The following is a 72,089-nucleotide window of genomic DNA, read 5'->3' on the forward strand; positions in this document are numbered from 1 at the left end:
CACGTGCGTGAGTCGTACACCTGCAGGCATGTGCGTGAGCTGTACACCTGTGAGCACATGCGTGAGTCGTACACCTGCAGGCATGTGCGTGAGCTGTACACCTGTGAGCATGTGCATGAATCATACACCTGTGAGCACATGCGTGAGTCGTACACCTGCGGGCACGTGTGTGAGTCGTACACCTGCGGGCACGTGTGTGAGTCGTACTCCTGTGAGCACGTGTGTGAATCATATACCTGCGAGCACGTGCGTGAGCTGTACACCTGCAAGCACCTGCGTGAGTCGTACACCTGCAAGCATGTGCGTGAGTCATACACCTGTGGGCACATGCGTGAGCTGTACACCTGTGGGCACGTGCGTGAATCGTACACCTGCGGGCACATGCGTGAGCCGTACACCTGAGGGCACGTGCGTGAGCTGTACACCTGTGGGCACGTGTGTGAATCATACACCTGTGGGCACGTGCGTGAGTCGTACACCTGTGGGCACGTGCATGAGCTGTAAACCTGTGGGCACGTGTGTGACTCATACACCTGCGAGCACGTGCGTGAGTCGTACACCTGTGGGCACATGTGTGAATCGTACACCTGTGAGCACGTGCGTGAATCGTACACCTGTGGGCACGTGCGTGAATCGTACACCTGTGGGCACGTGCGTGAGCCGTACACCTGCGAGCACGTGCGTGAGTCGTACACCTGCGAGCACCTGCATGAGTCGTACACCTGCGGGCACGTGCGTGAGCTGTACACCTGCGGGCACGTGCCTGAGTCGTACACCTGTGGGCATGTGCGTGAATCGTACACCTGCGAGCACGTGCGTGAGTCGTACACCTGTGGGCACGTGCGTGAGCTGTACACCTGCGGGCACGTGCGTGAATCATACACCTGCGAGCACGTGCGTGAGTCGTACACCTGTGAGCACGTGTGTGAGCTGTACACCTGTGGGCACGTGCGTGAATCGTACACCTGCGAGCACGTGCGTGAGTCGTACACCTGAGGGCACGTGCATGAATCATACACCTGCGAGCAGATGCGTGAGTCGTACACCTGCGAGCACGTGCGTGAGTTGTACACCTGTGGGCACGTGCATGAGCCATACACCTGCGAGCACGTGTGTGAGTCATACACCTGGTGGATACACCTGTGAGTCGACTGTGCAGGAGGTGCGCTCACACGGTTCCCTCTCAGCTGAGTTTCCAAAGCTTTCAGTGCTCTGCTCTGTGTCTCCAGGAGGTCAAGGCTGGACAGGCATTCCTCCAGGCAAGGAACAAAGCAGAAGCTTGTTCAGTTACTTTGCCAGATACCGAAGCTACAGTAATTAAGACAAGGTTGCGTGGGCAGAAGGATGGACATAGACACATGTTACAGACTTGAGTCTAACAGTAAGGATTTGCATTGTAAACTTGATTTACAATGAAATTGTATTACAGTGTTGGCGCTCACTCCAAAGTGAGGCAGGGACAGTCTTAGAACTTGGCTGTTATGCCATATGGGGAAAAATTAAAACACAGGATAAAGTGGCTGATAAACATATAAACTTGCTCAACTTCATTAGAAATCAGGAAAATACAAATTAAAGCTACAATGGGATATCAATACCCAATGGCTAAAACTTCAAAGATGGAACATACGTGGCACTGGAAAGGGTATAAAACAATAGGAACTCTAACATGTGCTTGGATATGAATATAAATTGGAACCACACTCTGGAAAGCTGTTTAGCAAACCTAAACCTACGTGATCTGAACACAAACACCTTCCCAGACCCAGCAGTCCCATGCCTAGGTATACATCCAGTGACAATTTATGTACACATCCACGTGAAATTATATTTAAGAATGTCCCACATCTTATCACTTGCAATAGCTAAAAATTGAAAACAACTCAAATGTAGAATTGATAAGTAAATTAAGGAAACATATCTATACACATCTATATTTATGAATCTCATGAATATAATATTGTGTAACAGAAAGGAAACACGAGGATTATGTAGAAGATGGCCACATTTATAAAGTAAAAAATAAACACAAAATTATACTGTTTAACCATAAGTGCCTAAACAGTGTTTTTTTTTTTGAATTTTTTGGCCAGGGCCGGGTTTGAACTGGTCACCTCCCATATATGGGGCCGATGCCTTACTCTTTGAGCCACAGGCACCACCCTAAACAGTGTTAATATCAAAAAAATCAAGGAAGTGATGACCATAAAAATGAAAACTGAGATTATCATAAAGAGGAAGTGGGAGGAATCGTGACAGAGAATGGGCACTTAGTGAGTTTGGGAGGTGCCGACAATGTTCTATGACATGACTTATTGCTTGTATATTGTTAGATGTATAATAATTATTAAATTGACAATGATTATTTCTGTACATTTAAGTAAATTTTTTGAAACAAAAATCATAATAGTATAATTTGAAGCCAAGTAATATGATTCCTCTAGCTTTTTTTATTTTTTCTCTATGTTACTTTGGCTGTTCTGGGTCTTTGGTGATTCCACATACACTTTAGAGTTATTTTTTCTATTTCTATGAAGAATGACATTGACATTTTGGTAGGGATTGATTTAATCTGTAGATTGCTTTGAGTAGGGAGGCCATCTTAACAATATGACTTCTAATCCATGATCATGGGCTGTCTTTCCCTCCTAACAATATGATTTCCAATCCACGAACATGGGCTATCTTTAACTTCCAACAATGTGACCTCCAATCCATGAATATGGCATATCTTTCCCTCCTAACAATATGACTTCTAGTCCATGAACATGGGCTGCCTTTCCCTCCTAACAATATGACTTCTAGTCCATGAACATGGGCTATCTTTAACTTCCAACAATGTGACCTCCAATCCACGAACATGGGCTGTCTTTCCCTCCTAACAATGTGACTTCCAGTCCATAAACATGGGCCGTCTTTCCCTCCTAACAATATGACTTCTATTCCATGAACATGGGCTGTCTTTCCCTCCTAACAATGTGACTTCCAGTCCATGAACATGGGATGTCTTTCCCTTCTTTGGTGTTCTCTTCAGTTTGTTTCATAGTTTTCATTGCAGAGATCTTTTGCTTATTTGGTTAAGTTTATTCTTTGGGATTTTATTTTATTTATATCTCTTACAAATCATATTGTTTGGTTTCTTTACCAGACTTTTGGCATATAGAAGTGCAATGTATTTTCTTTTTTTTCTCTCTTTTATTGTTTTATTTTTTGGAGTGCAATGTATTTTCATATGTTAATTTGGGGCACTGCAACTTTAACGAATTGTCCATCAATGGATGAATGGACAAAAAATGTGGTACTCGTACATAATTGGATGTTATTCAACCATAAAAAGAATGAAGTCCTGTCATTTGCAACAATGCGGATGGAACTGTAGGACACTGTGTTGAGTAAAATAAACCAGGCACAGAAAGACACAGATTGCATGTTTTCACTTCTACATGGGGCCTATAAAATGTCAAACACATGGAGATGGAGAGTAGAATGATGGTTACCCGATGCTGGGAAGGACAGTGGGGAGGGGTGGACAAAGAGGGGATGGTTATTGGGGACAAATACAGTTAGATGAAAGGAATTAGGTCCAGTGTTCAGCAGAGCAATAGGGCCATGTAGCCAACAATAATTTACTATATATTTCAAAATAACTAAGAAAGTAGATGTTAAATGTTCCTAACATAAAGAAATAATAAAGACTCAAGGTGATGGGTACCCCAGTTACTCTGATTTGATTATTACATACTGGAGGCTGATATCTAAATATCACATGCATTCCATAAATATATGCTACTAATTCATGTCTTCATAACAACTAAACATAAATGTTTTTAAAAGGCCAGGTAAAATTAAAAAAAAAAATGAAATGATTAAAATATGACATAAACAAGTGAATGGCCAAGCAGATAATTTCACAAGGAATTCCTGCAGAAATTTTCCATTCAGGACCCCACAAAGTTACTAAGAGGAGGTTGGGGGCCACCTAGATTGGGACAAATCAGAATCACTCTCTTGGAAACTGTGAAACTCTGAATATGAGAAGGAAGTCTGGTGATAGACCCTTCTAAGTTCATGGGTGCTGGTCACATGGTGTTAAATTTAAGTCCTAATTTGAAAACGACCCAAGCAACTCAACTTACAGTTTTTGAAAGATGACTCAGACTCAGAGCTATAGTATTGGAAATTCCACAAACTTTTCTCAACCCTCATTTCTTTCTGACAATATTTGCCCCTCTGTCTCCCTCTCCTATTGCTTTGGTTGTTTGTAGAAAGGGGTAAAAAATAGTCTAGGTACAAAGTTGTTTTTTAAGAAATGAATCAGGCTAAAAAACACAACCAGCAGACAACCAGTGTTGGGGTATGACTGGTGAAACGTGAATCTCTTAGATGTAGAATTCTCTATTGAGGTCCAGTGCATTTTCCCAGAGAAGGGTTACCTCCTTGGACAGACTCTTTAGAGAATGTTGGAGGAGCATGTTACCATTCCTAGAACAAGTGCAATTTTCCTGGGTAATTTTATTTCAAAGAGGAAACATTTTGTAGTACAGAACTGAATGCAGAGAGCTGTAGTATGCTGGGTCTAATGGCGAGAATGTGAATAAAATGTATAAATGTTTAATTTTGGCTCAAATAACCCAGATGCAAATTTCCTGTTTCCTTAGGCAGTGCAAATACTGATCACTTATATGATTACTTTGAGTAAGGGTCAACTTTTGGTTTAAGAAAACATGACTAAAATATTAAATATTTATGGAGCAGAGTTATTGCAGCAGGAAGCTGAGAGCTACACAGAGTTTGCTGCTGAACCACAGCCTTGATTCCCCTTCTGCCAACTGCCTCTTCAATATTTCTCTTCTGGTTACCAGAGGGGTTGAGGGCAGGACAAGTTCATTTATTATCTAGGGAAAAATAATGCCAAATGCGGATTTTCCCTGAATCAATTGAGGCTGAAACAGAGGGATTTAAAAAGCCACGCATTTGAGCAGTAGCGCAAATCGCTTCAATTGGTCTGTTTGCATGCACTTGTGCCATGGCCCACCCTTCCTTTGGCTATGTAGGGTGAGGATAATGACATTCTCCGCTGCTGGTTTGCTCATTAAAACACCATAAATCTGGCAGAGAAAAAAAAGCTGTCAACTCTCACTTTAAGATTACCAGCTAGAAGGCCCCTCTCTAATTTCCTTTTTCTGGACTGGGAATCTGAAGTCTGGAAATTGTGCTGGGTTGGCAAAGAGCTTTTGTCCTTGTCTCATGATGAATTTGGGAAGAAGAGCCATTGACATTAATTTACAATGTGCATAAGAGGGTCAGAGTCTAGATCTGCCTGTGTTAATAGGTAGAGGGCACACACATGAACACACCCATACACTTCATGCATATTGATATGTTCATATACAATTGATGTGTGTAGAAGCCACACATATAAATCTACCGTGTATATTTATAGGTGCAGATGCAGGTATGCATGTGTGTGCACACACACCAGCACACCTGTGCACATCTCTGATTTGGAACAATGTGGACATGTGGAGGGGTAACTCCAGACAGTGATGTGGTAGGTTTGCTTTGGAGTGTCCTGATTTTCAGGAGACACATGGGACCCAGCCCTGTGTGGCCTTGCTCAGAGAGTGCGGGCCGTGGTGTCTCTCAAGTCTGCTGGGAGAGTCCAGCGTCCCCAACGCCTTAGCCGTCACTGATTGGCTTGCAGAGGCAGCAGCTTCAGTCGAGATTTGGGAGAGGTGTCCAGGAGGATTCCTGTTTCTAAATTGAAACTATGTTCTTGATGCTAGCCCTGGCAAAGTCCCAAATGTGGGGACGTGTTGGCTAAAGTCAAGCCATCAGAGTCCACAGTGTTGCAGGAGCAATGTTACATGTTGGCACACCCAGGAAGGTTCTAAACTGCAGCCCCTACACTGGCCTCCCCCAGAAGGGTCTAGTAACTGCTGGGCTGATTGGTATCCCCACAGCATAGCTCGGCAAGGCCTAGTGCTCTGTGTCCCTGGATGTCACCTTCGAGCTTTTCTGCCCCTTTGTCTCCAGGCAGAGCTCAGAGCCAAGCTGACCCAGGGTTCTGGTATCATCACAGCATGATCCTATCAGTTCTTGGAAGTCTCTGGAGTGCTCAAAGCAGCCCCAGCCTGCTCTTAGGAAGCCCAGTAGCCTCTTTAACTTCACATCGGCTTCCAGTTTCTCAGAAATACCCCAGGGACAGAGACATACACTGACTAAGCTTCCAGAAGCACACGTATCCCCATGAGGCAGCTCAAAAAGCTCAATCACTCAACTAATTTTAAATGCGGTTGGCCTGAATTCTGCAGGATGGTAATTTGGGGGACTTAAGACTTTCCTGGGGCTCTGTTGTGGGACTATGGCTTCTGGCCTCTCCACCAGATCAGCTCCTGCTTCCCCGCAGTCCTGGTCTTGTGTGGGCCACTCACTGTGCTCCTCCTGTTCTCCTCCCACCTCTGTCTTCCCCTGCACGGCCCAGAAGCCCAGTCCTTCCTGCTGCAGAGCACGTGTCCTGCCTCCAAAGCGCCATCACCACTTTGTCCTCAGAGCTCATGGGTCTGTGTCCTAGACTTGGTTTTAAAGCCTGGGCCAAGAATGGGCTTTATGTCATGTAGAAGGACCATGTCCCCAAACCTCCCTGATAGCCCATCTATATTCCAAGTTCAGGGACAGTCTGGACAACTGTGAAAATCTGTCCAAAATTCCCGAGTACAATGCTAATCTCAGCATCCTTAAGAAATAAGAAATCTCCACCCCTCCTCCCAATAGGCAACAACAAGAGACTAACTGAAGCAGCCCCAGAATGACCATGGGCACGACTAGCGTCTGTGCTAGATGCTGGGTTGATGTTGTCACTATGATTCCACAATTGCTCCTCCGCGATGATTCTCGGCTGGGGCAGGAGCTCTTCCCAGGGGTGTGAGGACCCAGCGGGGTGGTTTTAGTTGTGTAATTGGTCATGTTGCCGTCACTGGGGGACCAGAGGCTGGGGATTTTCTTTAACATATAGTGCGACAGGTCACAGAAGGTGGGACAGCCGGTCCTGAAGTGTCACTGCCATCCCTGTGCGATTTCTCCAGGCTAATTCCAGCTTGACTGCGTCCATGGTGAAGCCTGGGGCTGAGCATCCACCAGGCGTCAGCACAACTAGACTCCATTTGGTCCTGCTCTCCTCTCATCTCAGTCCCTGGACTTTCTGGAGGGATTAGGTTTCTCCAATTGGCTATGTGCAAGACTGTCTCTCCAAGTCAGGCTGGCATTTCCACAGCTGCCGAGCTTCCCGATGCTGCAGCCTTCTCCTCTGCCTGAAAGCCAGGCCTGTTGTATTTTCCAGGACACAGGTGGATGGTACCCAAAATGCTCTGCTCTCTACTTGCAAGTGTGAACATTTGAATGCCGACTTGCCCGATTCTTTACAAGTGAAACGCTCTCTGGGTTTTCACAGAGGACCCATAATCAAAGCAGACACCATCACGTCTGTGCACTGCGGTGTCCCTCACATGCGCTAACTGGGAGAAATAACAGACTAGACTTTGGAAATACCAGAAGGCTGTATTTACGCATCCTTTGGAAGTTAATAATCTACTGTTTAAATAAGATTCGGAATGAGGGAAAGTGCAATAGAAGTGGTGTGAATTATACATAGATTTGTTTATAAAAACCCCATAAATGCTCTCAAAGCCTATGAAAAGAAGATAGATTTTCAAGAAGCAAAACTAGAAACTCAACAGTAAGATGCACTTCTAAATAATTAATCATGACATTTAAAATGTTTAAAAATTAATTTGTCATAGAAATATACTCTATGTGCTATCATAATATATTTGGAAATCATGGTGAATTTCTAAGTGTGTCTCAATTTTACATGATTTGCACATTTTAGTTCTGCACAGGTGATGCTTGTTATGTGAACTCCTCCTCTCATCCCTCTCTGGAGAGTTCAAATCACGCAAGCCCAAACCCCTGTAAACATCAGCACCATGAGAATTAGGCCCTGGTCCTTCATGGAGAACATGGCAACAGGATGTTTTGTGGTGAGTGGAAGCTACATAAACTTTACACCCAGCAGCAACACCATAGGATAGTGCCTTGCAATTAAGAGAGCGACCTTTTCCCTTTAGTAATTTAGTCACTACGAGTTCATTTTAATGATCTAAATGTTTTTTTAACATTTTTAAAATTAAAAAAAAAAATTGCAAGGATAGCACAAAAACTCTGACGTTAAAAATTAGTATATTACATTACACACAAAAATATTAGTGAGCTTGAAGATACAACAACAAAAACAAAACAAAACGAAGCATAGAGAAAAAAAGATGATGAGAGCGAACAGAGCATCAGGACTGGGGAGAGGATACTACGTCGTCTAAAATGAGTATAGTCACCTTGCTCACAGAGAGGGAGAATGAGGTACAGAAAAACCCATGGAAGAAATAACAGTTGAACAATTTTGAAATTTGATAAAAACTATGCTGACAGGTTCAAGGAGATCAATAAATTTCCAGCAGAAGAAACATAAAGAAAACCACACCGGGACACACACTGATCAACTTGCTGCTGAGAAGAAATCCTAAAAGCAGTTTCCACAGGAGGAGCACAGAGCTCGTAATTACATAAAGATCACAAAGGTAAGAATGACCGCGCACTCGGCATCAGAAAAGATGCACGCCAGGGTAAATGGAGTGGTATCTTGAAAGCGCTGAAAGGACTCTCCTATGAGAATTTTATACCCAATGGAATATCTTCCAGAAATGAACGTGGGCTACTGCTTCCGAATGTGAGGGACTAGGAGCCTAGCAGTAGCACCTGTTTGGGAAAGACTACGGATTCAGGACGTGATACAGAGAAAAAGTCGTACTCTGTGCTGCTGGAAAGGGACAGAAGCAGACAGGCTCTAGAGAACACCCTTACTTGTGGAGTAGGGAAGCGGACTGTGAATCCCCAGGGCAGTCAGCACAGTCTGGACGGTGGCAGCACAGCCTTATGTGGAAAAATCTAGACTCCCTGGCCCAGCGAACCAGAAACATCAGCCCAGACAGTGGAAACTGTGCAGAGGAGATTGTTGGAGGGGCAGAGAGGGGATCCCCACCTCCCTCTCCCATCCTGAAACCCACATGTGCTGAGAGTACTCTTGGGGCTGAGCCAAGACAAAACACAGCCCAAATTATAGGACATATGAAAAGCCAGGAATGTGGAATGCACTCTTAAAGGGCAAGAAAAGAGACATAATTTAACCTGAACCCAGCATGAACAAAACATTAAACTGTACTTTAAAGAGATTATTGTAAGTATCCTAAATAAAATAAAACAAAGTGTATTTTAATTTTGTCTTCCTTTATTCCTTCTCTGAGCTTTGCCTTTCCTTATGTAGAGCTGAGTTTCTGGCCTATGTTATTTTCCTCCTCTCTGAAGAATTTCTTTTGCTACTTACACAAAGGCGATAAATTTCCCTCGATTTTTGTTTACCTGAGAAAGCTTTACTATTTTCTCCAATTTTGAGATGTAATTTCACTGGATACAGAACTCTGTGCTGGTGGTTTTGTTCTTCCAACACTTTAAATATTTAATTCTACACTCCGCTTGCTTGTGTGTGTTCTGAAGAGAAGTCTGATGTAATTTGTAGTCTTGTTTCTCATAAGTAAAGAGTATTTTTAGCCCTCACAGACTTCTTTCAAGGTTTTCTAAAGTTTGAATATGATGCACCAAGGTGTATTTTTTTTTTTTTTTGTATTTATCATGGTTGGTGTTTCTGAGCTTCCTGGATCTGTGGATTGCAATATGTTTTTAATTTTGGAGAGTTATCAGTCATAATCAATTAAAATATCACGTTGTGTTCTCTTCTTTCTGGTATTTTCCTTGTGTATGTAAATGTTATGTATTTTGTAATTATCCCACAGTTCTTGGACGTTCTGTTACGTCTTTTGCATTCCTTTTTTCTCTTTGCATTTCAGTTTTGAAAGTCTCTTGGTGTATCTTCAAACTCCGTGACTCTTTTCCCTGGCCATTGTCTGGTGCACCGCTAAGTACATCAAAGGCATTCCTCATTTCTGTTATGGTGTTTTCTACTTCCAGCATTTCCTTTTGATTCCTTCTGAGGGTTTCTATCTCTCTGATTTCATTACTTATCTGATTTTTCATGTGGTCTACTTTTTCTTTTTTTTTTTTTTTTTTTTTTTATTGTTGGGGATTCATTGAGGGTACAATAAGCCAGGTTACACTGATTGCAATTGTTAGGTAAAGTCCCTCTTGCAATCATGTCTTGCCCCCATAAAGTGTGACACACACCAAGGCCCCACCCACCTCCCTCCTTCCCTCTTTCTGTTTCCCCCCCCATAACCATAATTGTCATTAATTGTCCTCATATCAAAATTGAGTACATAGGATTCATGCTTCTCCATTCTTGTGATGCTTTACTAAGAATAATATCTTCCACGTCCATCCAGGTTAATACGAAGGATGTAAAGTCTCCATTTTTTTTAATGGCTGAATAGTATTCCATGGTATACATATACCACAGCTTGTTAATCCATTCCTGGGTTGGTGGGCATTTAGGCTGTTTCCACATTTTGGCGACTGTAAATTGAGCTGCAATAAACAGTCTAGTACAAGTGTCCTTATGATAAAAGGATTTCTTTCCTTCTGGGTAGATGCCCAGTAATGGGATTGCAGGATCAAATGGGAGGTCTAGCTTGAGTGCTTTGAGGATTCTCCATACTTCCTTCCAGAAAGGTTGTACTAGTTTGCAGTCCCACCAGCAGTGTAAAAGTGTTCCCTTCTCTCCACGTGGTCTACTTTTTCTAACAGAGCCCTTGGCATGGTAATCTCAGATTTTTAAAAATTTACAATTCTGAAATTCTGAAATTTCCTCTATATTCAAGTCTGGTTGTGAATTTCTAATAATTCTGAAATGTCCTCTATATTCACATCTATGTTTTTTGTCCTGCCATTTTTTGTTGGAGTTCAGGAATGGTGCAGTGGGTAGAGGGAGCTGAGGTGGGCTGGCCATCAGGGTGAGGTTTTCTGTTGGTCTGATGAGGAGTCAAGCTGTGTTTAGTCTTTGCAGTAGTGGTGGGTGTCACGGCTGAAACTTCCCCTGGTGTTCTTGGTCTTATTTCCATGTGATCTTCAGGTTCCCTTCCAGTCCCTGAGTAGAGTCTGGGTCTTGCAGCCCTTTCAGCTGTAACCCTGCTACTACATGGCAGCCCTGTGGGGTGTGGGAGGTGGGGACAGGGTCACGCTGAAGTCCCATGATCAGGTCCCAGTCCTGTAGTGAGCCAAGGAACATCTCTGCTCCCCAGTCAGGTAGAATCAGATTCTGGTAAAAGCTCATTCAGGTAGTGGTGAGAAGGTTTCCTCGTGGATGGCCTCCTAAGGAGAACGGGTACTCTGAGCCTACTTCATGGGCCTCCCTGCCCCTGCGGAAGCAGGGGGGCTTGCTGTCACCTTCACACAGAAGTGGGGAGGGGTCCTTGAGGCAAAACACAAAGGTACAACCCCTCCAAAATGCCCCCAGCCCCCATGAGATTTTAATTCTAAATTAGTCATGCTTTAATTGGGGAAAATGTCTACAGAGAACTAGAAAGTGTCAGTGGAGTAATAGAAACAATAAAAATGGAAATTCTAGCATTAAAAATTAAACTTTTTGAGAGAAAATATGCACGAGATGGATGTTGTAGCCAAATGAGAATGAAGGAGGACAGAGAAAGCAGAGGAAACAGGTGCGTGTGGTGTGTGTGTGTTCTTTTTAAAAGATGAGATCTGAATGGTTTTTTACGTTATATTAAAATGTCTCTAGAGATGTAATTCAATTGATTGCCAGAGGGAAAGAAAAAAGAAATGCTTGAAAATATAATGTCCAAAAAATTCTATTTCTGATATAAAACAGAAAGGTGCTAAAGGAATGCCAGGGAGAAAAAACATGAATAATCCACATGGAAGCTCATCATTATTGAATTGTTAAAAACCAAATATGATCTGGGTGGCGCCTGTGGCTCAAGGAGTAGGGCCCCAGCCCCATATACTGGGGGTGGTGGGTTCAAGGCCGGCTCCGGCCAAAAAAACCCTGCAAAACACCCCACAACCCCCCCCCACAAAAAAACCCCACAAATATGACCAGCAAATCTTGAAAGCAACAAGAGAAAGATGACGTTTTACTTACAAGGCAACCATGGAGCCATTCATGGCTGGTTTCTCACCAGAAATCACTGCAGGAACAGAGGATATTGCCACGTTTCTCCAGTGCTGAAAGCCAAACAAACAAACAAACTATTCTGTATTCTGGGTATAAACTATACTCTGAATTTTTGTTTTTTATTTTGCAGGGTTTTTTTGTTTGTTTGTTTTTTGGCCGGGGCTGGGTTTGAACCCACCACCTCCGGTATATGGGGCCGCTGCCCTACTCCATTGAGCCACTGTGCTGCCTTACTCTGAATTCTTTATTTAGTGAAAACATTCTTCAAGAATTGATGAAATACAATCATTTTTGATAAAAGAAACTTAAAAGCATTTACTACCAGGAGAGCTTTGCTGTAGGAAATGCTGATGTAAGTTATTCCGTGTGAAGGGGACTATCTCCAGAAAGGAAATTGAATATTTTGAACAGAATGAAGAGCATAAAGAATGTAGATACCCGATGTGCATTTCAAAACCCACAGCCTGTGCGTCACACATAGCGAACTTTACTTAGCAAAAATGTAGAAAAATTAGCTTGTGTATGTAGCAGTGGGCCCCCCTTCTTGGCACCAGGGATGAGTTTCACAGTCTTGCCAGGGACCAGGATCAGCAGGATATGGTTTAGGGATGATTTGAGTGCAGTACATTCATTGTGCAATCTATTTGTATTATTATTACATTGTAACATATAATAAAACGATGACACATCTCACTGTAATGCAGATGTAGCTTAATTGTCACCTGCCACTCACTACTAGGATTTTGATAAGGGTCTGCAAGGAATCGCTTTATTATTGTCCGTGCAGTCAGCCCTCTGCTCATGACACTCTGTATTTGCAGCCACTCCCCAGCACTGGCATCACCACCTCAGCTCTTTCTCACATTTTCAGGTGTTAGATTCTCACAGGAGCATAAGCTTGACTCCTCACATGCACAGTCTCCAGTAGGGTTCATGCTCCTATGAGAAGCAAATGTGGCATTAGTCTGAGAGGAGGCCAAGCTCAGGCAGTGACCTCAGTGCTGGGGAGCGGCTACAAATACAAATGAAGCTGCCTGGCTCACTCGCTGCTCACCTCCTGCTGGGTAGCCTGGCTCCTCACAGGCCCTGGACCTGATATGGACCTGTAGCCTGGGGTGGGGTCCTGAGGATGGGAGGCTGACTGTGATGAGTCTGTGACCTGCATCCTGGGGTGAGGACCTCAGGATGGGAGGCTGACTGGTGAATCTGTGACCTGCATCCCGGGGTGAGGACCTGAAGATGGGAGGCAGACTGTGGTGAATCTGTGACCTGAATCCCTGGGTGGAAACCTGAGGATGGGAGGCTGACTGTGGTTAAATCTGTGACCTGCATCCCGGGGTGAGGACCTGAGGGTGGGAGGATTGGTGAGTCTGTGACCTGCATCCCGGGGTGGGGACCTGAGGATGGGAGGCTGACTGGTGAATCTGTTACCTTCATCCTGGGGGGAGGACCTCAGGATGGGAGGTTGACTGTGGTGAATCTATCTAGTTGTATTATAATTGCAGCACAGCCATACTGTGGTGTGGGGAGAGAGAACTATCCTCCCTAGTTCAGAAAATGATAATTTAATCAGATTATGTAAAAATGTAGATACAGAATGGCCTGCATGTAAGCACCATGCCCTAGCAGGCAATTTGTTCTCAAACAGGTACAGTTTAGCAGTTCTGAACTGGTTTATATGTGTGGTACGTTTGCATGAATATGTGAATACATTGTAGGTAAGGGGAGACATGTTTCTCAATGTGAGAAAGGAAGTTGTAAGTAAGAAAAAAGACTAGAAAGAGCCCTGGTGGAAGTCAGAAATAGCCTGGTAGTATGTGTATTTATTGTAATGTATGCGTAGGCAGATGCAGGGTCCTGCCCAGCGGGGGAAGGTGAGCAAGGTCCCTTAACACCTGTGGATCTGGTGGTGACCGACTAAAGACATATAAAGTTAGAAATGACATGAAAGAGACAAGACACACAGAATAGAATTTTCAAAGGTGGGAACTCAGGAGACCACTGCCCACTTGTGGGATTCTGGTGGTGGCTCCGAGTGTCAGTACCACTCAGCTTTTATTGAAGGCTATTTGCTCATTAGCCCAGAGGGAAGCTGAGGAAGGGAACAAAGATGCCAGCAGTTTTTCTGAGTGAGCATATCAGCTCCTATTGTTTCTATAATCATTAACTTTAAGGGTCTGAACCACCTTGAGAAACCTGGAACCTGTAGCCTGGGGTGGAGTCCTGAGGATGGGAGGCTGACTGTGGTGAGTCTGTGACCTGCATCCTGGGGTGAGGACCTGAAGATGGGAGGCTGACTGTGGTGAATCTGTGACCTGAATCCCTGGGTGGAAACCTGAGGATGGGAGGCTGACTGTGGTTAAATCTGTGACCTGCATCCCGGGGTGAGGACCTGAGGGTGGGAGGATTGGTGAGTCTGTGACCTGCATCCCGGGGTGAGGACCTCAGGATGGGAGGCTGACTGGTGAATCTGTGACCTGCATCCCGGGGTGAGGACCTGAAGATGGGAGGCTGACTGTGGTGAATCTGTGACCTGAATCCCTGGGTGGAAACCTGAGGATGGGAGGCTGACTGTGGTTAAATCTGTGACCTGCATCCCGGGGTGAGGACCTGAGGGTGGGAGGATTGGTGAGTCTGTGACCTGCATCCCGGGGTGAGGACCTCAGGATGGGAGGCTGACTGTGGTGAATCTGTGACCTGCATCCCGGGGTGAGGACCTCAGGATGGGAGGCTGACTGTGGTGAATCTGTGACCTGCATCCCGGGGTGGGGACCTGAGGATGGGAGGCTGACTGGTGAATCTGTTACCTTCATCCTGGGGGGAGGACCTCAGGATGGGAGGTTGACTGTGGTGAATCTACCTAGTTGTATTATAATTGCAGCACAGCCATACTGTGGTGTGGGGAGAGAAAACTATCCTCCCTAGTTCAGAAAATGATAATTTAATCAGATTATGTAAAAATGTAGATACAGAATGGCCTGCATGTAAGCACCATGCCCTAGCAGGCAATTTGTTCTCAAACAGGTACAGTTTAGCAGTTCTGAACTGGTTTATATGTGTGGTATGTTTGCATGAATATGTGAATACATTGTAGGTAAGGGGAGACATGTTTCTCAATGTGAGAAAGGAAGTTGTAAGTAAGAAAAAAGACTAGAAAGAGCCCTGGTGGAAGTCAGAAATAGCCTGGTAGTATGTGTATTTATTGTAATGTATGCGTAGGCAGATGCAGGGTCCTGCCCAGCGGGGGAAGGTGAGCAAGGTCCCTTAACACCTGTGGATCTGGTGGTGACCTACTAAAGAAATATAAAGTTAGAAATGACATGAAAGAGACAAGACACACAGAATAGAATTTTCAAAGGTGGGAACTCAGGGGACCACTGCCCACTTGTGGGATTCTGGTGGTGGCTCCGAGTGTCAGTACCACTCAGCTTTTATTGAAGGCTATTTGCTCATTAGCCCAGAGGGAAGCTGAGGAAGGGAACAAAGATGCCAGCAGTTTCTCTGAGTGAGCATATCAGCTCCTATTGTTTCTATAATCATTAACTTTAAGGGTCTGAACCACCTTGAGAAACCTGGAACCTGAGCCTTGTGTGGGGGCAGCCTCGGTCTGAGGTCACACACACAGATTCTTAGGGGAGTGTTAATCTCAGCGAATTCACTGTGGAGTAAAACGCTACTGGCATTAATCTCTGACGAATTGGTGGGAGAGAGGAATTTTCCTCTCATCACCACAACGGAGGTTCTTCCTCTGCAATAAGGGATATAAGTCCTCCTGCCCATATTTCAGAGCTCAAACTGTCCCCTTGATCTCTGCCCCAGCCAAATACAAATCTCCACAATGGGTATTTGCTTTGACTGTTTACTGGGCAGGAAATGGCCTAGTTAATGTATCTTTCCAGGCCTTGCCACACATCTTCTACGGCCGTTGTTCCTCAGAGTATTTACAGACCCAACAGGGGTGTTGGTAAACTGTATCCCCAATACGCTCTATGAAAAGCAGGAAACTTGCTCAGACAAGAAATTTAGAATCGACTGGTTTAAAGGTAAACTAGCTGACTTTCCTCTGTTCTTACTCACTCCACTTACTTTTTATTTTTTTCCTTTTTCTGGGGGTCTTTTCCTTTGCCAATAATGGGGTCTTTGGTCCCCGTTCTGCCTGCAGAAACAATCAAAGAGCATGGAACATTCAGACAGGTAAATTAGGAGCTGCCGAGAGCCCTTTAACAACTGGCTTTTTTGTGGAGCTTAGCAGTGTTGAAATTTCTGTGTGGTGAATGTTTCCACCATGGCTGATTTCAGGTGATAAGTGTGGGGCCCTCCATGAGGAGCTGGGAGGGGTGCAAACTGGAGGCTCCAGCACACTAGGAAAATAAGCCATGTTCTGGGCCATAAAAATCTCAATAAATTTAAGAGGACTGAAAAAGTAAGGAGTGTATTTCCAAACACAAGCAAGTTATATGAGAAATTAATAATCCTCACAGTTTCAGAAATTAAACATTCTTCGTGTGTGTGAATGTCGAGGAAGCAATCACAAGAGAAATTTTTTTAAAAAGAGGAAAAAGTATATCCAACCTCAATCTAGGAAGCTGAGACACCTTGATATCAAACTCAAGATAATATATGACAAACAAAACAACCAACCGATATTCTTCATGAAAGTATATGCAAAACTTGTCATCAAAATAATGGCATGTTCAATCCAGCACTGTTGCAAAAGAATATTTTAGCCTGATCAAGTGAATTGTATTTCCATGAATGTAAGGATGGTTTAACATTGAAAAATTTGTCAAGGCAACTCACCACAGTGACAGAGTAAAATTGAAAACTGTATAATCATCTTAACAGATGCAGAAAAAGCATTTGACAAAACTGCACTATCTATTAATGATTAAAAAGAAAATCTCTTAGAAACATAGAAGGAAAGTTTCTTGACTGAAGGAGAGTGTGTATAAAAACTTATAGTTAATAACATACTCATCCCAGCCCAAGCTGAGAGTGAAATAAGACTGATGAAGAAATTAAAAGATAAGAGTCATACAGGTTAGAAACCAAGGAATAGCACTCTCCTTAACTTCAGGCATAATATTATTTTTGTTTAACATCCTAACACATTCACAAAAAAGCTAGTAAAATTCCTCATGAGTTTAACAGGATAATTGAGCCATATACAAAAAATTATACTTTTTACATTTTATAAAAAGACAGTTTTAAATTAAACTTCAGTGATACTATTTACTAGAGAATTCAGAAAATAAAATTTAAATAATGAATGAAAAATCTGTTTATATTAAACATCTGCATACCTTATGTCAGATACATTAAGAATGTATCTCACAACATTCCCTATGTGCAAGATTTGTAGACAAAAGTACAACACCCTCCTGAGAGAGATTAAAGAAGGTGTGAGTGAATGGAGAAGGGTACCAGAAAGATCACCCTTGTGAACACGTCAATTCTTCCCAAATTGAGGTGTAGATTCACAGAAGCCCCATTAAAATCCCTGCCACCTTCATTTCCCAAAAAAATAAAGAAGTAGGAACCTATAAAACAAGTTGTGAAAAGGAAAAACAAAACGGAATCATCCAGCTGATTCTGAGTTTATTATGTGAAGGTACAAGTCAGGTGTGGAGCTGGTCTCAGATAGCAACAACAGCCAAGGGGCAGAACCTGGGTCCAGAAATGGACTTTCCCATGATTAGTTGAATTTCAACACACTTGACAAGTAAGAAAGAAAAGAACAGTCTTTTCAGTAAGTGGCGCTGGAATTGTGCAGATATTCTAGTGATTGCGTACACACCACAGCTGTATTGTGTCCCCACAGGAGAGCACTCCTCAGCAATGTCAGAAACAGCTCTTGATACGACAGCGCAGACGGAGCTCCAAGATGCTCTGCTGGGTGAAAAATAACAGATGTAAAGATACACACTGAACTATTCCAATTATGGGGAACTGTGGAAAAGGCAAGATTACAGAGACAGAGGCAGACAGGTGGCTGCGCCGGGTCAGGGAGAAGACCTGGGGATGGAGCTGCTCTGTGTAGAGCCTGCCTGTCCTGGGGGTTCAACAACCATGCACATTTGCTGACCCCCCCTGAATTGCACACTCAACACTGATGAACTTAATTCCATGTAAATCACACCTCAATAAAAGTGATTGCACCTGTGGCTCAGTCGGTAAGGCGCCGGCCCCATATACCGAGGGTGGTGGGTTCAAACCCGGCCCCGGCCAAACTGCAACCAAAAATAGCCGGGCGTTGTGGCAGGCGCCTGTAGTCCCAGCTACTCGGGAGGCTGAGGCAAGAGAATCGCTTAAGCCCAGGAGTTGGAGGTTGCTGTGAGCTGTGTGAGGCCACGGCACTCTACCCAGGGCCATAAAGTGAGACTCTGTCTCTACAAAAAAAAAAAAAAACAAAAACATGAACACCCCCCTCCCCCAATCAAGCCTGGGGAGGTGCCGTCCTGACCTCCCTGGGGGCTATGAGGAAGGTTTGCCCATGTCTTTGTTCCCTGTCCTTGGGCTCTGCAGACCTGGGAAAAAGTGGCAGGCGTCCAGGCCCCTCTGGGCCACTCCTGCACCTGGGGCTTGGCTGCTCCAAAGACAATGCCAGTCTCCGCCTGTGCCATCTGGAATCTGCTCCAGGCCTACGGCTCTCCTTTTGTCATTGGGATTCTGGAATCTGCTGAGCACTTTCTATTTGGTCCCCAAGGCTGTCCTCTTTATGGACTGCAGATGTGATGGGGAGCTCAGGTGGGTGCGGAGCCCAGTTGGCTGCCTGACCTGGTCTCTCGGCTGCCTGGGGGCCGCTCAGTGACATTCTTCACAGTCAGGTCTGGCCCTGCTCAGGCAGCGCTGGGCCAACTGCCATGTTTTCCCTTTTGGCCGTGGGGCTTCATTGTTAGTGACCTGTTACCCCGGCCTGTTCATCAGAAACTCAGTTCTCTCTGCACAGACCTTGAGCTGGGGGAGTGTGTGACAGTTGCCGTGGCGTGAACTGTGCTGAGGCTCCATGGGACTTTGGGTGGTGGTTCTGGGCTCACTTCGGACTCCTAATTTTTTAAGACTTCGTGTGTTCATGTGATGGGTGTGTGCAGACACATGCATATGTAGTAAGAATAAACTTCCCGTGCACCTGCTTTGGGTTCTCCAAGATTTCCCCTTAAGCCCAGAGTGGCCCTTTCTGCAAGGAGGTTCCAGTTTGCATGACGCACCTGTTCCCACCACTTCCAGGCCATGTTCACAGAAGACCTTACCTTGGGCCTGCAGCCAGCCCCCCACGGCAGCGGGGTGCCAGAGCTCTGGTACAAACCAGGTCCTCTGCCTGTCCCCTCCTGTCCCTGGTCCCCCGAGCACTGTGATTTGTCCCCCCTGCTGGCCCCACTGCCCATGCTCATGGCCAGTCCATGCCCAGCACCTCTCTGCTCTCTCTCCGGGGAATTTGTCCCCTGAGGTCTGCGTGCCCCTCCTGCCTCCTGTCCTGCCCCCTCCAGGTGGATTTTCCTGGCAGCACCTTGTTCCTTACGTTCTAACCTCACTCTTTGATTTCTTGTTTACTGTCTGTTGTCTTGACTAGAACTCGGGCTTCGTGAGGATGAGAACTTTGTTCGTTTCTAGAAGATCCTCAGTTTCTCACAGGAGACACTTTTTTTTTAAGTGGACACATGAAGCTGTTTGCAGGCAGCTGTGGTGTTCCCGGTTCCAGTGCGAGGTTCTGATTCAGGGTGTTGGCGAGACTGGGAGTCCAGATGAGCAGGAATTGGTCTGAGAGGGCATGTCCGCACATGGAAACCCAGGATTTAAAGAAACAGAAGTACCAGTGTGGGCTGTGAGTGCCCCACTGCTTCTCTGGAACCCTGTGCTCCTGGGTTCACACTCGCTCCTGGCTGAGTCTGGGGGTCCCTGTGTGTGCGAGGATCACACCCTGTTCAGGGTCCTTGTGAGCACAGCCCTGGAGTCTCTGATGTCCAGTGGGCCTGGGGCCCTGGGGCTACAGGAGCCACAGCTGCCCTAAGAAGGCCTCATACACTTCCAGGGACAGATAGCCGTGGTCAGGGGCATGGTTTGGGGGTGGCAGGTCCAGCACCATCAGCCTTTATTGAACTATTTTTCAGGACAGAGATCACCAGCCCCATGATTTGAGCTGGTTACTGCCACACCAGGAACATGTTTAACGCACATCCAGGTTCTCACAACAGATGAAGGAATCGCTATCAGACTCACAGGAACCCTTCAGCATGAACTTGGCCCAAGCCCTCTTCTCCATATAAGTTGAGTACAAAAAGCTCCCTTTTATCCCAGTGATGGAGTCCTCAGGGCAGGGGACCTCCTAAAGGTCCTGTTGGTGTTCCCAGCCACAGTTGCAGATGACCAAGAGAGTTGTGACCTGGGGACAATCACTCACAGGGCAGCCCGGAAGGTTAGGACCCTGCAGGTCTGTTCTATCTCAGTGACAATTTAAAGGCTCACAACCGTGATGAGTCGGGAAACTTAAATAATGGCCTTCCCATTAGAACAGTTTTGGTGTCAGCGGGTGACAGGCATTGTGCCCTAGCACCTGGAGAGATGGCTCTGGCGCATGTGTTGATAAGTTCAAGCACCTTCTGTGTTTAGATGAAAGTATCTGACTCCTGCCTGCCACGAGTGCCTCATCCAAGCTGTGGCCCCAGGTGACCAGGCACAATGTGTGGAGCTGAGGACTAAGTTGTGTGTCTCCTCCCTGACCCCTGTCAATGACGGCCTGTCATCACTGTGCCTCCCCCAGCAAGAGTACTTCCATAGGACCACAGTGGCTCAGCTCACGATGGAAGTAACCTGACCATGAGGCGACCCACTGAGACAGGATGGAGCTGCCCTGTCCCCTTGTGAGTGGGGCCAGCACCCCCACCAAAGCTGGGCTCCTCTGAGGTCGGAGCCTGGGGCTAAGGACAGGGAGTGGAGCGTCTGTCTGCCTGGGTGTCCTGAGGACCTGGCAGTGACAGAGTCCTGAAGGCTGACACCCCAGAGCAGAGAAATCATGTTTGGGGCTCTGGAAGGTAAACCCAGAATTAATAATCATGGAGATTAAAAAGCAGCATGTTTTTGCCAAACAGGGGGGATGAATCTGTGGGGGAGGAGATGGAAGTCAGGAGAGGAGAAGGTGTGGGTTTTTCTCTTTCTGATGCTCTGTCCCAAACATCTTTCTAGCTGGGAGGCCCAGGCTGCTTTTCCGGGTCTCATCCTGGGTGAGTTTCTTATGAAACTCACCGTCGGGGGCATCCACTGTCTGGTCACCATGCCGAGCTGGATGTGGGGCCTCCCCTCCCAGAGCACTGTCTGGGGCATCCACTGCTTGGTCACCATGCCATGCTGGACGTGGTTCCTCAAGTGGCTAGATCGAGGCCTGGCTGGGGGCCACTGCTTGAGTGGACCCGGGACAGCCTTGTGGGGTCCAGTGTGCTCCACCTTAGCCCGGGGGACTGTGTGTGTGCTCCTGAGCCACTAGGGAGGGCGGGAGGGCCCAAGGGGCTGGAGAGGCCTGCAGAGTGCTCAGCACTGGGGGGAAAAGGACATGTGGTCAACATCCTGGGCAGGGTCCCCAGGAGGCAATGTGCTTGGAGCCAGTGGCCAGCGAGGGCACCTGCTGTGCTCAGAGGCCAAAGCCTACATGCTCCTGTTCCAGCACTGGTACACTAGAACCCAGGTTGTCTCCAAGGGCAAAATGGACCGAATCTTAAATCAGTTCTGTACATAACCTGACATTAACACATTTTAAGTGGAGAAAGATAAAAGGTCACTTTGAAATTGGCAAGATTCAGTCACATCCTAGGAAATGAAGCCTTGAGAGTGGAATGTGCCTAGGTGGGGACCTGCCTCATCTTCTCGCATCACCAGCCCTCCTGGGTGTTTGTAACTTGCCTTTGCTGTAGGGGATGAGATACCAGAGAGGCTCATCCACCAAGCTGGATTCAATTAAGCTGTGTTCCTGGAGCTCCTCACAGGCGTAGGGCAGTGTCCTCAGCAATTCAATTATTCACAGGTTCTTTTAATCTAAATGCAGGTTCATTAAAAAGGGAAAAATGGTAATTGGAATTTGCAGTTTACAAACACCTGCCCCAAGGTGGTAATTGCTAGGTGGGAGGCCCTGGGTGGTTTGAAGTCAGCCACTACCGCCCCTGGCTGCTCCCTGCGGGAGGCCTGCAGGTGTTTGCCCCTCACTCCATCTGAGGCTTTGTCATCCTTCTTGGCCAATGAGATCAGGCTGCAGAGACTGTAACATCCAGATGATTCCTGGACACAGAACAATGCTCCTCTCCAGAGGTGAGTGTACCGGTACCAGGGGCTGCAGAGCCACTCAGGGCTGCTGCATGAGGGGCCGTGGGGAAGCCCTGCTGGGAACGGCTGGGGGAGCACAAAGCTGCGCTCACCCCTGGTGAGGGGGCTTAATTGTTCACGAGTAGACATCTGTGTCCATCTTCACAGTAAAAAGGGGAACTCCTCAGAGGAAGTCATGGGGCTCAGAGTTCCGAATCTGGATATAGTCCCCAAATTCAAAACACCCCTCTGCTTGCTGACTTTGAAGGAGTTGTTGAAGACTTCTAGGATCACACCTGTGGTGCATCTTACAAGGGTATATGTGAGGCTTGGTAAATGTGGAATGTAAATGTCTTAGCAAAGTAACTAAGAAAATGCCAGGAGGGCTATGTCAACTAATGTGATGAAAATGTGTCAAATGGTCTATGAACCAAGTGTATGGTGCCCCATGATCATATTGATGTACACAGCTATGATTTAATAAAAAAAAAAAAGAAAAAGAAAAAAGACTTCTAGGTTGCCAGCGTCCTCTCCTGCAGGAGGAACGGTTGGTCAGCCACACAGACACAGCTGTGCCTGGCACCTGCTGTTACCACTTTGGGAAGGGAGGGATTTAAATGTGTGTTTTACTGCCACATCTGAAGAAGGGGACATGGTGTGTCCTCTGGGCCCAGAGCTCCGTGGGAGTGCGAGGCCCTGTGAGTATTGTTTACCATTGCTTGTGCAGGTATGAGCTAAAATAGAATCTTAAACCCCCAGCTGGCTGAGTGGACCCCAGAAATACTCTGAGTTGCTGACCGTGAGAAGGGAATTTGCACCCCCCTACACACTTCTTGGAGAGGTCCTTTCTAGCTCATTAATGGGCTTAAGTCTTGGGGTCCTCAAACTTTTTAAACAGGGGGCCAATTCACGGTCCCTCATACTGTTGGAGGGTCGGACTATAGTTTAAAAAATAAACTATGAACAAATTCCTATGCACACTGCACATATCTTATTTTGAAGCAAAAAACCAAAATGGGAACAAATACAATCATACCACCTCATGTGGTCCGCGGGCCGTAGTTTGAGGACCCCTGACAGGGTTGTGTCTGGTGGTGTGTCTGATTACCAGACTTCTTTATCTTAACTTTATCAAACTTAAACATTCTAGGCCTTTAGACATCTTTATTTCTTTAGCCCATTATAAATAAAAGACTCTTTATACCATCTATAATCTTTAATGTTCCGCTTCAAGAAGTCTCGCCTCATTGGGCCAAAACAATGCACATCTTCCATGTACTGATGCAATTCCTGTGTCCCCTACACGTAGAAAACCAGATGGCAGCCCAACCACGGTGAGACCCAACCACCATGGTGAGACCACTTGCTCAAGGCTTACTGGGACTGGTCCTCATGCACTCAGCTCAGAAGAAACCTCTTTAAATTATTTTACAGAGATTGGGTTGTTTTCTGTTGACACAGGTATGAGGGTGCCTGGCCACAGGCCACAGCACAAGCTTTGCAGATTCCTCACAGGCCAGGACCCTTCAACTCAGAGCTTCTGGTGCCTTTGCTCCGCCCGGCCTCTGCCTAACTAGGGCACAGCAGGGCTCTTACTACTGCAAGGCCTGTTGGGGGTGAGCCTGCAGAGCTGCTGCAGTACAGGACAGAACCTCCACCAGAGCAAGGCCAGGAGGAGTAACCCAGGGCGTGGCCTCATTTCCTATCAAGACCCACCATGCACAGGTGGGGTCTACACAACACAGACTCTGTCCCACTTCGGATGGTGCAGCTGGGCTGAGCTCTGTGTGGCTAAGAGTTGATGGAGCCGCCTTGAGGATCACACTAGTCAGAGACAGTATTCACAACTTACTAAGAGGATAAAATACTCGGGTGACTATGGTTTGTCATGTGGTTTAAGTTTTGCAATTATCTGGAAGAAAATACCTCTCCTCACAGAGGGCTGTTACACCAGAGAGTTGACCTCAGAAAAATAACATAAAACATAAAGAGTTAACTACCAGACCATGACTTTTTCTTTTAAAATCAGTTTTACTAAAACAAATTGGTTACTTGTGGAACTTAAAAATATAAAAATTGGAACAACCCCAAAATAACCTCCACTAGATTGAGCTCAAGAAACAACAGCAGAGGCCAGGGTTTAAATGAGACTCTAGGCCGACCGGCACAGTGGAAATCCTGACATAGGAGACACCCCATGGAAGCTGCCACTACTCTGCGTGCCCCTGGTGATCCCTATGCTTCCTCGCACTGCTCCCTATAGTGTCTGCTCCCTATCGTGTCTGCTCCCTATCATATCTGCTCCCTATTACGTCTGCTCCCTAGGTCAGCCCGTTGCCACCCTGAGGCTGCTCTGGCGGATTTTGCCTGGAGGCCTCCCCAGCTTGCACATGTTCTTTTGTGTACAATGAACTTGACCCGTTATTCAGTTTGATGACTTCGTTTTGACCTTGGGTGTGCCTGATCGCCTTTCCTTCCAGGTGACAGGAAGCATGGCCTGTAAGGAAGGGACATTATGTCAGTTCCACAAGAGCAGAATGCAAACCCTACTGTCTTTCTTCCCCACCAGAAACAGACTAGGCCGCACACGTGAGTGAGGAGGAACAGAGAGGCCACTGGAGAGGCCGCCTGCCCTGGACCTGGGCAGCCTCTCCACTGCCTGTGTAGTGGCTTTGCCTGGACAGGTGAGTTAAAGACCCAGAGGATCCATCATTGTGCTTAGATGACCCGTGGGCTCAGAGAGATCGCACCTGGAGGCAAACAGAAGCTTCACCAGGAGGAGCAAAGAGCCCCTTTCCAGGTTTCTGTGAACCACCTAAAGCTGTGAGAAACCTGATTAGGACTCAGATGTGGTTATTCACTAATAATCTCCAGCTTAGAAAAATGTGAAGTTAGTTTGTAACTCTGATGCCAAAGATCCACCAGGATAAAAACCCTTACATTCTGAAACAGAATTATTGCTGAAAATAAAGCTGCCCTTTGTTGCTCGGTGTTAAGAAAAATTCTCCCATTTTATAAAATTAGCAAAGGCAGCTTCCCTGAGTCCTTTCCCGCGCCGTAATATTGATGAGGCTGCCAGAGACCAGTGAAGACTGACGGGAGAAGATAACTCCCGCGTGAGCGGGAAAGGGAGTCAGGGAGATGCGATCAGACTTACCGAGAAGAGGAAAAAGTGATGGGGTCGTCATGGGAAGAACATGTCAGCACAGTCGGGGCCTGTGTGACTGGGGAGGCAGCGGCCAGGATCTGCCCCTCCTGGACAGGAGACAGGGAGATAGATGGGTATTCTCACACGGAGGGAGCCTCCTGAGTGGAAAACAAATGAGATCCGAGATGGGCAGAGACCGTGGGAGAAGCCTCTGTGGCCACCGGCCCATCTCTCTGTACACCGTCTCCCTCCATCATCCTGTCCCCAGAGCCTGCTCACACTGCCTGTCCTTTGGGCAGCTCAGGAGAGGAACACTCAGGCATGAGGAAAAAGGGGTCAGAGCAAAGAAGGGAGGTGGTAGAGAGGACGGCTGATTGGGACAGAGACTCAGGTCTACAGGAGGGTGGGTGGGGCTGGTGTCCATTGCCAGGTAACACAGAGCACCTACTTCAGTTTGAATTTCAGATAGAAAATGAACAATTTTTTTTCAGCATAAGTATATCCCAAATATTGACTGGAGTGTACTTATATAGGGTGACCATAAAGATTGCAACTATTTTAAATTGCACACGAACTTTATGGTCACACGGTACTTAAAAAATGGTTACTTATCTGAAATTCAGTTTTATCTGGGTACCTTGAATTTCCATTCACTAAATCCAGCAGACCCAGGAGGCTCCTGGATTTATGTTGGGGGCAGGAAGGACAGGGGGCTGCCCAGGAGCCCCAGCAGTGCCTCCTGGATGTCCCCCACAGAGGCCACAGGAGCCCCAGCAGTGCCTCCTGGATGTCCCCCACAGAGGCCCCACTGGGGTGCTTAGAGGCTGTGGCTGCACCTTGTCATCAGGACAGTCTGGTGCGAGCTACGGAGAGGGGACATCTGCTCATGAGCGTCCAGGGTGTCTGTCCAGTTGCAAATCTGCTTCCCATAATGTGTTCAAGGAAAAGAACATCCAACCTTTCCTTGAGGTAAATGTGTGACAAAAATTCCCTCCAGACAATACTGCTCTGTCTGGCCGGGTGGTCTGGGCCTCGGGACAGCACAGCTTCCCAGACAAGCGCTTCTTTCCTGGGAGACTTTGTTCTAGTGATAAAACACTAACCTCTGGTATCTGTGTGGGGCTCAGGGTGTAGCAGGCTGTGCACCATGTGTCTTGGTATTTCCCAGTGTTTTATTCTTGAAGAAGCTGTCACTTGGTCACTCGTCTGCTCAGCCATCACTCTGGAGCAAGTGCTCAGGCCCGGACTGTGGGAGGCCCACAGAGGGCAGAGCTGCACCAGAACCCTCCTCAATGTGGGTTTCGGATCAACGGCGCAGTGTTCTTTAGTATAAGTTTGTCCCAAATATTGTATGGGGAATCTTTGACTAAATTGTGTATTGCTCATCTAAAATTCAGACTTAACCTGGTTGCAATTAGCAGCCCTCTGAAACCGAAGCACAGGAAGCTTGAGTAACTTGCCCAGAGTCACACAGCCAGGAGTAGATGAGGCAGGGCTGGACTCTAGGGCAGCCCCTTCAGGTGCTGCTGACCACACTGCGTTTCTGGAAGCAGATGAAGTGCCCACCTGGGAACTCACAGATCAGAAACAGACTGCCTGGAGGGTACAAGTGTGATGGGGGTTACAGAGAAAGCTTCAGAGGTCTGGAACCTGGGGGATTGGGAAGGTTTCCTGGGAAAGAAAGAAGTATTTATTCCAAGCCCTGAAGTCTGGTAGGAGGGCAGGGGAGGGAAGAACATTGCCAACACTAGGGCTGGCTGGGGCAAGGTCCTGGGGTAGGAGCCTTCTCCAGGAACAAGCTGGCTGCGTACTTTGTGGGGCTTAATGGAAGATGAAACGGCAGAGTCCATTGGTACAAAATTATTGGAATTTAGAGATGTCCAACAGCTAAGCAAACACCAGGCCCTGTGTCCTCATCCCAAGAGGCTGGAGCCGAGGAGATAGGTGGGTAAGGGCAGCCCTTGTGGGGAGGGTACAGAGGACCGAGGGGGCTGGGAGCCAGCAGTCGGTATTCGACTTCAGCACCAGGGTACTTGAAAGTCAGGGGGCTCCCTGCCGGGTGGTGACATAATCAGGTTGGTGTTTTAAAGGTTTTCTGCTTGCCATGTGGTGCATAGATCGGATTGGACGCCTGGTGATTAATTTGGCAGCTGTTGCCACAGCTTAGGCAAAACATGTCAATGGCTTGTTTGGAGAGCGGGTGGCCTTGGAAACAGAGTACAGAGATAGGGGCTACCCAAAAGCCCCTGGGGCAGAGCAGCCAGGAGGAGGTGGACACGGCAGGGGCTGCGGCACCTGAGAAGCCGTGGCTGGACTAGCCCAGACTGGGCAGGGGAAGCTGTAGGGTGGGGGTGTAGAGTTCAGTTTGGACACACAGGGCCGCAGTCTGGCTCCAGGTGAGCATGGGAATCAAGGGCGTGGAGGCACTCGCCAGCCTGAAGGCCGTCTCCAGGGCAGGAAGAGGATCAGGAGCACGTCCGGGACCTTTGCTGACTGTGGCTGATGCTGAAGAGGAGGAGAGGGCATGGTATCAGTCGGCTTGAGCTCTTTGGACACACTTCAAATTCAGAAACAGTGCTGGAGAGTCATGGCTGACATGGCCACAGACCCTGCCTCCTGTGTGGGTGGTGGTCTGGGCAAGGTAGGACCACGGGTCTGGCTGGGCATTGTAAGCAGCTGTCACAGGTGCCACTGAGTGTCATCTCGGGTCTGGAGCATGTGGCTGCCAGGCTGGGCTCTGTGGCCTCTGTTTGAGACAGGGATGCTCCATCAGTCAGGTCCTGGGGTGAGGACCAGGCTGAGCAAGAATCACCCTCCCCTTCCCCCACCTCTGGTGAACATGTAGCCTCCATGAAAAACCTTTATGGATTTGGGTTGAGATTTGGGAGCATTTTGTACAAAATGACCTAGGCTATTTAAACTACCAGGTATTCAATACCCAGGGATATGCTGGAGGAGACAAAAATACCTTTATGACCTTAACCTAAAGAGAAGACTCAACCCCCACACATGCGAGAGTTTATTATCTAACCATGTGGGGAGGGTGCCTTGCCCTGTCCGGGGGTCTCGGGCACTAAGGCCACTCCAGATATGTCGTCTTTAGGTAGATGCTGGCTTACCATGGACTCTAAAAATACTAAAATACAGGGAAGGTGAGCATTGGTGTGAAGACCAAGAAGAAGGACATATCTTTGAAAATGGTGTTTTGGAAACTCAGAGCTTGAAGAGGTATGAAGGGACAGAGGCAAAAAGGCACAGGGTCAGGAGGGAGAGAGGGGAAAGAGAGTGTGAGCAGGGCGGGACATGCTGAGCTCGTGGGTGTAGAAAAATCCCAAAGGCAACAGCGGAATTGAAGGCAGCCCTGGGAGCAGAAAGGACCAGAACTGCTGGGCGGAGAAAAGCACCAGGAACGTAGGAGCAACGTGCCGGGTCTCCCAGCACCCAGAGGAAGGGCAGTGAAAGGTTCTGAGAGTAATCAGCCACCACTCAGCAGCTTATTTTTTGAAATAAAGGTTGATTGATTCAATAATTGAAAATCCATGAAGATAATCCATTATACCTATAGGGTGAAATTTATCCCATCAGAATAAAAATCATGAAATGAGATTGTGGAAGCTAAAAAGGGCATTTGATATAGTCCCCCTTCATTTATAAGAGCCATAAAAATCAAATGAAAAATGTTAGCTATGAATAGAAGAATACTTTCGGAAAATACAGAGAATGTGTAACTCAAAAAAAGAAAGATGAAGATCTGTAACTCTAGCAAAATGGTAAAGGTTATGTAACTCCAACCTCAACACCATGGGTGATACCGAAACCTTAGAACAGCTATTCTCAACCCACAGGAACTGTATTAAAGGGCCGTGGCATTAGGAAGGTTGAGAACCAGTGCCTTAGAGGCACCCACACCAGACCTGGGTACCACCCTGGGCTGCTGGGCCTCCTTTCCCCAAGGGCATTCTTCCAGGAAGGACCGGTTACTGTGATGTTGCTGGTCTGCTCCACCAGCACCTGCAGGAAGAATCGGTTACTGTGACATTGGTAGTCTGCTCCACCAGTGCCCAAGTTTCTTCTCCTGGCAGGTGCAAGGTACCTAAATCAGCAGGACTGTGCCTGACACCGTGCTCTGCTGGTGGGGGACAGGTCAGGGGCCTGACACCGTGCTCTGCTGGTGGGGGACAGGTCAGGGGCCTGACACCGTGCTCTGCTGGTGGGGGACAGGTCAGGGGCCTGACACCGTGCTCTGCTGGTGGGGGACAGGTCAGGGGCCTGACACCGTGCTCTGCTGGTGGGGGACAGGTCAGGGGCCTGACACCGTGCTCTGCTGGTGGGGGACAGGTCAGGGGCCTGACACCGTGCTCTCCTGGTGGGGGACAGGTCAGGGGCCTGACACCGTGCTCTCCTGGTGGGGGACAGGTCAGGGGCTTGATACCATGCTCTCCTGGTGGGGGACAGGTCAGGGGCCTGACACTGTGCTTTCCTGGTGGGGGACAGATCAGGGATGTGTCCTCATCCTGGCTTTCACCAGTCACCCTTAGACCTGTCTGTCTTGGCTCCAGGACAGCTGTCTGCTCTTCCTGCTCTACAAGCTTACTGGGACCAGGCCCTGCCATGTGCTCTGCTCTGCCTACTTAGGTTTTATTGCTGAAAATCTGTAGGCACCAAGGAATGGGCATGATCACAGGCCCACTCTGGATCTCTACCAGGCACTGGTACAGTGCTCCCCACAGGTCTATCTTGGGGCCAGTGCCACCCACGTGGACAAAGGCCTTGGGTGTGACTGTCCCAGGGGCAGCTGGTGTCGGGTCTTGCTGAGTGATGCTGGGCTGGGTTTGTGCTGGGGCCTGCAGTGGCTTGTGCCGTGGGGCAGACTGGAACCTCGGAGATGTCAGGGGGACTGAGCGCCGAGGGCAGGCAGCTTTTGGAGAAGTCCGGGACAGAGGCAGATGTCCTGCACACGGCACAGGTCCCCACAGGTCTTGGGTGCCTTGAGGAACACACGGCAGCTCAGTTAAACTCCAGGTAGGTGATTTCTCTCAGTTTAGTTGAAGTTCATAGGCCATGACCTCCAGACAACAGGCAAAAGCGACATTCAGACAAGCCAAAACATTATCACGGCTTTTTCTTTTTTCACATGTTCTCTGTCTGCCTCCCTCCCACTGAGGTCTGTAACTAGCAACAACCACACATCCTAGACCTTGTTACCTGTCGGGTTCCAGTCTGAAATTTGCCAAACAGAGCTGTCAAAACAGCCGGGAATTGGATGATCTTCTGTAAGATTTGTGAGAAAGAAGTATTCAAAGTGGGAGAGAAAATGCAGGTGTCCTATGGGGTGACAGACCTGAGTGAGACAGAGAGACAGGGCCCTCAAACCAGGCCATGGAGAAGCAGCGCCTCCGGCCTCAGACTGTAGCCTGCACAGGGAGATAGACTCAATTTCCAAAATTTCCTAAGTCTGAGCATAGTGGTTCACGTCTGTAACCTGAGCACTCTGGGAGGCCGAGGTAGGAGGATTGCCTGAATAAGAGCAAGACTCCATATCTTAAAAAAGCAAAACAAAACTAGCTCAGCTACTTGAGAGTCTGAGGCAAGAGGATGGCTTCAGTCCAGGAGTTTGAGATTGCTGTGAGCTGTGACGCCACAGCACTCTACCTAGGGAGGCAGAGTGAGACTCTGTCTCAAAAAAAAAAAAAAATTTTTTTTTTTATAGCAAAATAGGATTTACAAATTGGGAATGTGCTAATCAATGTAATTTTTATTTTACTAACTTACGATTGGGGGTATTGCAGTGCTGTCCCTTAGTCTGTGTATCTAATCGCTAAGAAGCTATGAGTTGACAAACTGGCATGATTCGGGCAGGAATGTTAAATGGGGCTCCTATGCTGGTCTTTAGGGCTGAGGCAGAAACTTGCAGTTAATTGATCTGGCACCTCGTTCCAACATTTCAGAGACTCTTGGAGGCAAAAGTGGAGTTGTCACCACCAGTGCTAGGTGGATATTTGGGAGCAGGGTGAGAGGTCTTGGCATTCACGGTTATGGCTGAATGCTGAATTATATTTTGAAGCCTACCCCTCAATGTGATGGTATTGGAGGTGAAGCCTTTGGGAGGTGATTAGATCATGAGACGCTGCTGTGTGATGAGATTAGTGCCCTTATGAGGAGAGGAAGAGATACCAGGTCTTCCTTTCTGGATCATATAAGGGTGCAGGAAGGAGGTGGCTATACACAAGCCAGGAAGAGAGCCCTCGCTGAGCTCCAGACTGCAGGTGCCTCGACTGTGGGCTTCTTAGCCTCCAGAGCTGTGAGGATGAGGTGCTGTCCATGCCACTCAGTCCCTGGTGCTTTGTTAGGGTTGTCTGAGCTGACCCCTACACTTTCCCTCCAGGGCTGGCTGCTACTCAGCTGACCATAGACGAGGGAGTCAAGCCAAAGGATTAAAAGAAAAATATAGGCTTCTGGGGTCGGCCCTTTGGTGTTTCATGCTTTTATGAATAAATGTCTGTCACTTCCTCAGAAGGACCACTGTTAGCACCAGGTTTAAATGTTTCTCCTCTCTTTCCACCTCCTCCTCCCCTTCGAAAGAGGTACGGTTTTCTTTGAGGGGAGTGAGTGGAGGGCTCCTGGTGACCTCCATGAACCTTGATTATCTTAAGCACCTGCTGTCTGGGGGTGATGTCACGAGTGTCTTTGTCTTTGGAGGTTCTGACCTATGACCTCTTCAATGGTTCTGTCATATCCATGCCTCAATTTTTTTTTTTTTTTTGAGACAGAGTTTCCCTTTGTTGCCCGGGCTAGAGTACCATGGAGTCACAGCCTCCAGGAACCTCAAACTGCTGGGCTGAAGCATCCTCTTGCCTCAGCCTCCCAAGTAGCTGGGACTACAGGTGCCCACCACAAAACCTAGCTAGTTTTGCTCGTTTTTCTATTTTTAGTAGAGATGGGATCTCATTCTTGCTCAGGCTGGTGTTGAACTCCTGAGTTCAAGCAATCCACCTGCCTCAGCCTTCCAAAGTGCTAGGATTAGAGGCATGAGCCACTGTACCCGGCCAATACCTTTCTTAATAGAAACCCATGCTGGTGTCAACAGTTTTCTCTAGTGCAAAATAAGTTATTTCTATTGAAGGGATGTTTTCATCCTGGGTCTGAATTTTCTATTTTACTTTAGAAGGTAAATCTTTCCTCTCAGTTGTCTACAATGACCACCGCCTTTGGGGTTCCAACTTAGTATGTATTTGTGTATATATAATACAGCCTTAAAGGTTGTTTTTGTGGGAGAGACAAATGAGGTGGTGTTTATTCAGCTGAGATTGAAAAATTACAGAGAAAGAGGAGAAGAATCCTAGCTATAGAAAAGTGTGCTCAAAAGTGCAGATATTTGGGGTCATAAAATAAAACATGTTTGCACCCTCCTGTGGTTCACAGACTGTGGCTGCACAGAGGAGACTTTAAAAACCTGTATGTTTTTGGATACAAATGTTATGTTGTGTGTTTATTCAAATCACAAAATGAATATGTAATTCCAGAGTTGAAAACTAGCAGAATAATACAAGTACGAAAATAAGTAAATAAATAGAACTGCCCATGGTGACACGGCTTGGGAGTATGTGCTGTGAACACTCTGGGGTGAAACTTTTCAGCCTATTTTGTGTCTATCAGCAAAGTTTTATGAGGATGAATGCTTTTGTAAAGGGGCCAAAATATGTTCCAGGGAAATACCAAGCAAAAGAAAGCTGCTGTGTCTATTTTATCAACATATTAAATTAAATTGCATTTCTAACAAAGGCAAAAAATATGTAGAAAATGTTTTGAAATATATCAAGGGATAAATGTAAAAAAAATAAATAAAAATTATAAAAATTCATTGAAAAAGTCATTAAAATATCTAAGAAAATTGGGAGACACACCATGTGCACGAATAGAAAAAGTCAGTATCATGAAGATAAATTCTCAAGAAAACATGTACAGGTTCACAGCAGTGTGAATTTTCACTATGTCAAATAGTATTCTCATATTATATGATTTTTATGGGCTTATAGAATTCTGTTTTGTAGACATACTATAATCTGCTTAAGCAATTTTCTTTTTGCTTGATATTTACATTTAATACAAAGTGAACTGTGTTGAAAACCCTTGAATGTAATTTATCAAATGAATTTCTACTTAGTTTCTTGGCATAATTTCTTTATAGTTAAATTGCTAGGCCAAAGGACATAGCAATTTTCACATATTTTTTCCAATTCGGAAGGCAGCCATGCTCATGCTATTTCACCAATGCTATCTTTTTTCAATTTGCCCACCAAAAATGTTTTACTGAAGTTTTATGGCTCCTGACAGGGACTGCCTGAGTCCGCTGGTGTCTCTTGTGTCCTGGTCCAGCGTCCTGGTCCAGCGTCCCGGCCCCCTTTCTATCAGTCTCTGCTGGCAGGAGCGGCAGACCTGCTCACTCCTTCATCGCTAGACCTGTGCTCGCTGGGCCAGGGGACATCCCACATAATGTCTGCCAAAGATTTGGCACATGAGAAATATTTTTCAATAAAAAAACTGAAAGGCAAAATTGATATTGAGGGAGATTATTACCTATTTTTTTCATGCACTGATAAAGGGCTGGACCCGGTGCTGGCATCTCTCTCAGACCGCCTGGACACTGTCCTGCCAGTGTCATAAGATGCGGGGACATGCCGTGTCCTCTAATGGACAGCAGCACGGTGCAGCAGGGTGATCAGTGAGGCGGGACCTCCCTGACCCCTCCCCTGACCCCGGCAAGTTGGTTCTGTGATACTTGGTCTTCTCAGTCGGCAGGGAAGGAGAGAAAACCAATGGCCTCACAGGCCCACTTCACCTGTAAGTTCCAGGTTTCACCTCCCACTCTCATTTCTTCTTCATTTCCCCGACCAGGGAAAGCTGTAAAATCACAGAGAGTGATGAATAAAGCCTTTCCCTGCTCAGGATCCTGCAAGTGAGAGCAGCTGGAATGTATGGATGGGTTGCTGGGCCCGGCCTCCCGAAGCCAGACCAGCCGGGCCCTGGGCAGGCGCTGCTCTTCCCCCGGGCGTCTTTCCCCTCCCTGGACAGGATCTGGGGGGTGGGTTTTGACAACAGATACATCGTTTGTGAACCAACACAGGTTCCCTCCCAGAGGAGTTTGGCTGTTTTGTCAAGTAAGTCAGCGGCTTTCTGGCATTTCATCGGTGTTTTACGACGTTTCATAAGGACCCGCATCTGATTTTATGACCACGTCTACTACTGTATACTTTGCTCACAGAAGGCCACATGTTGCCAATTTATAGTTTATGTTTTATCCAGTTTCCTTACCATAAATTATAGACAAATTTTTGTGTGTATAAACCATATGCATCTGACTGTAATTCTTAGTTTTAATACAGTTAGCTCTTACCATTTAAGTCTTTGATCCAATGTGACTAATTTTTGTGTATGTTATTAAAATGTCAGTGTCCAGTAAGAATAGCCCACATCACAAAGTCTCAAAGCTGCAGATGCTGACACTGATGTGGAGAGCCCCCTAAAGTATATAAACCACGTAATAGCACGATGTCATAGAAAGACAGAAGTCTGGATCCCTTATGAATGAGGAGCAACAGAACTACCCCTGTTTGAAACATCATACGTTACAGAAAAATAAACTTCTCTATTGGTTAAAAAAAATAAATAAAATTGAATCTTATAAAAGTTAAATGCCCGTTTCTCTTGATAACACATCAACGTCTTAAATTTTGGAAAGTGTTCTGGGACGCTTCAGCAGGAAAAACCCTGTCCAGCAAATCAGATGGACGGCAGTCCACCTTCTAACCAGCCCTGATCCAGACAGTGAGGCAGTCTTCCCCAAACAGATTTCTTTTTTTTTTTTGCAGATTTTGGCCAGGGCCATATGGGCGCCCTACTCACTGAGCCACAGGCGCCACCCAACCCAAACATATTTCTAATGACAATGGGGATTAATTCATTCAACTCTGATTTTTAGTGACATTCTACAAATGTCAAAAAGCCCATCTTTAGTTGTTGCTTCAATTAAGTGTGTGAATGATTTTTCCTTTAAATCGAGAAAGAAATATGCTATCGAATGTTTTAATACCAAGACCTCATCTGGAGATTCCCAGCAAAGCGCCACCCGGGGGAGGCCAAACCCCAGGTCTCACAGCCCCCGGGCTCTGCCAAGCATCTGTGAGTGTTCACAGGCACGGCTGTGTCCGTGTCCATGTCCATAAACCCCTGTCTTCCCATCCCTCTCTTTGTTGTCCCTGAGATGGTTCTGTAATGCACCTGTGTCCTCAGTCTGCTCATCAGACAGAATTTGTAATCAAGATATTAACCAAACTCTCCCAGAATCCACAGTGGTAGGGGCCCAACTCAGGCCTCCTGACAGCACCACGCTGGCCGCCCCAGGCCACCGCACACCTGCAGACTGCAGCTCTTTCTGGTAGCTGGTGAAGATAGCGTGCGTTGACACTCACGTCTGGGACCCTCACTGACACAGAGTGGCTAATTTGGCAAAGGGCAAACTGGTGTGGGCTGGTGCTCCACAGAGATCCATAAACAACAGGGACCAAGCCTGAGGTATTCTGTAGGGGTTTCATCTTTTAAGAACGCTACTTTGCCTTTAGATTAGCCATCTACAAACTGTGACGAAAGACCTTATTAATAAGTAGGTCACTATGACAGTTTTGAGACAGACTGCGTTACGGTCCGTTATTTCACTCCCGAGAGACACAGTCCCGAGCGTCCTTCTGATTCACCTGTGCACTTTTCACCTTGTTGGGCTTGTTGGTGCTGCTGGGAGGGCTTCATTTGTTTCTGTCCATGTGAATTTTATGTATCTTAATTTTTGTGTATCTGAAAACTTTTGTAATGATCCACGTAGAGGCCCCAGTGAACAGATCCTATAAAAATATCCTCTTTGAATGAAGAGAAACTTCCGATCTAAACAAGAATCCTATTCTGATTTTTGTCACTTAGAAGAATGTAATATATGGAAACTCTGAAAATTTTTAAAGTGCTTTATAAAGCACAATGATTACTGATGACCGCGGTATCATCATGAATCAATATGTTGCAATTCAATAAAGAGGAAATTGGAAACTTCTCTGGCTCTGAGATGCCAGCCACATTCTTTCTTATGCTGTTTCTTGGATCTAGTCCTGTTGTTGCAGGACCAACGCTGGACCCTGCCCCAGGGGACACTGGCAGGGCAGGGGTGTCCCCAGGATGGGCCTCAGGGGTCTGGATGGGAGAAGACAACGGCTGGAGCTTCCGCCTGGACCACGGGTTGCAGCAGGCAACGTTATTCAGGAATGTGTTCCCAGGAGCCGCACTCCAAAGCTCTGCCTCCATCTAATCATTTTCCAATCTGTTTCCCTTGTGAAAATCATTACTTCTCATGGAAACAAATATCTGTCAAAATAGCATATTAGGGGAGCATTTGAAAAGTTTTATACCCTTAGCAGAAACAACCACACATCCTATTCCCTTTGAAGGAGAGGCGATGAGTCTCTCTGAGGATGCCTTCCTGATCTTGTCACCGGACAGTAAACACCCTTAATTGGCTCAGGACCCCCGACTGCTGGGCTCCAGCCATGCCCACACAACCAGAAAGCCCCTGCAGGAAAAATCAGGATGAGCTTGACCACACTTTCAGGGCGAATGAAGCCTTCAGATGAGAGGCAAAATGTCCTATTACTGCTCATGAGAAGAGCCAGGTCTTTACCATATGGCTATGCTGGCGTGTTCATTAGGAGAACAGGCTGTCACCCTGCATCAGAGACCAAAGGCATGGGCATTCGCTTCTGCAGTTTGATATTTGTCTTGACTTTTATTAGCAAGAGAGTGGGAAAGAAATAGAGACAGGAGAAAAATCTGAAGGTGACCCTGGCACCCCCAAACCATCTCCACTCTCCACAGAGGCCCCGTGACAGAGGCAGGTGGGATCTGTGGATCTGTGGGCCAGAGCTGGGCTCCCCACTTCCCTTCCTGCCCACCTTGTCCCACCCTCCCCCCCCCACTTCCTGCTGTGGAGCAGTAACAGGGAGCAGGTGCCTACAAAGACTCACATTCCACATGCTTCTCTGGGTAGCACCTGCCCCCAGAGAGAGCTCTGACTGCTGGCTGACACCATCCAGGCACTGGGGGGATGAGGAGAACAAGCCCGAGCTCTCCATCTGGAGCTCATAAAAGATACAACCTCCACGTCCTCAGGCCCAGAGCAGTGAGCTGCCATTGGGACTCCCACGGCTGGACTATGATGACTGAGTCCCCCGTCTCCCGAGGCTGCCCCTCTCTCCCGGTTCACACACCACTGAATCCACCCTCTCCAATTGCTCCAAGCCCCATCACTTCCCTGGACCTCGAGTCCCTTTCAAGGAAGCCGCAGTGACTTTCATTTCGAGTTGCTGCTCCTGTGGAAGCATTGTGGACTTGGTTTGACCAACCAAGGCTTATGATAAGCTGCACATTTACAGTCAGACCATTCTCTGTCCTTCTCATAAAAACATTTCACTTGAAGAAGCACATTTCAGACTCAAGGTGGGGCAGACCATCCTGCTGAACTTCAGTGGAAATAAAGAGGAACAAAGCAGGACAGCCCCTTGGGTGGTGACCAGGTGCCAATGTGCCAGGCCCAGAGACAGAGAGCGTCTACGATGTTTGTGAAGACAGGCACATGTCACGGGCTACACCAGGGCACGAGGGACTGGTCACAGGCCGGACGAGCAGGTCCTCTGGGGTCCTCTAGAGTGAGGAGGCTTCCCGAGGCCCAGTGAGCAAAGACTCCCCAGTCTCGGCACCAGCAGGGAGCAGAGTTCCCCACAGAGCCAGGGCTGCAGCTGCCCTCTGAAGCCCTTTCCTGAGGTGTCTGCTGTGAATGGTCCAGTTTTCAGGTTCAATGCAGTCTTGTTTGGGGATATACAGAGATGGGGAAATGTCTAAGATATTTTTAACTCATTTATTTTTAAGTGTTATTTGAACACTATGGACCAGGCATAATGCTAGGCTCAGGGATAAAATGTGACCAGAACAGACCCTACGTGCAAAGGGCTGTGCCCTCCAGGACACGAGGTTGTGTGACTGAGCCGGGGACGTCTTCAGGGACGTGCGAGAACAGTCGAGATGGTGCAGGGACTTACAGCCAAGGAGAAAACTGGGGTCTTTATTCTCAAAGCAAGGAGAAGTCATTTTAAAGTCCCTAAAAAGAAGGAGGATTGAAGGCAGGAAGGCAACCCCATCCGTTTTGACTTTTTACAAAGATCTCTGTTTTGGGCTCCAGGGGACAAGAGTGGACCTGGGGAGTCCTGATAGGAGAGGGCAGTTTCCCAGGGTCTGGACGTGGCGGCAGCTGGGATGAGAACAGCTGTGGTGGGATCTGGGGGAGAGAGACTTCAGAGGCAAAGTCTCCAGGGTTTGGTAAGCATTACATTTGGGGCTGGATAAAGCAGAAAGAAAAATTGGTCATGGATTTTGGAGGTCTAGTTTGTCAAACTGATTGGATGGTAGAGATATTTCCTGGGAAAGAAAATTCTGGAAAGGACCAGGGTTGGAGGAGGAGATTGTGAGTTGATCCTTTCAATACATCAAGACTGAACATCTGTGACACCTGCAGGAGAGAGGCCCTGTAGAGGTCAGATGTGTAGGCGTTTGGAGCACGGGGGAGCCTGAGCTGAGATGGAGACATGTGATTCCACTGCCCGTGGCAATCAAGGTCGCGGGCACAGATGGGATTGATTTCCCAGAGAGAGATATAAACGGAGAGAAGGAGTCGGAGGGTCTTTGATACTGGGTGGCCTGCTGGAGGAGGGAGAGTCTGCAGATGGAGAAGGAGAGGCCGGGTGTGCAGGAGGAGGGGATGAGCCACGTGACCCCCAGAAGCATCTCCATGAAGAACGGTCATCTCAGCATGCTGCAGAGATGGTGCTGTCCCTGGAGATTCTAGCGCTGATAACTTTGCAGGGAGCCATGAGGGCACGGGGCTGAGGGGGGCTGACTGGGAAAGAAAGTGCATGAAGAGAAGTTGGCAGAGAGGCCATGGTGAGTCTGTCAAAGTCCAGCTAAACTGGAGATGAATGTGACCCCAATTCTATCATTGCAGAGAAGAATGCAGAGGGAGGAAGGGCCCTCAGTTAATCCTCTCGGGCAGCTCCTGCACACCAGCAGGTGGTCCGGCCAGCCCAGCAGCATCACCATGGGCACAGAAACAGGGGCAGAGGGGCCGGCTTGTCAGTGGGGCAGGGATCTTTGGAGACGCGGAGGAGAAAGAGAGAAGTGTGAATTCCCTACATTCCATGATCTTACCCTCCCAGGTCGGTGCTTCCTGTGCCTGAACACCTGGTCAGTTTCTGCCGCCTCGCTGCCCAGGTGAATCAGTGAGGACAAATCAGGAGTCACACAAACCCACGATTCTACAGATGAGGGGAACTGTGGCATACGTCACTTTACTGGGTTCTCAAAGCAGACACATGGGCTCAGAGGGGGAAATGATTGTTTTCCAAATTTCAAAGAGCTGCTAAGAGGCAGGTTCAGACCTTGTGTCCACGTACCCATTTCAAAGGAGAAACTGCCTTCTGCCAGGCCCCTGCCTGGAGCCCCTGCCCCACTCTGCTCTGGCCACGACTGCAGCAGCAACTTAGTGGACCCAGGCTTTGCAAGGGTTGCCAGCACACAGACCTCTCTCCTGGGCGGGGTCAGCCGGGCAGCAGGCTCTCTGCCTTCCTCCTACTCTTCCCACTGCAGGGAGTGATGACACCAGTTCCTTCCCACTGGAGCTTCCTGGGAGCTCCTGGCCTTACCAAGCCAGATGTGGGTGGCACCCTGACCTGGTCTTAGCTCTTACTCCATCCCCGTTCTGCAGCTGCTCAGGCCCACCTCACAGACCTGCTATGTCCCAGGAGCCTCTGGGGCACTGTCTGGGGACCGTTGGCAGAACAGAGCTAGACAGAGGCGCGCAGGTGAGTTCCCTGGTGCCAGTGACTGAGCTGCATAAGCCATGGGGTCCTGCCTCCTGGTCTGGAACTTCCAGAGCTCCCCCAAATATGCATGCCTGGTGAGGGACAGAGAGGGGCCTGCAAACGTGTTCCTGGTTCCCCAGGGTTAAAGAGAGAGATGAAGCCCCAGCTCCCAGGAGCTGCCACCAGAGCAGAAGAGAAGAACATGAAATAAACTCAGTAATTTGTGTACTGGCTGGGCACGGAAGCTCACACCTATAATCCTGGCACATTGGGAGGCTGATGTGGAAGGATCACTTGACACCAGGAGTTCAAGACCCACCTGGGCAACATAGAAAGACTCCATTTCTACAAAAAAATTAAAAAAAAAATTATCCATGCGTGGTGAGGGCCCCCCACAATCCCAGCTACTGGGGAGGCTGAGGCAGGAAAAGTTTGAGATCACAGTGACCAAGGTTGCACCTTTGCTCTCCAGTCTGGGCGACAGAATGAGACCCCGTCTCTAAAAGAAAAACAAAATTCAGGAACCTCTAAATGCTGCGGCAGTGGCCACCAGGAAAGAGAATGAGTTGAATAGATGTGAGATGTGTCCGAGTGAGGTGTTCAGCTGTATGCTGAGTGTACACAGCACAGTCACCTCAGACAGGGGGGCAGAGGCAAGCGGTGACCCAACACGGGTGACTCGAGGATGGGGACTTGTGAGATGAGTCTGGCAGAAGCAAGTAGCCATGAAAAAAAGCAACAACACCCATGTCTGGGAAGGCAGGAGTGGCCGGGCCAGGGACTCAACACCCAAGTCTGGGAAGGCAGGAGTGGCCGGGCCAGGGGCTCAGCGTAAGGGCGAGTTCAGCTATCCCTGGGGGCTACAGACCTGGATGACCATCTGTATTCCCAGAGGCAGCATTGATCTGGCTAAAGATTAGTTCCTCTATGGGGTCTGTACTTCTTTCTGTCTCCCTGCAAGATGGTGAGGTCACTGCCACATGGGAAAGGATGGAAGGCAAACACATGTGCAATACCGTGATAGCCCACGGGTCAGCCCAGTACCGGCATAGCCCACAGGTCAGCCCAGTGCCAGCCTAGCCCACGGGCCAGCCCAGTGCCAGTGTAACTCAGAGGCGGTTGCACAAGCCTCTTGAAAAGGTGTCCTCTGGCTGTAGCTTTTCATGCCAGGGTGACGTCAAGGGCGTTCTGCTTGGTTAACAACTGGGCCTTAGCACTGCTCTATATGTGCCTGATTTAAGGCGGCTTCCACAGCGACTCTGCACTGGCGATCAGCACCCAGCTGAAGGAGGGCTCAGCTCTGAGGAGAACACCTGGCAGTGGTTGGCCCCAAACCTTAGACACCCCTGGAACCCACACCATGAAGGCTTTATTGCATAATTTCCTCAGAGCCCAAGACTATGGCTTCACATCACCTCATAGTTTGTGCCACTCTGCTGAACGGGAACCCTCGGATGCATTTTGGAACTTTACTTGGTCTGACAAGAGTGGATATGAAATATTTGCAATAGGGATACCAATAAAAGGTAGAACAAGGGCTGGACCTGGCTGGGTCTCCTTGGCCGCACTCACTGTCTAGGTTTGCTACTTCTGCAAGTGGTACGCTGGAGTCAGTGTGTCCCAGCTCGTGCCTGGTCCCCGTGTAGGGAAGGCTGGGACACCTGGGGTTGGCAGGCACTGCCCTCCATCTACAGGCCTCTCCGGAGGCTAGGTGGGCTTTTTCAGAGCATGGCGGCTCTGGGCAGTTAGCCGTTTAACAGGGCAGCTGGCTCCCCCAGCAGGAGCATGTGACAGTGAGCAGATGACAGGTGCTGTTTGCGGCCCAGTTTGCCCCTCCTGTTGTTTTCTACTGGTCACGCTGTGCCAGACCCCAGGGGGAGGCGCTAAGGGCCCCCATCTGACAGACTGAGTGTCGAAGGAAATACAGTGGTCTCCTAGTGGTCACTCTGCTGCAGCGAGCCGTGCCGGTGACCCTGAGAGTCTCCAGCTCCTGTGGAAACCACGGACATTGGCAGAGGTGCAGACTGTACAGGAAGGCAAGGGGCACGAGGGAGCAGCTAAATCCTTGTAGGGGGGTAAACCTCCAGGGAAAGGTCAACTTACTGAGGTCAAAATATTATTAAATAGCAACCCAGGTAGATACTTCCAACGCCTAATGCATTGTTTTTAAGATTTTATTTTTACATTTTTTACTTTTAGATTTTTTATTTTTACAGCAAGGATTGACAAATGGTCTTATTACAGAATATCTCTATGTTGTAAAATTGCTGTGGTGAACTTGCAGGAATACAGCCCTCTGGGTGATCATCCCTCCTCTTCCTCAGGCCTGAGGGCCACATGACCTGTCCTGGGGCTGCCAGGGCCATGTGTTGGGCCTAAGCCATGAGTTCCTATCAGGCCTTATCAGCATGTCACGTCCTCCCACCCTCAGCAGCCCTGCCTGAGACTGCAAGTGTCTCTGGTCTTTTAATCTTTGTTTAACTGCAGTTTTTCTTTATAGAATCAGTGTTTCTAGGCTGCTCTGAGCAGTCTAAACATAAACAAATGTACCAATAATTCAAATTTGAAAATGGTTCATTTGGGAAGGCGCTTATACCAAGGCCTCTTCCTGATTCTGGTCTCGGCTGTGCTGAGCTGATCTTGGGTCCAAAACCTTGGCAATGCCTCCACTGAAATGTGAGCCTCACACAGTCCCAGGTCCCAGCGCTGGCACCTTTTAGGCCTCTGAGCCTGTGCACATTATGAGGTCATTTCTGTATTTTTTTTCCCCCTCTCCACTGGGAGGCAAGCAAAATACACCAGGGAAGACAGTCAGTGGAGACTTGATACCTGTCTGCAGGTGTGAAGCAAGGCCACTTTCAAGCTGGCCCACTGGGAATAGCTCCTGTGGTGCTGAGATAGAATCCATCACCATGGACTGTCAGACACACAAACAGAATTCAGTGGCTACGACCGAGGAGGCCACACCAGGTGAGACTGAGTGTTAGTCACATCCAATTTAAGTTAATGATTAAATGGAGATTGTCATCCTGAGGTTTTCAAACACATTTCCCTATGCTGGCATCTAGCTACTCTTAATTACAGATACTGTCACAATCCCATCTTGAATAAGAACAGGGGACATCTCTTTGGGGAAAAAAAATAACTCCTATTATGAACCCAGCTATGGGAACCTTGTGGTATCAGAAGGGAAACAACTGTTGGACCTGCTGAATCCTGAGTGGTGCCAAGGTGGCAGGTGGACAGCAGGCTGAGGTGGACGGCCAGGGCCATGCCTACCTTGACGGCCAGTGCTGAGGTGGAAGGTGGACAGCAGGCTGAGGTGGACGGCCAGGGCCATGCCTACCTTGACGGCCAGTGCTGAGGTGGCAGGTGGACAGCAGGCTGAGGTGGACGGCCAGGGCCACACCTGCTTGGATGGCCAGGCAGGGGCAGTGCGGATGTGGGGGACAGTCCAGGAGACCCTCCGCGTTGTCTGTCTGGACGCCCAGCTCTCAGCCTTCTTTCTCTCCCTGTTCCTTCAGTCTCACTCTCAGCCCTCAGAACAGCTCCCTTCAACATGTAACATGGAGTTCACACATGCGTAAAGCCCCTCTTCTTAGAGAGAGGCGCCTACATTAAAACACAGCATTTGGCCCTGAGTTTTACCGCGTGACAAACACTTGTGCCCTGGCCCGAGGCTGACCTTTGGGCTCCGCACGTCTGCTGGGCACTGTGCTTCTCCTTCCCAGCCTGTGGCCGCACAGCATGTGCCACAGAGGCTGTGTGCTAGGGGACCCCGGGACCCTCGTGACTCACACCCGCCCAGCCCCAGACGCTGGCTCTGATTTATTAGCATTACTGAGATTGAATATACTAGAAAACTTAACAAGGGAGAAATTCTAACCGTTTGTCTTTCTCTCCCTGGATCTGACTGGTTCATCACCAACTATAATTTTAGGAAATCTAAAGCACCTTTCGAGTACTTCCCTCTGTCTACTTCTGTCCACAGATGTTTCTTATTCTCACCTGGACCTGGACCATTTCCTCTGAGCTGGTTTCCCTGTGCCCCTCTGTGCTCTCTGAACCCACCTCCAGTCCTTCAGAATTAGTTGTTTCACACATGTGGGTACATGCACACACACAGGTAAAGTTGGGGTGGTGCCACGTCCTAGGCATGTTTAATTTAAACATTTTCAATTCTATACCTTCAGCAACACAGCTACGCTCACGTGAGACAGAACAACGTCCACTGGCCAGGCGGGGAGCACGTGGCCAGAGCACCTGGCTGGGAAACACAGGCACCTGCCGTTCTCTGAGTCCATCTTACTTCCCGAGTGTCAGTCACTGTGTGAGCACCTTGTCACCATGTTATACTGCTCAAGACAGCAGCCTCTGAGAGGCCATGGCCCCTGCTGCCCAGCATCTATGATGGCATTATCCCCTCTCCATGACTGTGGATGGATGAGTGATGGGCCTTTAATACTGAGAATCTCTTGACAAGATGGGGGGCTTCTGAGCGGCAAACTCGCACTCAGTCATCCTGGAGGAAACCAGCTCTCTTCCCAGCAGACAGGGAGAAGACCTGTAAGGAGCTGAGTCCTGCCAACTGTCAAGGGAGTGAGCATAAAATCTTATCCTTCCCCATCAAGCCTTCAGATAAGACCACAGTCCCATTGGGTACCCCACCTACAACTCTAGGAGAGACCTTGAGATAGGGTCACCCAGCAAAATCGCATCCAGATTCCTACCCTTTCATACTGCTAGATAATAAATGCTTGTTGTTTTAAACTACTAAGTCTTGGGATAATTTGTTACATGAGATTGGTAGCTAACACGCGAGAACATTGGGCCTTTAGAGATTTTTAAGAATCATTGTAATGCTACATAAAGTTTTTCCTAATCCCGTGGGCATCTGGGATCAATCTGTCTGTGGTCTACCCTTGCTGGGATCAGGTCCACACTGTCCATGGCCTTTGCCAAGTGTCTCTGGCCCAGCCTCACAGGTTTATCCCTTGAACCACCCCCAGGGCATGCAGATCTCTCACCACATTCATGTATCTAACGTAATCTGAATACCTGGTGCCCCTGCCCACGGTGCCCTGGTGCCCATGCACAGGCCATGTCCTCTCTCTGAGGGCCTCTGCACCTTCCCCTCCCACGGGCTCCATCTGTCTGTCATTCTGGGCCCTGCTCAAGTGACCTCATCTGAGAGTAATGGCACTGTGGGGGCAGCTGTGCGGTGCTGTGCCCTGCCACACACTATAGTCACATCCTTGTGGGAAACAGGAGCCCCCAGCTCACTAAACGTACTGTCAGCAGCAGTTTGTAAACATGTTGAAGCAGGACATTTGGAGACATCCCCCGGGATACTTTGACTAGGTCTGAGAACCTTTGTGGTGTTATCTGATTTTATAGTGTAGTGATGTGTCTGTGACAGTCACCTGCAAGACACACATATTACCTTCACCTATTTACTCTTTCTGCATAAAAAACACCCCCAAACTCAGGGATTAAAGCCACACAGTCACATCTGCAGGTTGACTGGACCCAGCGGAGCTGAGATGAACCTGCTGATCTTGGCTGGGTTTGCTTGTCATCTGTGGTTGGCTGCCTCACTTGTCTGTCCTCAGGTCAACTGCGGTCTCTGCTCTAGGCAGTCTTGACTGGAGAGGCCAGGCTCCACGTGTCTGTCATTATCCCACTCAGGTGGGTCTAGGGGGCCGGCACCAACACGTGCCTCTCATGGTGAAGGCAGAGGGCAGAAATAGAAGCAGTGCCCAGGGCCTTGGCTCATGGTGGCTCTGCCTTGCTATGTGGGCCACAGCAAGTCACGTGTTGGTGTGCTGTGAGAATAGAAGCTGCCTCTTTAGCGACAGCAGTTTCCAAGTTACCAGGCAGAGCCTGGGTGCAGAGAGGGGCCACAGCCAAGCACATGTACGCTGCCTCTGCTCTGCCCTTCCCGAGCCCCTCTGGGTGTCAGGAAGCTGCCTGTGCCAGGTCCTTGCAGCAGAGAAAGACCGGAGGGTGGCCAAGGGGAAACCCAGGCATCCCAAACTCTGCTTTGTGGGGCACTTCTAGAAAGGAAGTGTCTCCTTCACAGCTGGCTATAGCTCCTGCTGGGCATCCCCTCTCACCAGGGTCCCAACTGGGCCCCGCCAAAGGCCCTGGCTGGCGGCATCTGCTACACCACTGCCAGAGGTGCTGAGAGGCCTCCTGCAGTGCTATGCTCCACTCTGTCTTACCAAGCCTTTCAATTACTCCATCACTTGGGCAACAATCCCCTCTCCAAAATGCTCTCTGTTAGAAGACCTGGGGCATCTCAAGTTGGGCTACATCCAATCCAATGTTCCATAGAAACCCCCCATATCTCTATGGGACGGAATCTGAGTCAGACACCCAGGCTGAGGGAGAGAGGATATTGTGCTCAGCACATAAGTGCACTAAATCACTATTAATTACCCCTGGGTACATGGTTTTTTGAGGAAGCAGAAAAGATATGGATAATAATATAATTCACATTTTGTTTAAATATCCCATAACATTAACGAGGTAGCAAATGTTTTACCGTCAGAGTGTGTTACAGCCTGACTTGCATGACCCTGAAACCCAGGGCTGTGCCTCACCCCGTCATGCCCACCTGCGGGGGAGGCCGAGGGAGCCCTTCTGCTCATGGTCAGAAAGAGCTTGAGGGGTATGAGTGGAGTGTCCACTTCGAGAATCTCATTGTGTCACACGCTGCTCTCCTCCATTTCGTTATAATAGAATCTTCACTTTCCATGAGAAAACGAGCCAGAACCAGCGTCTGCATTGGAGAGAGCGTCTTGGCTGTCAGATACCCCAGGGGAATGAAGACACAGTGCTGTAGACTGCTTGCTGGCCAGGCTTGTGGAATTTCCTAGCACTAATAAAATTTAATTTAAAATAGTAAACTCACTGCCTTTCTGTGACATATATCTGGGTGTTACATAATCATAGAACAAATGGCTTTTCCAGGGAGGTTGTGAAGGCCAGTGATTAAGCGTGCACACTGCTGAAGACGCACAGGACTTCCCGCTCTTCATTAAAACCGGCCGTCTGCACAAATCACTCCGAGCACCGCAGCCGCCCCTTCCCTCCAACACTGATTATCAGAGCAGCCAGGAGAGGCTCTGGCTTCATCTGTTTGACAGATGAGAGATTCTGCTGGACAGGTTTCCACTGTGACAGACAGAAGCAATATCTCAAGCACAGCCATTTAAGTCTTTATAAAGGGAACGGTGGGGAAGCAAAAGGCTTCACGCCTCCAAAGATGCAGAATATAGAGAACATTTACCTGTCACTTGTAGCCCTTATAGAAACTTTTGTTGAGTCAAGTGGTTTTTTTAAGCACTTTTAAGATGTTTTTCCTTTTATTTCTATTTTTCTATCTCTGTTGTTTCATCTATCCTATTCTCTGTCAAAAAAATGTATGTGTCACTCCCGTGTACTCTCCCAGACAGGCGGCCAGATTAGGGGACTCAGAGCATCAAGACCAAATTACTCTGTTGTATTTCTTGCCTGTGAGTATCAGAATCATTTAGGAAAAAGTAATACCCCAAACCTGTTCCCAGTGGCCAAGACCTTTATCTACAGCCACCTCTGTCACTTTCCCCCAAGGCACGGGCTCCAAACTTCGCATGTCCTGGATGAACCCACCACCTCCCTAAACCCACCTTTTCCCTCCTGGTCCCTGGCCTGTCCGCCCTGTGCCCCACCTCTGTCCCCCCCCACCCCGGTGTCCTCGGGGAGTCCTCATTCTCCTCTCCGACGTTCACATTCACACTGTCTCAAAAACAGAGGCCAGGCTCTGAACCTGCTGGTGCCTCGACCTGGAACTTTCTATCCTGTAGAGCTGTGAGAGAATAAGCTTCTGACCTTTAGACATTCCTGTCTCAGAAGTTTTGTTATAGTTGCATAAACATACTGAGACCCCCGCTCCCCCACATATCTCTAGATACACTTTCCTCAATGCTCTGGAGAGAATTCCTTTCTAACTAACTTAGGAGATGTCTCACTATGGAAGAAAGTGTATCACACATCCTCTGTGCTCCCAAAGGCCAGGCAGGTGCTGCTCTAGCTCTGTGGGTTTATTATTTTACCCTATATCTGCAAAGGACAGCTGTTTGCAGTGGTGTGCTGAAGGAGGCTTGTAGGAGCTCATGAGAATCAGTCTTTGATTCTCAAAAGAATCAATCAATCTTTCTCCAGTTCCACATCTGCTAATGTCCTGCTGCGTCACTAAAATTGCTCATATTAGGAATATTTATACAACAAAAATTGATAAACACCAAAATTCATCTTTTTACTCCAGGGCTCCTTCTTCCAACACTCCACTAGCGTGCCTCTTAAATATTTGATAAATTAATGAAGACACAAAGATTTCACCTAAAGATGTTGAAGTCAGCTTTTTTTGGGGGGGAGGGGGTTTACAGGGCTCTTACAAGGATTTTCTTTTCTGCAAGCAGGGAAGACACACTGGGTGTGCAGGTGCACAGTGGCGGGAGCAGAGAGTTGCAGCAAGCTTCTCGTCAAGGCCTGCCGAGCTCTGGACGGCAGGACCCGTCATCTCACCCCACACTCGGCCTCAGTCGGAAGGGAAAGGCATCTGCAAGGTGAGTCTCTACCATTGCTCTCACGCAGCTCCGTGGGCTCTGAGGGCATCCTCCAAGAGATTCAAGTACCTGTGTGCCGTGTGGGTCTCAGATGGAGCTGGTAGCACAAGCATCTTGCCTTTCACGCTTTTGTATTAACTGGTAATGATTCATATTCTTTTTTTCCCTCAAACATGTGTTAGATTGGGTGAGTGAGTCTAAATTAAGATATCACCTACCGCCCACATCAGAATCTTCAGGAAATCCAGCCTCTCCTGCTTTAAGGAAGTGTTGATTAAAGATCTAAGTTGACATTAAGAGAAAAATGAAAAAAATTCTTGGGGCCTAGCGATGCTAATGAATTTCTTCCCTTTTTATGCACTTTAATTCTGTCATTAATTTCATGGTAACATAAGCTGCAAATCTTCCAGAACTTCCACTCCATTTGTGTCAAGTTGCTATGGAAAGGGAAAGAGTTAATTGTTTCCAGAAATACTTGTGCTGCACCTGGGATTATTTTGGTCACAAAAAGATTTCAGGTCAATGCGCTCACAGTGGATTTCTGCTTTGTTGATGCCTCACGTATAAAAGAGTGATTTACTTTTCAGAGGGTATTAGAAAACAATGATTCCTAAAGAAAAAAAAAGAACAAAATACAATAATTCCTAGTAAAGACTGTTTTTTTTTGCTTGTGAAACCTAAAAAAATTTTTTTTTCATATTAGTAAGAGGGTAGAAATAAAAATGCAGACCAGCAAGAGAGTTCCCAGGGCGATGTTGGTGAAAGGACGTTACAGAGATAAGAGGTGCAACTGCCTCCTACACGTCATTGATCTTCTACAATCTGAAAGAGAGTGAAGGCCCAACAAGGGGAGCTAAGTGCAGGAAAAAAGTGTTTCTTAAAAAAATCTAAAAGAAAAAACTTGAGAAGAGGTGGATTTAACGAGTGTGAAGCCCAGGGCCTAACTCACACAGTCATCTATGGATCGGCTTCAACGTGATCAATGCATTGTGTTCAATCTCATGTGGCACCTGGTCTTGTCTGGAAGAACTGGGATAGGTTAATTGATGAACTGATCAGCTGTCTGGCTGTTTCCCCTGATTATTTATCTGGAAGCTAACATGTTTCCTGGCTACTGTCACCATGTTCTTGCTGGAAGTGTCATGAACTCTGACAATGGATTCCAGGGAAATTTTCAGAGTGACGTCCCTCCCTCTGGATAACTGCAGAGCACTCAGCTCCAGCTCTGCTGTGCATCATGCTTGAGCTTCTCCAAACCTCACCCTTGTGGGGCATGGCACAGTGACTGATGGCCTGGAACTTTCTGCAGGGACCTGCCTGAGGAGTGCTCCCAGGGCAAAGCAAACCTCCAGCTGAGCTTTTCTTCCTCAGGCTGTGGGCATGCTCCCCGGGAACTCATCCCAGAAGGAATAAGGCCTGGAGAGCCAGCCTCTCCTCTCCTCATGTCTGCGAGAGCCTCCCACCTGACCTGGGCTTACATGAGGCCTTGAGGCTGAGTTGCAAAGAAGTGGTGACCTAGTCTGTCAGCAACCAGGTCCTGCCAATTTGTGGTACATGGTCCTGAAAAGTGCTTCCCTGATTCAGAATAAGTCATGGTTGATGGAGGAGAGAACAGCTTACATGTGCATGAGTGTGTCCTTAGGGATTTAATGGACACCGCCATGGTGCTACTCAGGTGTGTGCGGGCCTCTGAGCACAAGTGTTAACCATCTTAGTCCTCATGACGGTCTCCTCATGCAGACGCGATTATCATCCTATTCTACAGGTGAGGAAAGTGAGACTCCACGTCTGTGCTCTCATCACTAGACCACCAGCCTCTTAAAGCAGAGTTACAAGGTCACATAGACAGTGGCTGCTTCTGGGAACAGAACCATGGGCTGGGCCACCAGGGAAAAAAAGAAAATTCCCATTGGACAGGGGCAGAGTGCAGAGGGCCCTGTGGAGGGAGTGACACACAGTACAGTGTCCAGCAAGTCCCCCAGAAAGGCCTCCAAGCTGGTTTCCATCTGGACGATGCAGGCCAGATAGACCACATGGGTGACCCCAGCCTGGAGCAGGACAGCTCATGCACTGAGGTTCCGGGACTTCTGGGATGCCCCAGAAATACATTTCCAGGACTTTGGCTTGGGTAGCCTGGGAGCCAAGTTCAGCCCTGGGGTGTGTGGTTTTTTTTTTCTTTTGGACAAAGGATTTATTGTTGTGTTCAGCCTCCTGTGCATTGCTGAGAACAGTTCTGGAAGGCAAGGAGGGAGCTTGCTGGATTAATGGGCTGGAGAGGCCGGGGCCTTGAGGACACACAGTCACCTGCTGGCCACACAGAGTCTCACCTACAAGTGAGACCCCACCTGAGAAGGAGGTTTCTGGTGCCACTTGGCACCTCCACTCCAAGAAGGGGAGGAGAGTGCTTAGTAGGAGGAGTGAGCTGCTGGAGGAGTCGCGGTGAGACCTGAGTTCTGGGGAAGGAGAAGTGGAGACTGAGCTCCAGCAAGACCTTGGAGACCTGGGCTGCCTCAGGAGGCGTCTTCCGGCCACCTGAGGAACAGCCTTGTGCATACCGAATGAAGAGCGGAAGACAGCAAGGAGGCACAGATGTCCAGTAGGGGGACAAGCCAGGGCCATCCTCAGGGAAGCTAACCCAAAGTCCCTGCCTTCTTCCTGCCCTAGCAGCAGAAATTCCTTCTGGAATTCTGCACTCCAGAGGCTCAGGGGAAGAGCGCTGCTGGGGAGAGGGAGCCAGCAGCACCTGGGAAAACTTGGTGATGTGGGAGGAGGGCTGAAGCAGCTCAGACACAGCAGGCTCCTCCTTGGTCTGCCGAGTCCCCACGAGCAAAGGGAGTTGGCGGTGACAGTCTGGAAGGTGGCTTACAGCTGAGTGTCCTCAGGGACTGCTGTCCCCAAAGTGCGCCGTGTCACTCACCCTCAGGCTCACCCTTCCTCTTGCACACTCTGCCCCCAGACGCCCTCCTGCGGGCCGGGAGGGAGGGGAGAGGAACCCAAATCTCCCTGGTGCCTGCCAAAGCCGTTTCCGTGGCTCCTTCCAACTTTCCGTTTTCTTATTTGTTTTCTGAAGGCCACAAGAATAGGAGAATGAAAAGCCTTTTTTAAAAAGAGAACAGGCGGAGGGTGCTCATAAACGTTTTTTTGAAAGCAGATATTCACGCACCATTACAGAGCTAAGACTTTCTAGAGTGGACCAGATCAAACACGCTTGTTTTCCCAAGAATGAAGGAATTCAAGGAGATAAAGGCTGCTTTCTCCCACACAGTGCACCTCCCACTGCCCTGTGCCTTTCTGCTGCACACCAGGGGCTCCGTTTACCAGTAGAAGCTGTATCTGAAAATCTGCCAAACAAATCAAGTATCATTTTCCTATGTAAATAAAACGGTGGAGATGAATTATTCAGGAGCTGGGCTGGGGCGTCCGCATGCATCCATCACGTACGCAGATTAGTAGTACGGTATGTCTCTCGCAAGATGTTTTCTAATATTTATGAAAACAATCCATAAAATTAAATCCCATTAGTTCTAGATTAGTCCTTGACATTCATCAGACTAATGACTCTTATTGCTAGCGGGGATACCCTAAGTTTCAATAATAACTTAATCGCTTCTTCTGAGTACTGTTCAGCAGAATTATCCCTGCTTTTCTTTATAAAGATGACTTTGTTCCAATAGAATTATATTTTTTATCTGGATTATAACTCAAACTTTCTATTTTCTGGTGGAAACATCTTTTGTTCAGTTTTAGATTTTAAAAACATCATGTCAGATGAAGCTTCCTGAAACACGTCAATAGACATAACCATGGCCGTTTATCAACTATTGAATTATTCTGCTTCCCAAGATCATCGTCAGCTGTGAGTTTATGAGGTTGACACTGTTGTCAGTGCAGGTCTGATCACCTGGCTCCGTGGGGGAGAAGCTCATGCTCTCATGAGTGCATTGGTGTCATCAACGGACACTCACTGGCTGGGGCCACCCCCACCTCCTCAAGGTGATTTAATTCCTGTGCTCCTCCAGATTCAATCCACTTGCCATATTGTTAAGAGGCTCAGGTGCCTCTCATGTGACGCGTCTTGAATACTGTCTGAGAAGCAGAGCTCAAAGTAGGGGCTGTGCAAATTTTAGGGAGTCTTCAAGACTTAAGGCTTTTAAGGTCACTATATGTGGGACTGTATTTTCATGGCAAACAAATGAATCAGGGTCAGGGTGAGGGGGTCTCCATCCAAGAATCTCTTCATGTCTGAAGCATCTTTGTGCCTGAAAGGTTAAAGTGTTATCAGCAGAGATTAATGGAGTTACATACTTTCCCGTTTGTCATGTTTAGACACATAGAATTGCAGAGACTTACATGTCTCATATGGCATCCTTAATGCAAATGCCCTGGGTGTCACATGGCAGGTGGCATCATTCGGGGAACACATTCTTTGCTGCCGGAGTGGGTGGAGGCTGCTGGAGCTGACCAGGCAATAGCACAAAAAGGCTCAAGGGAGAGGTCAGGGCCACAAAGACACTGGGGGCAGAGCAAGGCTGAGTCCAGTGGGCGTTGCTTATAGGAGAAGTAACTGGAGGAAATGGAGGCCTTGGGGATGCTGGCCAATGGACAGGGATGGCCCTAAAGCATAGTGGGGAGGCCCTTAGTAAGGAGAGGGGTCTAGAGAGAGTGGAGAAGCAGGTATGAGCACCATAGCAAGCAAGTTCCCAGGGCCAGGGAGGGCCAGGGAGGGCCAGGGAGAGGAGGCAATATCTGGGTAGGTGCCAGGTGCACAGACTCGAGGAGGCTGAGGCTGAGCAGACTGTCACCAGTCTGGCTATCCAGGGACCAACTTAGTCCTGGGTTTCTGTGCAAGGCGCTTTCTTCAACGCCTGTCTCAGGGGGTGGGCAAGAACAGTTCAAGGGTATCTGTGATGCCTCAGCTGACCACAGTGTAGGTGTCCTCTTTGGGGGAAGCGTGTCTCTGTCTTTATACCTCTTCCTCCATTGATCATTTGTGTGGCTACTTCTCCACATGGCCATGGTCAGGTGGCTATTGGCACTGAGGCAGATCCTGGGGGATCTGAGAGCTGCAGGTTGGTACAGACAGTGCCTCTCAGCTGGGCAGCAAGCCATTCCTTGTGGGTAGCTGGGTGGTGTGTGTCCAGGTCTGGCACTCTCAGCCTTGTCCATGGAGCCCTTGGGGCTCTTAACTGTTCAGTCACAAAACCCTGCTGCTTTGCACCTCGTTTTCTCTTGGTTGAGAGGGTGCCCACCTGCTTCCCAGCAAACTGCACCTCCCCAGAGCAGGGACAGTGGCTCTGATGTGTGCTGCCCAACGGAGAGACACCTTGCAGTGGCTGTGGGTGCTGTGGGAAGCCTGAGATCCCAGGGACCTCAGGGACCCATGTGTGGGTGCACAGCAGCTTCCAGCCACGTGCATTTCCAGGGTGCTCTCGGGGTCCTGGCCGGCACTGCGAGCTCTAAGACCGTTCTGATGCAGACGGTGCCCATCAAGGACTCTGGAAAAGGCTGACAGGGCGGCCTTTCTGGAATGTTGTCTTTCCTCAGGGAGAGAAATCTTTGGGAAGCCAAAAAGAGAAAATTTATGCAAAATCAGAGCTGAAAGAGAATTTGAGCTGGACTGGACACCTTTGTTCCAAACTGTCTTTCTCAGCAGAAACATTTCCGGGAACCGGCCCAGGGCTACAGAGGCCCCTGGCAGAGGCCCCATTTTGCTGCTGAGATGGGAAGGCTGACTCCTTGCCACCAAGTGCCTCGCAGGTCACGTGATCCCTTAACTGTCTCTCCAGGATGATAAAGGCTCTGATGAAATATTCATTGATTTTTAAGTGCTGCCCATCTATTATAAAGTATAGCCCTTTTCATTATGTATTTTCTGCTTGCATTTTTGTGTTCTTAGAGGCTGGCAATGTTTAAGTGCACATAGGGCATTTGTTTGGAAACTCTCCCCGCAGACACCTTGCTCATGCCCTTCTCACATGAATCAGGGTCTGAAGAAATATTAACCAAACTCACCTATGAGGGGGAAAAATGGACTTTGAGGCAAATTAGCCTGGAAGGCTTGTGGGGACTCGAATCTCTGTGCTTCACCACTGCCCCGCTGTCAAGTTTAATCAGACTCTGGTGCCACGTTCGAGCCTTGGCATCTGTGGTTGCTGGTCGACACCGTCAGTTGCTCACAGCAGGTGCTTTTCCGTTCATGGGCCAACACCCCAGTGTCACTGCCACCCCTTTCTATGACGTCCTCTGCATTGCTGGGAAGCATCCAGAGCCACATTTCCCAGACCCCTGCCCTGAATGGCTCTGGTTAGAAACCAGCCAGGGAGACCCCCCTCATGTGACGTTGAGTGAGGAGGGGAAAGGGCAGCCATGATTTTGTCATGTTTGCAAGCAGATGTGTGTATATCAAGTAGAAGTTGGTGGAAAATAAGAGGCCCCAAGAGTTTCCTGGGGAGTTCTGTGAACCACCCATTCTGCTCTGGCCGGCAGCTGAGCCTGGGGTCCCCCCGCTGGGGGCAGCACCCGCAGTGGGGCCTCCCTTCGGTTTGTTCATTCGGCCTTCTCAATGGCCTTGTAAGCCCCTCAAGCTGACAAGAGAATCCTGGTCCAAATGAGTGGAACACTCCCAAGAAGGCTAACTGGCCCCTGGAGAGCGTGAGGGGACTGGTGGGACATGGGAGAGGAGAGAGTGAGCCCCGGGGAGGGCTGAGTGGGTTCAGCATTAGCGCCGTGGACCTGGAGCCAGAAGCGAGGTCCTGGTTCCCCAAGCCCTCACAGCACCTCAGGCCTGTATTTGGTTCCCCAGGGAGTTCGAGGGGGTCAAGCCGCAACAGCTTGACGGACCCAGCTGGACTCCAGGTGTGATCTGAGAGCATCTGGGATGCCACCTTCTTCATCTTTGTGCCTGGGAAGTATTTGTAATCACTACAGAGATTATAAAATATCAGCTGCAGTTTTGTTTATAGCTGCGTGAAAAAAAATCACACTTTTTCCAAGATAGAGAAAATACAAAGAAAACCCAGAGAGGTGTTGTGCAGTGTCACAGTCCATGATGCTCCTGGGCAGTGCATCTGTCCCCAGCAGGCCACCCCTCCCCCACCGGCGTGAACTGGCTAACAATTCTGATGCTCTCACAGCTCCCGGGGCTGCACCCGTGCCTTGCTATTTAGGTTATGGTTGATCGTGGCTTGCTTCCTGGTAGCTGTGGAAATTTGAAAATGAAGTCAAAACAGTAGACTCTGTTAGTTTTCTCGTTGTCAGTGTTTATGTCATTATGCAGGGCACTTTACTGAGCTGCTGGTTACTCGTTCTAGAAGCTCGGAGCAATGACAGCCATCAGCATATGCCTGTGACCCTTAGCATCCCCACCGTATTGCTGAGACACGGAGAGGTTGAGTGACGTAATGACCACATCGGAGCCTGCAAAGGCAGCACCAAGGTCAGCTCTGGCCCAGTCTGGGTGTGAGATGGTGCTGTGGTCAGCTGCACCCACAGCAGCCCTTCCTCCGTCTCTCCTCCTTCCTTCCTGCTCTCTCCCTCTCTTTACTCTCTCCTCTTGTCTATTCCTCACTCCTACCGGGGTCCAGCCCATAGACCAGAGCTCACCGGGGCTGCCCTCGCAGCACTGCTAGCACGCACGCCTTCCATACTCTAGACCAGAGCTCACCAGGGCTGCCCCCGCAGCATGGCTAGGATACACGCCTTCCACACTCTAGACCAGAGCTCACGGGGGCTGCCCCCGCAGCACTGCTAGCATGCACGCCTTCCATACTCTAGACCAGAGCTCACCGGGGCTGCCCCCGCAGCACTGCTAGCATGCACGCCTTCCACACTCTAGACCAGAGCTCACCAGGGCTGCCCCACAGAAGGCTAGGACGCATGCCTTCCACACTCTAGACCAGAGCTCACCGGGGCTGCCCCCGCAGCATTGCTAGAATGCACGCCTTCCACACTCTAGACCAGAGCTCACGGGGGCTGCCCCCGCAGCACTGCTAGCATGCACGCCTTCCATACTCTAGACCAGAGCTCACCAGGGCTGCCCCCGCAGCACTGCTAGCATGCACGCCTTCCATACTCAGACGCTCCAGGTCGTGTCCCACCTTGGTGCCTGGATGAAAACCAATTTCCAGACTGTGGGAAATATGGATATTTTGAGAAGGAAGCTTCTTTCTATGGAGGGTCGTGATGCTGTTTCCCATGAAGCCCCCAGCCCCACTCCTACTTTGAGTGGCATGGGGGCTCCAGAGTGAGCGTCTGCCACACAGCTGGAGGCACGGATCCCTGCTGCACCTGTCCAGGGCTCCTGGACCCCCCTCCTCCATAGGTTCATGGATCCCTGCTGCACCTGTCCAGGGATCTGAGGGCCCTCCCCTGTAGGTTCTGAGCACCTTCTCTCTCAGAGCAAGGTGTTCCCAAGACAGATACCTTCCAAGCCCCCTGCCACGGTTAGGATGTGTTCCACAAAGGTTCATGTCCCCAGTGGAGAAGAGTTGAGAGGGGGGACACTGAGGAGGTAATTGGGTCCTGAGGGTTCTTCCCCAGGAATGAATTAATTCAGTGATGGACCCACGGATTTTTGAGGGAATGAGTTCTTTATCAAGGGAATGGGTCTGTTATAAAAGCCAGTTTAGTAGTTTCTCCTCAGCCTCCTTGTCTTGTAATACCCTGGGACACCTGGGGACCCTGCAGAGAGTCCCCCAAAACAGGAAGGCCCTCACCAATGTGGTCCCCAGAGCTTGGACTTCCAAGTCTCCAGAACTGTAAGAAGTATCTGTGTTCCTAAATACATTACCCAGTACCAGGCATTCATTTATAGCAACAGAACATGGACAGCGATGAAACTGGTACCAAGATGTGGGGCTGTTGTCATGACAGACACCTGAAAATGGGGAAGGAGCTTCAGGATCGGGTGATGGGCAGGGGCTAGAAGAGTTAGAAAGAAGAGACCGGGAATGTCTGAATCCCTGAGAGTGGAGAAAAGGGGACTCCATTGAGGGCCCCGAGGAAGAGAGGACTGGGGACGCCTGGAACCTCTCGGAGAGGCTGCTAAGTGGTCGTGGCCAGAATGCTGGTAGAAATGTGAGCAGTGAAGGCCGTGCTGACATGGTCTCAGGTGGGAATGCAGAAAGGTATTGAGAACTGGATTAAAGGTCATCTTCTTCTAACGCAGCAAAGATTTTGGCTGAATTGTGCTCATGCCCTAAAACTTTATGGAATGCAGACGTGTGAGCCAGGACATTTAGTGGAAGAAATATCTAAGCAGCAAAACATTCAGTCTGCTGCATGGCTACTTTTAACTACTCACAGTAAAATAAGAGAGCAAGACTCCTCCAAGATAGAATTTTTAGTTATGACAGAAGCAGGGCTAGATGCGGAGGCTCATGCCTATAGTCTTAGCACTCCAGGAGGCTGAAGTGGGAGGATTGCTTCTGTCCAGGAGGAGTTCCAGACAAGCCTGAGCAAGAGCAAAACCCATTCTCTGCAAAAAAAGTAGATAAATTAGCCAGGCCTGGTGAGGCATGCCTGTAGTCCAAGCTTCTTGAGAGGTTGAGGCAGGAGCTTAAGGTTGCAGTGAGCTATGGTGGTGCCACTGCTCTCTAGCATGGGTAACAGAGTGAGTCCCTGTCTCAATAAATAAATAAATACAAGGAATCAAAGTCAAAATATTTGGAAAACTTCAGCCTGGCCATGTAAAGAGAAAAAGCATGTCCAGGAGAGGAAACCAAAGGTGTGGCCCAGTGACCGTTGGTTTCAGAGACTTATGCAGGTAGAAAGTCTGGTGTCAACTGAAGAACTACGAGGCTCGTGTGTTTGGAAAGGAGAGATTTATTTCTTATAAAGGACTGCAGCCCACAGGCTGACCTTCTCGCAGGCTGGGATGCCCAGCCTTTGGCCAGGAACAAAGAGCAAGCACTTCCAGGGAGGGGCAAGGGAACAGGAATCTGTGCACATTTAACAAGCTGCAAGAGGAGTCGTGAATGGGTGTGAAAGGAGTGACGTGTACACACAGTATAAATGGACTTCGGCCACTTCTGGTGTCCATGTACAAAACATGGTGGCCTCAGCCCTCCCCAAGGGTGGAGTGTTTGGCCCTCCGAAACCAACAAGGTGAAGCAAGAACCCACAGCCCCCAATGTGCATCCTCTGTAGACTGGCCAGAGCCACTGCATGGTTGGTGGTCTCTTATCAGAAAGGAGCATGGTCAGTTGTCCCAGACCATAGAAAGGGAGGAGCAGCATCAGCAGCTGGGGGAAATCAGTGGTGGGGCAGGTGCCACAGAGGCTGCTGAGGCTGCTGCGTCAGCCCATTAACAAAGGAAGGGGCATCGCGTCATAGCTGGGAACTCCGTTTGCAGGTTTCCTTGAGGTCCCCTTGGCCACAAAGTGGTCCATTCAGTCTATTTTTATTTCTGAAAGGATCTGTAAGACAGTGGGAGAAAGACCCCAAGGGCACGTCAGAGATCCTCTGGGCTGAACAACTTGTCACCTGCCCAGAGCTGGGGGTGGGGGGGCGGAGCGTGTTAGTGGATGGCCTACGGTGACCTCCATGGGCGCACTGCCCAGCGCCTGTGTATCTCTGCTCCAACATGCTGGTATAGGGTTGCGGCTGCCCCAGCTGCCCCCTGGGAGGCTCCACCCATGGCTCCAGAGGGTGCAAGCTGCGATGCTTGGCCATGTTGCTGTGGCAGGCGTAACTACTGAGAAGCAGCTTCCTGCTGCTGGATCTCAGGGGTGTGTTGGACGGCCTGGGGGCCCAGGGCAGAGCCTCTACAGAGAGCCCCCACTGGGACAGTGCCAAGCAAAGCAGGGGAGTTAGAGCTGGTGCAGAGCCTGTACCAGGGAGCCCATAACAGAGTCAGGGGAGTGGGATGGACCCTGAGACCCAGGAACTGCAGAGCGGCCAGTGAGCAGCGCCAGCTTGGGAGGCCTGAGGCATGGCCATGGCCAGCACAGCCATGGGGCAGGGCTGCCCAGGGCCTCAGGGGCCCAGCCTCTACCCCAGTGTGTCCTGGAAGCAGCACATGGCCTGAGCAACTGTTCTGGAGACTTAACACGTAATGTTCTTTTCCTGGTTGGGCTTTGGGCTTACTTGGGACCAATCACACCTTTGATTTTTCTTCCTGTTCCCTTTTGAAGTAATAATGTCTTCCTGTGGATGTCTTACAGTTGTGTTTTGAAAGTGAGAACTTGTTTGATTCCATGGGCTCATACCTGGAAGGAATCATGCCTGGAGCCCTACCAGGTCTGGTCTGAATGATACCTGAAACCTGGGACTTTGTGAGTTGATGTTGAAACAAGTTAAGTCTTCAGGGCTATAGAAATGGAGTAAATGTATTTCACAGGGGAGGAGGGGAGGAGTTTCATGAGGGGCTCTGTCCCTGGGCCTCCCAGGCAGTCCAACACACCCTTTGAGATCCACGGACAGGAACCACGATTTGCGTAAGTCCTGGGAAAGTCCCTGCCTCCAGTGTAGCAATGTTGAGAGGGGGGACCTTTGGGGGAACAATGGGACAATGAGGGATCTGCCTTCGTGAATGAATTAACCCATTTGTGGATCAGTGGGTTATGGGGGGATTTGGATAGCTGTTATGGAAGCAGGTCTGTTATAAATGCTAATTTGCCCATCTCTCATGAGAGCCCTCACCATGCCAGCCCTGTGTCACCTCCAGACTCTGCAGAGAGTCCCCATCAACAAGAAGGCCCATGCCAGTGGTGGTCCCTAGCCCTTGGACTTTCAGAACTATAAGAGGTAATTCCTTTTCTTCATAAATCTCACTCAGTCTCCAGCATCCACTCATAGCAACAGAAAATGGACTAAGGCACCCCTATGTCCTCTAATTCTTAAAAGGTACTCTAAGCACGTCCCTGTGGAAACCTTCGCCCCTCCTGCTATGAATCCACTGCCCAGGTCCAGCCCAGTGTTCTCCAGTGAACCTAAGCTTTAGATGTGACCATGAACCCTGAGGCAAGGCACGAAGTGCTGGGCAGGTGGACAGTGGGGAGAAGTAACACCAGAAACAGTTGTGTCGCAGGCTCTGATCCACCCCCTTTGAATGAATTTATATGCTTTTTCAGAAGCACTCTGGGATATTATCTATCAGGCAGCAGGGTGTACCAACCACAGTAACAAACAGGCTCTGGGATGGGAAATGGCCAAGGGCCTAGGAACCTGATTTCTGACTCAACTGAGAGTGGTGAGCTAGGGGCTGGGTACACCCGACATGCAGCCTCCCAGTGCCCAGGCCACACCAGGGTTCCGGAAGCATCTTTTCCACGCAGTTGCATGGAGGAGGGCAGCCGGGTTTCTGAGGGTGGGCCGGGACTGGAGCACGGGGCTTCCACAGAGTTCCTCCAGCTGTGGCTCAGTCCTATGACCGCACTGGGCTGTAAGGACAGCTGGACATGTTGTTTCTATGGCCATGCTCCCTCAGGGGACATCCCACATGAGGGCGGGGGCACCGCGGGGTTGGCCATTTTAGAAGACAGAGAACTGAGGGTAAGCTGTCAAGGACATGTAGCTGGTGACCAGCAAGCACGTTGTCACCAGTGGGTGCCCCACAGGCTCAGGCAGGCTGGGCTCCTGCGCAGGACACATGCAGCGGCTGGGAAGGCGAGCGGCCTTTCCACAGCTGGGCAGCAGAAGGCACAAAGCCTGTGTGGTCACACTGGCATTTGGAGTAATGTTCCAGACGACTTACCGTCTGGCCTTCAGAGCCACATGAGCTGTGGTGGCCTTCCCTTGGGTGCACTGGCCAGTGCTGACAGTGGAAGGGAGAGCCTCACTGCTGGGCTCTGTGCTCCCCATGGTCCCGGAGCCGTTACTGCTGCCACTGCCCGGGTAGTGTTCCCTCCGTTCCTACCACCTCCTCCCCCAGGTGCCCCTTCCCATTTGCTCCCCTCGATGTGACTGCCTCGATGATTGTTGATGGCAGGCTCCTAGAAACCAGCCAGGGATCCTGCCTTGTCCCCTGCAGGGCACAGTGACAGGTGTGGACGGCAGGCACAGAGGCCCAAGTTCTTCCTGATTTCTGGAAGTGCCTGTGCTGCTCCCCCCAGGAGCTTGGGAACGTTGCTTCTGGCTAAAGGCTGATCAGCAATGCCTTGGAATTGTTGAGGAAACTTAAATAATTCTTATGAGAAAGATCATTCTGACTGGTCTTACGAACATTCTGTTTTTTGTTGAAAACACAGCTGAATTGAAAACTGCCTCCTCCAGAATGAGGACTCACAAGCAGCTCCTGGGGGCTGCTGCAAAGACACCAGTGGCTTTCAAACAGTTTCTCTTCAAAGGTTGTTTCTTCTGAAGATGATGGAGGCAGGGATGAGAGGGAAGGACGGGTCCTGCCACGTGACTCTGGCCCATCTGGCAGGCACCGTCCACCCACCACGCAGGCCTGGGGACTCAGCCTCCTTCGTTCTCATTGAGGTTCCCTGGGTTCCCTCCCAGCTCAGATTTGATCTTTGTCCTCCCACAGAAGAGACACTTCTCTGCGATCCACGGAAGCCACACAGGAGTCCGGACGCTTGGCCAGGTCTAACTGACTTCCTGGCCTCCTGCAGCAGAAGCCACGTAAGGGACACCTCTGTCCCCAGAGGAGGGCCCAACTGACACCTCCAAGCCATAGGAAAGAATCTTCTTTCCAAATCCACTTCCTTTAAGAAATTTAAATGAGCCGGCCGTTTATTCCTCAAACAGAAAATATAGAAGTTGCACACATCAGAGTAAACCCGTGTATCTGTGGACTTGGCCTGCCAGACGCACGCTGAGGAGGGGCTCTCTGCTGTGAGGGGGACACAGGGACGCTCTGGCGCTGTCTGTGCCAACCACATTATGGAAGTGCCTGTTCTTCCCAGTCTAAAATCAATTAGCTTTTATTTCCACAAGTGAAAATCCTCTCAAATGTGCCTGGGGAACGGGTAAAAGTAAATGGTGTGTGTGTGTGTGTTTGGACAGAATCTCTGCTGCCCTGGGTGGAGTGCCATGGCGTCATCATAGCTCACAGCAACCTCAAACTTCTGGGCTTAAGCGATTCTTCTGCCTCAGCCTCCCGAGTAGTTGGGACTACAGGTGCCCACCATGATGATTCTGGGCTAATTTATCTATTTGCAGTAGAAATAGGTCTCACTGTTGCTCAGGCTGGTCTCAAACTCCTGAACTCAAGGGATCTCCCTCCTCAGCCTCCCAGAGAGCTGGGATTACAGGCATGGCCACCTTGCCCAGCTTGTGAATTGTGTTTGAGTCTACAAAAATCGACAGCGTTCCAACAAGGCCTATGACCTCTGTCTAATGCCTCGATGCTGACACAGACCCTGTGAGAGAGGGTGGCAGCCCTGAAGATGATTCTCCAAGACTGAAACAGCCCGCCACCCCCAGCCATGGGGAACTGTGCAGTGTGCCCGTGATGGCGTTTACACAATGGTTGCAGAGACAGCCAGGGCTGACCCGAGGCTGACCCGAGGCTGTTGTGAGTGCCAACTTCACATTTCCATGGGGTCACCTGGAGGTTCTGCTTGTCCTGGTGCCTGCAGACACCATGTGCACCCACCCTCTTTCCACCCTGGTGCCTCAGGCAGGCCCATGCCAGTGGCCAGTCTGTGCAGCCTACAGGACCAAGAGCCAAATTAGCCCCTTTTCTTTATAAATATCCCAGCCACGGTATTTCCCTCACAGCAACACAAAGCAACCGACTGAGACAGGAAATTGGTACTAAGAGTGGGTGTCCTGTAAAGATCTCCAAGAACGTGGAGGTGGCTTTGAAAGGGGATGGTGGGCAGAGATTGGAAGAATCTGGAGGCCCAAAGGAGATGGGAAACAGGGGGATTTGGAAGGCTTTGCTGGAGGGGCTGCAACCAACGTGCTGGTAGAAATGCAGACAGTGGCCTACGGCTCAGTTCACGAGGAGGCAGTTGTTTGCGGGGTGGCCCTCCTCCCTCTCTGGCCCCTGCGCTCGCCGTGTGTGGACAGTGGCCTGCGGCTCAGTTCACGAGGAGGCGGTTGTTTGCGGGGTGGCCCTCCTCCCTCTCTGGCCCCTGCGCTCTCCGTGTGTGGACTGTGGCCTGCGGCTCAGTTCACGAGGAGGCGGTTGTTTGCGGGGTGGCCCTCCTCCCTCTCTGGCCCCTGCGCTCTCCGTGTGTGGACAGTGGCCTGCGGCTCAGTTCACGAGGAGGCAGTTGTTTGCGGGGTGGCCCTCCTCCCTCTCTGGCCCCTGCGCTCTCCGTGTGTGGACAGTGGCCTGCGGCTCAGTTCACGAGGAGGCAGTTGTTTGCGGGGTGGCCCTCCTCCCTCTCTGGCCCCTGCGCTCTCCGTGTGTGGACAGTGGCCTGCGGCTCAGTTCACGAGGAGGCGGTTGTTTGCGGGGTGGCCCTCCTCCCTCTCTGGCCCCTGCTCTCACCATGTGGCACCTGCTGCCCTTTGCCTTCCACCAGGAGGAAAAGCTCCCAGGTGCCCCTGCCCCTGGAGCAGGTGCCAGCACCGTGACCTGGACACGCCCCAGACCCATGGGACAGGCAGCCCCTTTCTTCATAAGCTCCCCAAGTTTAGGTGTCGCTTACCACCATGCAGACTGAGACTTGGCCCCACATCTACAACCTTGAACATGTCCTGGCAGAAGGGGTCTCCCAACTTCCTGTCAGCTGACACCCACTCCAGTGACTAAGGCATAAATTAACAAGTAGGATATGTAATAGTGAATTTGTGTTACTTTTATATCTTGCATCTGACACATTCTCATCATTATTTGTTTCACGCTCAGTTTGTGGTCTTCCTACTGATTGGCCTGTGCTGTATTGATTGTTTTATATCAATTAGCTTATCTATTAGTGAATTAATCAGTCAATTAACTAATCTATCAACCAAGCAACCCATCCAGTAACTAACCAACAGCATTTTTTCTTGCCTCTCCTTCTTTCCTGTGCCCTTCTCTCTCTCCTTCCTTCTTTCTAGACTTTCCTCCTTCCATTCGTCCCTCTGGTAACTGTTGACTTTGACCCAACTTTTATCCCCTTCCTCTGTGTCCTTTCCTGGTCAAGGCCTTGGCCTACCCTTCACTGGGCCTGCTTTGTCCAGGTCAGCGAGACAGTTCCGAGGGCAGCCCCTCCCCACCCAGCCACACACTCCCCCGACAGTGTCGGGCTACCTGTGCTGCCTTCAGTGAGAAGCCTCCGGCCTCCCGCCCCCAGGCCCAGCGCTTGGGCTGAGCTCTGCTCATTCATTCTCGCTGTGCTTAGGAGGAGCCAGCTCTAGATTGGGTCCCCTCCCTCTCCCACACTACCTCTGGGTGGCCCACTTTTCTGCTGGCTCTCTTCCTTCAGTGGACACTGTGGGCCACTTGTCTGCTAAGCACTGATCAGTACTCCAGCCCCATGCTCAGTGATGGTAGAGATGGTGACCCGGAGGACCCAGTGCAATAAAATGCTCAGAATTTGTCCTTACTGGCTGTGTGGGTGGGAGAACTGGAGGGAGAGAGGAAGGCCGGCCCGACTGCAGGGTCCATGTTCCCTGCTGTACGTCAGGCTGACGCAAATGGAGTGTTGTTCTACGACCCTGGGAGGACCCCCCTACATCAAACCATTGCATAAAAGAACTGAAAAGGCTGTGGCTGGAGAAGGTGGCAGCTGGGTAAGAGCAGGGTGGGTTTCTGCCAGGGCTGGAGACCCACCACAGAGGACCCGTGGCTTTTATTGGGAATGGGGTGTCTCCTGACCTGGTCCCGTCCCGTGTAGGCAGCAGGATGATGGGCCAGCACAGGTGGGCTGATCCCTGGCCAGCCACAGGATGGGCTACTAACATGGAGATTGTCACACAGGGACTGGGCAGGCACGTCAGTGACTCACCTGCTCAGATATTCTGAGGACTACTGAACATTCTCTGTCACCTCTGGGGGCCGTTAGGACAGGCCTGAGCCAGAAAAGACCGAGTCCTTCAGGGCGAGGAAACTTGGGCACAGAAACCTGACCTGACTTCTGGTGGGCAGATAGTTAGTACCATGTTATTCTCCCCAGTCAGCTGGGGCAGACTTGAGCTCTGAACTGAGCTACCCCCGATAGCTCCGGGTCCCCTTGACCCCCCAGTCTCACTGTCAGAGCAGTTTGGTGAGCCCTGACCAGGCTCCTGCGATCACAGGTAGCTGCCGGGCACTCTGAGAAAGGAGAGTGCAGCCGTGTGGTGGGCCGGAGCACAGTGGGGTGAGCTGCTCCCCTTCCCATTCTGTCCACCTGGAAGCCCCACATCCAGGGAGGGGCAGGCCAGGGCCACTCTCCCAGCCCTATCCTTGAGTGTGGACCTGGGTCCTGGTGTCCAGCAGTGAATGCCTCTGGGAAGGCAGGGGACGAAGCCTGGCTTTGAAACCAGACGGGGTGGGTCTAGGCCAATCTCTGCCTTCTACTCTGGAAAACCTTGGCCAGGCCACCTACCCCCTCTGAGCCACAGTTTCCCTATTTGTCACATGGTGGTAAGGACAGTTCCCCCTTGAGGGACATTATGACTGAGCCAGATTCTGCACAAAAGGGCCTCACCCACTGCCAGGACTCCCTGGTCCCCAAATGGTCACTCTTCTTATTACAATTATTCTTAATCACAGTTAAGGTAAACCCAGTCCTACCCCTCCTGCCCAGGGTCTCTGTCGTCACTGAGAATCCTCTGAACCCTCTGTGGTTTTTCGAGTCAGTCACACTCCCTACCCAGGAGGCAGCAGAGAGAAAGGCCTTTCAGGAGGGGATGGCCCACAAATGAGCTAATTGATGCTATTTGCAGCCAACAGGTTGAGGCTGAAAGCACTGGGAGTGTGTTCAGGAATCTCTGAGAAAGACAATTAATGCACCCTGGGAGATTAATTTCTTCTCAGAGAGCACCTGACTGAGGTCAGGGTCAGACCCATTAGAAGAGGAGCCGGCACTAGTTTCATTTCAGAAGCAGCCGCTTCCCCACCCACTCCAAGCAGCCTGTGCCCTTCACTGGTGTTTCTGTTTGAATCTCCCAGAGCAGTTGCCCGTCCTCCAGGCCCCAGGGGCACAGAAAGTGCCTGGGGATGCAGCGGGGGCTCATGGAGATTGGGGGTAGAGCTGTGCCCTGCTGCCCACCTACAGCTGGACTGTGGAGTGGGCGCTGTTTTGCCCAGTAGACAGCACCATTCTTTAGTCAACAGACACTTCTAAAAATTATTTATTTGTGTTTCCTTTTTTATAAAAAGAGTTTTCTTTTTTAGTGCAGTTTTGGGTTTACAGAATCACTGAGCAGGTGGTATGTGAGGCCCCCATACCCAGGCCAGCCAGCACCCACACCCAGGACAGCCTGCACACCATACCCAGGCACCCACACGCAGGCCAGCCTGCACCCACACCCAGGCCAGCCTGCACCCACACCAAGGCCAGCCTGCACCCACACCAAGGCCAGCCTGCACCCACACCCAGGCCAGCCTACACACCATACCCAGGCCAGCCTGTACCCACACCCAGGCCAGCCTGCATCCATACCCAGGCCAGCCTGCACCCACACCCAGGCCAGCCTGCACCCACACCCAGGCCAGCCTGCACACCATACCCAGACCAGCCTGCACCCACACCAAGGCCAGCCTGCACCCACACCCAGGCCAGCCTGCACCCACACCCAGGCCAGCCTGCACACCATACCCAGGCCAGCCTGCACACCATACCCAGGCCAGCCTGCACCCACACCCAGGCCAGCCTGCACCCACACCAAGGCCAGCCTGCACCCACACCAAGGCCCGCCTGCACGCCACACCCAGGCCAGCCTGCACCCACACCCAGGCCAGCCTGCACACCATACCCAGGCCAGCCTGTACCCACACCAAGGCCAGCCTGCATGCCACACCCAGGCCAGTCTGCACGCCATACCCAGGCCAGCCTGCACACCATACACAGGCCAGGCTGCACCCACAACCAGGCCAGCCTGCACACAATACCCAGGCCAGCCTGCACGCCACACCCAGGCCAGCCTGCACCCACAACCAGGCCAGCCTTCACACAATACCCAGGTCAGCCTGCACGCCACACTCAGGCCAGCCTGCACCCACACCCTGGGCAGCCTGCACACCCCATTGTTCAGGCGCTCCCTCTCAGAGGCCCACAGCTGTGTCAGGTGTGCTCTGATGGGCCTGTATGGACACCCCCGCTCACTGCTATGGCTGAATGAAGCTGATTTCCAGAAACTGCCGTCTCCATTCAACCCTGCCTCCTGCTTCCTTCCTATGGAAGGCACACGTGTGTACACATGAGTGTGCACTTCCTGGCACGACTCCCCACATGTGCATCCCTGTCTTTGGCTGTGTCGTCCCCTTCCCCTAACTCTGCTTCATGTGACAGTTGCGGGCACACCCCAAGCTGCCCACTTACCCCTCAGCCCCTGGGTGGTGCAGAGGCAGGGGCACCATGGCCGAGTGTGGCGGTCTCCATGGGGGTTCAGTCTAGGAATTTGGAACAAGCATGAGGACTGATTAGACGTTGTTCAAGAATCCAAGTTTGTGTGGGTCAAGGGTGTGAGGAAGCCAGAAAAAGGAACCCTCTACAGGGAAGGTGGCAAAGACGGAAGGACCATATGAGCCAAGATTTCTCCAGTGAGGACCCGTGGGGTCTGAATCCATGTGTGGTGTCTGCTGGACAGACGTCCTCATTCCCAGGGCAGCTGGTGAGATGTCAGGACACGCACACAGGGCAGCAGGTGCTGACCTGCAACAGCGTGGAGGGACCACAAGAACATCACACTCAAAGAAGGGAGCAGACCCCAAAAGGCCACGATGCGGCACATGGTTCCCTTTCTAGCAAATGTCCCAACAGGCAGATTTTACAGGGCCCAGAATACATCAGTGGTTTTCTGGGGCTGGGGCGTGGGGGTGTCTGAATGTCCATCAGGGCTTGTGCTGGGTTCATGAGATGTTCCAAACTGAAAACTCGTGACATTTCACAACTTGACAAATTAATAAGAATTATTAAGGTATACACTTAAAACAATGTAATTTATACCTTATTGAAGGTGTATTTAAAAAGTCAGCACATGTAGAAAATTCCCAGTATCCCACATGAGATTCCCTGCCAATAACATATTCAGGAAAAATGCTCTGGGTTTTAGGGCAGCGAAGACTAATGTGATATGTGTTGTTGGATGAACACTTGGCTCTTTCGGCCTCTCTACCTGGGGGAGGCGTATTCCAGGAATTCAGATGGGAGCAAGGGCTGACGTGAACAGTGACTGTGTTGAGAAAAGTCGGAAGTAGGACGGGGGAGGAGGGTGGAGGGAGGGATGTGCTTTCTAAGGAGTTGGACAAAGACTTTTTTTTTTAGGCAGAGTCTTACTTTGTTGCCCAGGCTATAGTACCATGGCATCAGCCTAGCTCACAGCAACCTCAAATTCCTGGGCTCAAGTGATCCTCTTGCCTCAGCCTTCGCAGTAGCTGAGACTACAGGCACCTGCCACAACTTCTGGCTAATTTTTCTATTTTTAGTGAGACGGCGTCTCACTCTTGCTCAGGCTGGTCTCAAACTCCTGAGCTCAAGGCATCCTCCTGCCTTGACCACTCAAAGTTCTAGAATTGTAGGCATGAGCTCAGCCAAATATTGCTTTTTATTGTTTTGTGGACCACATCCATCATCCTAACAACAAAATGATCTAAAGGTAAGTCAGGGCAAGACTGAACATAAAAACTTTTAAAAGACATTTCTATTGGGAGGTGCTGGCAAAACACCCTCTTGGTGCTGATGGTTGGAGAATCAAGGAGTTAGGACCTGTGCTGTTATGGGAATGAACCCAGCCAGAAGGAGCCAGCACAGGCGTGGGTGGGTGGAGCTGACTGAAGGCCAAGCTTGGCTCCCTGCTCTGATGTGAGGCTGTAGGCTGTAGGCTGTGCTGAGACACTGATTCACACCCACATCTCCTCCTTTGAAACACAGTTCCAGCTCCAGTAATACATCTACTTTCAAACTGCCCTAAAGCACAAATTTCAGGTTGGATTAGAGGAACCTGGTGAGATTACATATCAAATCTCACTCCCATCAACATGCTGGGACAAGGGAGAAGCACCGGCGTTATGACTAAGGAGGAAACTTGCTGAGGGCCGAATGTCCCCACCCAGGCTCCTGCTGAAATTTCTGTGTAACAGTGTTGGGAGGGGGCTTTTAAGAGGAGGTGTGGTCACGAAGGCTGTGTTCTCAGGAGTAGATGATGGCCACCCTCACGGGAGGGGCTCCTGATGAAAGCGAGAGTCCAGCCCACCTCTCTCTCTTCATCTGGCTTTGATACCTGTCACTCAGCTCCATCACTCAGCCCTCCAGCCTTCTGCTTTGGGATGACCCTCAAGTGCTGCTCATGCTCTGGAACCTCTCAGCCTCTGTTCTTTACAAATGGCCAATCTGTGGTGCCCCCTTGTAGCAGCAGAGATGGGCTGAGACAAGCCTCCAGTCCCAGGCTTGGTCCCCCGGGAGTGCCTAGCAGGGGGCAGCCAGCAGCAGCTCTGACTCAGCCTTTTCTCCATAAAATAGGATGATTTGTGCAGCCACCAAATGAAGGTGTTGTGAGGGCTGGACAGAGTGGCTGTCGCCAGCAGCTGGCACACAGACGTCCAGATGCTCCTGCCTTCACCGAGCCTACCGTGGAGAGACGGCGATGCTTTGCTGGAGGCCGCTGGGCAGCCGCCACTCCCTCTCTGCTTCCAGCATGCGCCCTCCCCTCCTGGCTGTCAGTGCAGAGGGAGGCTTTTGTTTCCCTCTTGAAGAGGGTCGTAGATATATCCTTTCTGTGTACTTGTTGACAACAGCAATCAGAACAAACATACAGTGGAAATCAGTCATTAAGTGCAACCCACTGTGGCCTATTTCTTGTTTTACAAATTTTGCTTTCTCTCATTACCTCATACTCTGCTGTGTCCTAAACCCTGCACACAGAGGCTGGCCGGCTCACTCTAGGTTTCCAGCGGTTTCCCAGGATGCTCTCAGGGCTGTGGAGCCTCAGGGGATAGAGCAGGAGGTGTAGAGAGAATTCCATGTTTAAGACACAAACAATTAGCAAGGACAAGGGACAAATGGAGGGACATTACTGCCTGCGCCTCCTGGAGCATCTGGGCAGAGCTGTGCTAACTGTTGCCGCACACCTGCTGAGGGGCCGCCCGCTGCTGGCCGGGACAACAGTGTCTCACATCAAAGGCCCAGGATTGTTTTCCAGCCAAATAACCATTTAAAGTAAATCTGAGGTTTTATTTTATTTTATTATTTTTTTAAATCTGAGGTTTTAAATAGAAACTTGAAAACTTTATTCTCTGGGGTGACCAACTCCACAGTTGTGGTTCCTTCCTTCTTTTCTTTTGCATTGATCATATCCTTTTATTAAAAATGCTACTTTGAAACGCTGTTCTCTTGAAATGACATGGTTCCAGCCACATTCATGGCTTACAGGCTGAGAGAAACGGAACCCTCACAAAGGCACCCCATGGCACCTCGCCCAGGGAGGAGGGTGAGGCGGGTTCATTCGTTTACTGGTCCTGTCTCATCTGGAGTGTCCGTTCCAGGCTCTGTCCAGGGATGGTGCTGAGTGTGAGAAGCTAGGACAGCATAGACCTGTTGTGGCCCCTCAGAGGACTTGCCCGGGCCACTTGGACCTACAGGTTGGGACCCAGGCTGTACAAAGGGCTCATTAACATGTGCAAACACGTGACTTTCTAGAAGGTGGTTTAATCCCTGAGGTCCCTGTTTCCTACAATTAGATGATGTTTTGACAGGTTCTAGGTTGTGGGTAGCTTCTGGTCTCATAGACATATACCTGTGCATGCATGTGTGTGCATGTATGTGTGGTGTGCGTGTGTGTGTGGTGTGCATCTGTGTGCATGTGTGTTGTGGGCATGAGTGCATGGTGTGCATGTGTGCATATGTGTGCAGATGGTATGTGTGTGTGTACATGGT

Source organism: Nycticebus coucang, chromosome 3 (assembly GCF_027406575.1).
Source record: "Nycticebus coucang isolate mNycCou1 chromosome 3, mNycCou1.pri, whole genome shotgun sequence".
Lineage (NCBI taxonomy): Eukaryota > Metazoa > Chordata > Mammalia > Primates > Lorisidae > Nycticebus > Nycticebus coucang.